Raw genomic sequence first — 72089 nt, forward strand, 5'->3', positions numbered from 1 at the left:
TGAACGTACAGAGTCGTTAATATCAAACACATCTTCCTTACAACAACAAAATCATTATATTGTCGTGCTGTGTCCAGTATTATTATCCCCATTAACGGTGCAATTGTCTGTGGCTACCTCCACTGCTGCACCTCTCTATTGAACTCAAATAGGTGGATACGTCGGAAACGTTCCGATTTCTCGAATCGACACTCTCTTTTCTAGCGTCAACAGCTCCAGTCACTATCTGCACATGACAGAATGACAATATGTAAACTCAAACAGAAACACTGGACTGCAAGTAAAATATAATAATCTATAAATAAAAACTTAGCAACCGTAACACCAACTTGTACAACAAAAACGCTACGAATTTAAGCAGCAACCTAATATTTGCGAAATTTTGTTCAGAATACGAATACAGTGTGTTTCGTATCATCTCTACCTGCAACCTATGTCCTCAACTACATGTTGGATTTATTTCAGTCTCTGTTCTTTTCTACAGTTCTTATCCTCTACAGCTTTGTATGGTATCATGGAAGTTACTCTGCAATGTCATAACAGATCCCCTATAATCCTATACCTTTTTGTTGCCAGTGGTGTTCATGTATTCCTTCTGCGGAGATCTTCCTCAGTCTCTACCTTATCAGTCAACATAATTTTCTACATTCCTCTGTAGCGCCATATATCAAATTCTTCGATTCTCTTCTGTTCCGGTTTTCCCACAGCCCATGTTACACTCTGAATGCACATTCTCAGAAATTTCTTCCTGAAACTGATGCTAATGGAGAGGAATGCTCTTATTAAGAGAAAATGTCTATAGGTCCTCCTTGCTGAGTCCGTCTTTAGTTATGTTGCTGCCTAGGTAGCAGAATTCGTTAACTTCGGCTGCTTCGTGACCCCAAATTCTGATGTTAATTTTCTCGCTGCTCTAATTTCTGCTACCTCTGATTACTATCGTTTTTCTTCGATTTAATCCAAATCTATATTCTGCACTAATAAAACTGTTAATTCAACACATCCTGTAATTCATCTCCACTTTCACTCAGGGTCGCAATGTCGTAAGTGAATCTTAACTTAGACATCTTTTAATTCCACTTTTGAAACTTTTCTTCATTTCCGTCATTGCTTCAATGATTTATACACTCCTGGAAATGGAAAAAAGAACACATTGACACCGGTGTGTCAGACCCACCATACTTGCTCCGGACACTGCGAGAGGGCTGTACAAGCAATGATCACACGCACGGCACAGCGGACACACCAGGAACCGCGGTGTTGGCCATCGAATGGCGCTAGCTGCGCAGCATTTGTGCACCGCCGCCGTCAGTGTCAGCCAGTTTGCCGTGGCATACGGAGCTCCATCGCAGTCTTTAACACTGGCAGCATGCCGCGACAGCGTGGACGTAAGCCGTATGTGCAGTTGACGGACTTTGAGCGAGGGCGTATAGTGGGCATGCGGGGGGCCGGATTGACGTACCGCCGAATTGCTCAACACGTGGGGCGTGAGGTCTCCACAGTACATCGATGTTATAGCCAGTGGTCGGCGGAAGGTGCACGTGCCCGTCGACCAGGGACCGGACCGCAGCGACGCACAGATGCACGCCAAGACCGTAGGATCCTCCGCAGTGCCGTAGGGGACCGCACCGCCACTTCCCAGCAAATTAGGGACACTGTTGCTCCTGGGGTATCGGCAGGACCATTCGCAACCGTCTCCATGAAGCTGGGCTACGGTCCCGCACACCGTTAGGCCGTCTTCCGCTCACGCTCCAACATCGTGCGGCCCGCCTCCAGTGGTGTCGCGACAGGCGTGAATGGAGGGACGAATGGAGACGTGTCGTCTTCAGCGATGAGAGTCGCTTCTGCCTTGGTGCCAATGATGGTCGTATGCGTGTTTGGCGCCGTGCAGGTGAGCGCCACAATCAGGACTGCATACGACCGAGGCACACAGGGCCAACACCCGGCATCATGGTGTGGGGAGCGATCTCCTACACTGGCCGTACACCACTGGTGATCGTCGAGGGGACACTGAATAGTGCACGGTACATCCAAACCGTCATCGAACCCATAGTTCTACCATTCCTAGACCGGCAAGGGAACTTGCTGTTCCAACAGGACAATGCACGTCCGCATGTATCCCGTGCCACCCAACGTGCTCTAGAAGGTGTAAGTCAACTACCCTGGCCAGCAAGATCTCCGGATCTGTCCCCCATTGAGCATGTTTGGGACTGGATGAAGCGTCGTCTCACGCGGTCTGCACGTCCAGCACGAACGCTGGTCCAACTGAGGCGCCAGGTGGAAATGGCATGGCAAGCCGTTCCACAGGACTACATCCAGCATCTCTACGATCGTCTCCATGGGCGAATAGCAGCCTGCATTGCTGCGAAAGGTGGATATACACTGTACTAGTGCCGACATTGTGCATGCTCTGTTGCCTGTGTCTATGTGCCTGTGGTTCTGTCAGTGTGATCATGTGATGTATCTGACCCCAGGAATGTCTCAATAAAGTTTCCCCTTCCTGGGACAATGAATTCACGGTGTTCTTATTTCAATTTCCAGGAGTGTATATCTTTCACATCACTTGCAGCGCCATCTGTTGTTGAAAATTGTAACTACTGTAATTTCGAAAGTTTGTCCGCCTGAAAATGTAGTGTTGTCCCAAGCATATTGCAACAAACGGTGTATTTCTATCGCTGCTCGTTTAGTTTTTATTGCCGTTTCAAATATACCGGTCATTTTTGAAACACCCTGTAAGTGGCGATAACGCCCGATAGCGACCCAGATGTGTTCCATAGGATTTACATCAGGAGAATTTGGTCGTGGAGACATCAACGTGGGTTCACTATATTGCTCCTCAAACCACTGTAGCATGGTTCTGGCTTCGAGACACGGACAATTGTACGGCTGAAAGATGATATCGTCGTCAGGGAAGACGTAAAACATGAAGGGATGCAGGTGGTTCGCAGTTGTCAGCGTGTCTTCGATTACAAGCGAAGGTCTCATGTAACCGCAGGAGAATGTCTCCACAGCATAATGCTGTTCCCACCACCCTGCGTCCGCACCGCGCTGCAGGTTTCGAGCCGTCGTTCACCTCGATGACGGCGTTTGTGGAGACGACCATCGATTTACTGCAGCAAAAATTCACCCAGAGCGACAACACGTTCCCTTTGACTGACTGTCGGACCCCAATGGTCCCATGTCCAATGCAGTCATAACTGACTATGTCGTTGGATCAACATGAGAAAACGTAGGGCGGTGTGCTGTGGAGCTTATTTTCTACAATGTACGATGAGTGGTGTGCCCCGAAACACTTGTACGTGCAGCAGCAGTGTGCTCTTTCGGCAGAAATGCCACATATCACCATCAATCCTGAAGTTAAAATCTTCTGGGTTGTTAGGCCGCGTCATGTTTCTTGAAAAATGTTCGACGTTTAGAGCCCTCTGCTGGGATCTTCCTCAGGATCTTTTGGTGTCCACTACTGCTAGAACACGTTGAACAATTTAGAAGAAACATAACGCGGCCTAACAACCCAGAAGATTTTAACTTCAGTGACAACGGCCACGAAAGCCTGCAGACTTACATAAAACACCATCAATCCTTCTTCACAGAGCAGACAAGCCTCCGAAACTCACGCTCTCTGAAGAGTCGTGGACACCCAACCATTTAACGCCTAGTGGAAGTTCCACTCTCCTTCTACCTCTTTCCGTAGATGCTCACGACAGTAGCATGAGAACATTTTACCAGCTGCGCCATTTTCGATATACTCGTCCACAGGTTCTGTGTAACAATAATCTGCTATTTTTCAGTGTTGCTTATCTCAGTGGATTTCCCAATTTGCAGCCCATAACTTCGCTAGGGTGATCCCCCTTCCGTGTCTGCTCCCGTCACGCATCACGTGACAGCAACGCCACCAGGCTGTATTCAACGTCGCGTGGACAGTGGTCATAATGTTTTGTTTTATCATTGTCTAATACCCTTCTGCCCCTATAGCTTAATTCTATTTTTTCTCAGAATTTCGTATATATTGCACAATTTTTCATTGTCGACCGCTTTTCCAGGTCGATAAATCCTAAGAACGTGCCCTGATTTTTCTTCAGTATTACTACCATTACAACAGTAACGTTAGAACGGTTTCTCTGGTGACCATACCTCTCCTGAAGCAGACCACTTTTAAGTACATATCAGAGGGTACTTATATTAAGCCACTGTGGTTCCGCTTTGCTATTCGCTTATGAAGTGCTTGAAGAAAGAGTCCTCCAGTGCATTTCTGTAGTCTAGCCTTCACCCTACCTAGGCGAGGGATGTGCACTTCAAGAAACTTTACGTAAATGAGTTCCTTGAAATTTTCTATGTGGTTTCTAAGGTGATGCTTAAGTCTGTCTGAAAAGCGTCTTTCAGATCATAGTTGTTACCAACCATGTAAAGCTCGCTAATAGGTCGTATGAACCCGTGTCGGTTTGTAATGGTCTCCATTGCACACGTTTAATATGCACCGTTTGTTCTAAACTCCTTGAAATTGAAATAAGAACACCGTGAATTCATTGTCCCAGGAAGGGGAAACTTTATTGACACATTCCTGGGGTCAGATACATCACATGATCACACTGACAGAACCACAGGCACATAGACACAGGCAACAGAGCATGCACAATGTCGGCACTAGTACAGTGTATATCCACCTTTCGCAGCAATGCAGGCTGCTATTCGCCCATGGAGACGATCGTAGAGATGCTCGATGTAGTCCTGTGGAACGGCTTGCCATGCCATTTCCACCTGGCGCCTCAGTTGGACCAGCGTTCGTGCTGGACGTGCAGACCGCGTGAGACGACGCTTCATCCGGTCCCAAACATGCTCAATGGGGGACAGATCCGGAGATCTTGCTGGCCAGGGTAGTTGACTTACAACTTCTAGAGCACGTTGGGTGGCACGGGATACATGCGGACGTGCATTGTCCTGTTGGAACAGCAAGTTCCCTTGCCGGTCTAGGAATGGTAGAACGATGGGTTCGATGACGGTTTGGATGTACCGTGCACTATTCAGTGTCCCCTCGACGATCACCAGTGGTGTACGGCCAGTGTAGGAGATCGCTCCCCACACCATGATACCGGGTATTGGCCCTGTGTGCCTCGGTCGTATGCAGTCCTCATTGTGGCGCTCACCTGCACGGCGCCAAACACGCATACGACCATCATTGGCACCAAGGCAGAAGCGACTCTCATCGCTGAAGACGACACGTCTCCATTCGTCCCTCCATTCACGCCTGTCGCGACACCACTGGAGGCGGGATGCACGATGTTGGGGCGTGAGCGGAAGACGGCCTAACGGTGTGCGGGACCGTAGCCCAGCTTCATGGAGACGGTTGCAAATGGTCTTCGCCGATACCCCAGGAGCAACAGTGTCCCTAATTTGCTGGGAAGTGGCGGTGCGGTCCCCTACGGCACTGCGTAGGATCCTACGGTCTTGGCGTGCATCCGTGCGTCGCTGCGGTCCGGTCCCAGGTCGACGGGCACGTGCACCTTCCGCCGACCACTGGCGACAACATCGATGTACTGTGGAGACCTCACGCCCCACGTGTTGAGCAATTCGGCGGTACGTCCACCCGGCCTCCCGCATGCCCACTATACGCCCTCGCTCAAAGTCCGTCAACTGCACATACGGTTCACGTCCACGCTGTCGCGGCATGCTACCAGTGTTAAAGACTGCGACGGAGCTCCGTATGCCACGGCAAACTGGCTGACACTGACGGCGGCGGTGCACAAATGCTGCGCAGCTAGCGCCATGCGACGGCCAACACCGCGGTTCCTGGTGTGTCCGCTGTGCCGTGCTTGTGATCATTGCTTGTACAGCCCTCTCGCAGTGTCCGGAGCAAGTATGGTGGGTCTGACACACCGGTGTCAATGTGTTCTTTTTTCCATTTCCAGGAGTGTATTTGGTACGAATCTCAGCCAGTGGACAGTTTTCTACGATGACTCGCACGAAGATTTTGTAAGCCATTTTTGTTGTAGACTGAATGTATTTACCCATTACTGAATAAATGAAGGAATATTTACCACCTTCTTTACAACGACTGAGTGAACGTGATCTTCCCAGTTCATATCTCTGCACCACTACAAATTGTTACACATTGATATGGGGTGACTGAATCAAATTATAACTTACTGATGTAGTCACAGCGTACTATTCGTACAATTTTGTTACAGCGAAATACACAATTTCACAATTATAAATTTTTGAAGCACATTACACACCTTTTAATCACTTTGAAATTTTATCAAGATCTATCTAAACATTTGCACAGATTATTTTTCAGACGGTAATTGATTGTACATTACTGTCCATTAAAACTGCTACACCACGAGGATGACGTGCTACAAACGCGAAATTTAACCGACAGGAAGAAGATGCTGTGATAAGCAAAGGAGTCACACAAGGCTGGCGGCGGTGGCGACACCTACAACGTGCTGACAGGAGGAAAGTTTCCAACCGATTTACCATACACAAACAGCAGTTGACCGGCGTTACCTGGTGATACGTTGTTGTGATGCGCTCTTGTAAAGAGGAGAAATGCGTAACATCACATTTCCGGCTTTGATAAAGGTCAGATTCTAGCCTATCGTGATTGCGGTTAATCGTATCGTGACATTGCTGCTCGCGCTGGTCGAGATCCAGTGACTGTTAGCAGAATATGGAATCGGTGGGTTCAGGAGCGTAATACGGAACGCCGTGCGAGATTCCAACGGCCTCGTATCACTAACAGTCGAGATGACAGGCATCTTCTCTGCATGGCTGTAACGGATCGTACAGCCATGTCTCGATCCCTGAGTCAACGTTTGCAAGACAACAACGATCTGCACGAACAGTTCGACGACGTTTGCAGCAGCATAGACTGCCTGCTCGGAGACCATGGCTGCGGTTACTCTTCACGCTGCATCGCAAACAGGAGCGCCTGCGCTGGTGTACTCAACGACGAACCTGGGTGCACGAATGGCAAAACGTCATTTTTTCGGATGAATCCAGGTTCCTGTTTACAGCATCATGATGGTCGCATCCGTGTTTGGTGACATCGCGGTGCACGCACATTGGAAGCGTGTATTCGTCATCGCCATACTGGCGTATCACCCGGCGTGATGGTATGGGGTGCCATTGGTTACACGTCTCGGTCAACTCCTGTTCGCACTGACGGCACTTTGAACAGTTGACGTTACATTTCAGATGTGTTACGACCCATGGCTCTAGCCTTCACTCGATCCCTGCAAAACCCTACATTTCAGCAGGATAATGCACGACCGCATGTTCCAGGTCCTGTACGGGTCTTTCTGGATACAGAAAATGTTCGACTGCTGCCCTGGCCAGCAAATTCTCCTGATCTCTCACCAACTGAAAACATTTGGTCAATGGTGGCCGAGCAACTGGCTCGTCACATTACGCCAGTCACTACTCTTGATGAACTGTGGTATCGTGTTGAAGCTGCATGGGCAGCTGTACCTGTACACGCCATCCACACTCTGTTTGACTCAAAGCCCAGGCGTATCAAGGCCGTTTTACGGCCCGAGGTTTTTGTTCTGGGTACTGATTTTTCAGAATCTGTGCACCCAAATTGCGTGAAAATGTAATCAAATGTCAGTTCTAGTATAATATATTTGTCTAAAGAATACCCGTTTATCATCTGCATTTCTTCTTGTTGTAGCAATTTTAATGGCCAATAGAGTAGATATCGCTCCTTCATAGCTGGATAGTCAGACCTGCTGACTGCCGTACGGAGGGCTTTCGTTAGATTCCCGATATTACCGGGGAGTTTTCCTCAGTGGGAGGACTGGAGTGGGATGCACTCGGCCTCGCAATGACAAGTGAGGAGCTACTTGTCGAGCTTGAGTGACAAGCTCACGAAAATTGGAAGGTAGGAGACGAGGTACTGGTAGAAGTAGAGCTGTGAGGACGGGGCGTGAGTCGTGCTTGGGTAGCTCATTTGGTAGAGCACTTGCCCGCGAAAGGCAAAGGTCCCGAGTTCGAGTCTCGGTCCGGCACACAGTTTTAATGTGCCAGGAAGTTTCATATCAGAGCACACTCCGCTGTAGAATGAAAATTTCATTCTAGAAACAAGAGTTTCAGCTTACTGAGATGATGCTCTCTGGTTGCTTTTTCTAAAATATCTGAAAATATAATTCCTACGATGCGTTTGAGCAACAAAGTGGTTTTTCCGATATCTCAGATCTGAATTTACAGTTGACAAACGTTTTATCAATCTTTTCGTAAGCAATATGAAATAAAATAGCGCACATATCGACGCAATAAAAATATTTTGAAATAACTTGTGCATAAAAAGATATAAACATCTTGAAGTAATGCTTCTGTTTTGATACAGTGGTATCTAATCCCAAAGGATTCAGTTTTAACGGAACCCTAAATGCTCATTAACAAGATCTCTCCTTACTGCACTGAGAAAATGTAAAAATGAGCTACCAGTATTTTCTTTGGAGAGTCAATGGTGGTCGTAGATGTGGCCTAGTGATTTCACTACGTCATGTTCCACCATGCAGACCTGCAATAGTAGCTGAATTCATTATTAACACAGCCGTGATTTAAGATTTAGTTGCTAACATAGTAGCTATATGATTAGCACCATGCAAGTCTCCTTTCGTATAGCGAATTAAGAGTCTATGTCCCTCCTGACAACCTCGTTGCTTTTGTTTCTCCTCTCTCTACGGCGCTTACCCGAGGGAGGAAACCAGAGACGCGACGTCAACCGCGGCCAAGTCTGTTGCGGCAAAAAGGGGGCTGCAGGAGAGGAAAAATAAAATAAATAAATAAATAAAAGAGGGCCGGGAGCTGGTCTGCGATGCATGTCGCGGCTTGATTAAAGCAAATATAAGCGGCGGATGCGGCGCGCCTTTGATACGGGCTGCCGCAGCGCCCCTGGCGGCGTCCCCGGGAAACACGGCGCGGCCGCATTTTATTTGCGGATTTAGGAGCGCAGGAGATACTCTCCCGCGGAACACGCCGCCACCCGCAAAGGCGCGCAGCGCCCCAGCCAGCGCTAATACCAGAGGTCGCAGCCACATTAACGAGAGGCCAGCCGGAGGCGAGGAAGAGCAACACGCTCAGAGAGACCGCGGACATTTTCTGAAGTTGAGACAGTATTGTACCAAGTGAGTCGCTAGAAAGAAAACAGTATTTCGGAAATTACGTCTAACGCCAACTCAAATACTCTTCAAAATACGAGCAGCTCAACACATTCAAAACTCAAGCTGTACTGGTTGGTCATTTTAGGCTCATTACCCCGAAATATCGGCAATGTCTAGCAACTTTAACCCTAAATGGGACAAATATCAACCTACATCTACATCTACATAGACACTCCGCAATCCACGTGGCGCGTGGCGGAGGGTACCTCGTACCACAACTAGCATCTTCTCTCCCTGTTCCACTCCGAAACAGAACGAGGGAAAATTACTGTCTATATGCCTCTGTACGAGCCCTACTCTCTCTTATTTTATGTTTATGGTCTTTCCGCGAAATGGAAGTTGGCTGCAGTAAAATTGTACTCCAGTCAGCCTCAAATGCTGGTTCTCTAAATTTCCTCAGTAGCGATTCACGAAAAAAACGCCTCGTTTCCTCTAGAGACTCCCACCCGAGTTCCTCAAGCATTTCCGTAACACTCGCCTGATGTTCAAACCTACCAGCAACAAATCTAGCAGCCCGCCTCTGAATTGCTTCTATGTCCTCCCACAATCCGACTTGATAGTGATCCCAAACGCTCGAGTAGTACTCAAGAATAGGTCGTATTAGTGTTTTATAAGCGGTCTCCTTTACAGATAAACCACATCTTCCTAAAATTCTACCAATGAATCGAAGACGACTATCCGCCTTCCCCACAACTGCCATTACATGCTTGTCCCACTTCATATCGCTCTGCAATGTTACGCCCAAATATTAATCGACGTGACTGTGTCAAGAGCTACACTACTAATTGAGTATTCAAACATTACAGGATTCTTTTTCCTATTCATCTGCGTTAATTTTCATTTATCTATATTTATAGTTACCTGCCATTCTTTACACCAATCACAAATCCTGTCCAAGTCATCTTGTATCCTCCTACAGTCATTCAACGACGACACCTTCCCGTACACCACAGCATCATCAGCAAACAGCCGCACATTGCTATCCACCCTATTCAAAAGATCATTTATGTAGATAGAAAACTACAGCGGACCTACCACTCTTCCCTGGGGCACTCCAGATGATACCCTCCCCTCCGATGAACACTCACCATCGAGGACAACGTACGGGGTTCCCTCCTTCTGCAAAGATTGTAGGAGTAATAACAGAAGAAAATCTAAACTGGACTGAAACCTCACCGACACAGTGCAAGAAGACATCAGCATCTCTCCAGGCCCTACAAAACTATTAAAAGCTCTTCCCTTCTGACGTGTTAAAGAAATTTGTACGAACACTTAAACTTTCAATTATTGATTACAGAGAAGCCACTCTACACGGCCTTTGCTAGGAAAGCTCACGGCACCTGTAACTGGTTTTGAATGCCTGTGTTCGCCATAAGCCTGTGTTCGCCATATCTCTGATGTTCTACTCTTTGACCATATTTCATAAGCATTACGTGTAGCAACCCTCGTTTTGTGCAGACAGATGCAGAGATATCCATTCCTCATGTCTTCTCTACTGTCTTATCAATAAGCACTGTCCCTCGTACCTTTCTTCGAGCTTGACGCTCTTCTCTGAATAATGTGGTAGAAGCACTGCTTCCAACAGAGAAAAATCCCTTCTGCCCTCCGTCATCGTTCAGCCACTTTCTCAAAGTATTTCTCAGTAGCAAAGTACCGACACAAGAATAACCTCCCGCTTTATATTACAGACTAGAATACTATCTCTAGCTTCAGAAGACAGCTAATGGGATATGTACTGAAGCAACAATAAGGATTACCATTGTCCCTGCATGCACTCGCTACTCTTTTAAATCCCTCTCTCCTGATCCTCATTTCGCAGTGTTCTTACCCGATGCATTTCCCAGAATTCGTTATTCAGTAAATATCAGTTCTGTACACCCATAAATCCATTTTATACACCCATAAATCCATTTTATTTCTACAACTATCATTATTTTTATTATTGTCATTTTTATATCCACTGTCAGTTGTAGTAGCTCAAGTAGTACAAATACCGCGAGTATTACTCTATTCTTTATTCCTTTGTAGTCAGTATCATTTACTCCCACTTCAGACACTCAGATCATTTTAATACTATTTGTCATACTAAAATCGTTATTTCTTAGGTAAATATGATTTGAAAAAGATACTATTTGTGAAACCCTGGTGCGCTGTAAGAGAGGACGTGATGGTCCATAGCAGGTTAGGTTTAATAAATAAATACATAAGTATACTAAGTAAATTTAGTCACTGTTTTGGTACATCACCTGCAGGAGAAACATCAATATAGGTCACATTCGTAAACAAGGCAGGCAAACTATGAAGTCTTCCGTTCCTCACTTTCTCTTATTACTTTCTCGGGCGAAGTATGCAGGAGCACTGAGATTTGTACTATCGATACACCTGCAAAAGGATAGTCTTTCTGCCAATGGGACACATGCATTTGACCTCTAGTTTTCTTCTGTGCAGCAGGTCAGAAAATGTGACGTTAACTGCCATTGTGGAAAACTCAAGTAAACGCTTTACATGAATAGCACTCACGCGTTTCGGTGACCACGCTAAAGCGAAGACGCTATTACGAAGGGCTGCGCTTCTAGTTCCGAAGTTGCTAACGGAAACCCTAGTTGTTTATTACCTACGTTCCGAAAAGATTCATCCTGTCCCCCATTTAACAGCAATATAGAGTTACGGCATTTCCATGTGTTGGGAATGCGCAGTAATTAGACTCCTTCCAGTCGCCTCCCAGCAATTAATTCAGGCTACATTAAGGAATTAGTAAGTGTTTCCACAGTTTGGTGTGTTTCGTTGGTAATCATGTTCTTTGTGTTAAAATGTAAGCCAGGATAATTTAATGCTGGTGTAATTGAAATTAGTTGGCGTTTCTGAGTCCTGTGCTTGAATGGCATCTAATGCAATGTCCAACTAAAATTTGAAGACGTATTCCTTTTTTCTCGTGTTCCTTGATTCTCTCTATGGTTTTGCTCATCGCAGTCGGTAACTATGACTGATGTATTGATCTGTGTGGTCCATACCGCAGGAACACGGGTCAGTCATTGAGTCACCCCAGTTTTCAGCTACTTATCCATGTATTAATATCTGTAATTGGAACTCACATTGTTTTTGATCATTTGCGGTGGATGTATTATTTACCCAAAATTATTTAGAAATTTCACTAACACAAATCAATAATTTTCATCAGCTTCCTTCCATGCGTCGAAGCTCATAATCAATAATGTTTGTGGTACTTAACGCTGTACATGGTACTATCAGCAGTACAAAGATATTTTCTTTCAGTGTTTAAGGTGTTACTTGTAAGAGCCCATGAGATTCGGGGTATGAGTAAACAACGTTCATTACACATGACCACAGGTCAGACTAAAACGTTTTTGTTTCAGGGCGTTACTCTCACTTAGTAAATTCATATTAATTTAGTGTTTAGTAATACATACGTTCGGTGTTTTTAGACAGCGGCTAGTTGAAGTTAGATTAGATTTTAATTTACATGAAAGTTCACCATACAAGTTAAAGCAGGGGCGGGCAAACGTTGCATGCGGCTCATGAACGCACAGCGCTGCACGTGTGCTGCTCGCGTGCAATCGTCGACTGGGGCAGTGGCGGCAGCCGGCAGGTTGCGGCCGTGTAATACCAGGCTAAGCTGCGGACGTTGATGCGTAGCGACCACTACGTAATCAACATTGTATTTCAAGAACCGGAAAATTCGGAGTGAAATAAGGAGACGGAGAAGTGGAGATTTGCTATCATTTAAAAAATATTGGGAGAATCATGTTTTCTTTGTGCAAAAACGTGAAAATTCAAAATGTTTCAGTAGGTAATCAACATTGTATTTCAAGAACCGGAAAATGCGGAGTGAAATAAGGAGACGGAGAAGTGGAGATTTGCTATCATTTAAAAAGTATTGGGAGAATCATGTTTTCTTTGTGCAAAAACGTGAAAATTCAAAATGTTTAATATGTGGCAGTATTCTCGCTGGTCAGCGGAAGTTTAGTACTGAAGGCAATTATAACAAATTTCAAGAGGACGAGAACAATTTATTGTCGGATTCTGAGCGGATTGGGAAATTGACTGAGCTTAAGAAGAGCGATCTGACGAAACTAGATGAATCTGTCGTAGTTGCTGTGGTCACGAGAGATCTGCGACTTCCTTTCGTCATGCCTCTCATGTAACTGATTTAACATTTTATGGAGCACCGTTTTCAATTTTTCAGGACGACAACAATAATAGCCCAGCGGTACGAACTTAATATAGCGAGAGCTGGAAAACCATTTGCTGAATTAGTAAGTGTCGGTTAAGAGCAAACATCAGTGATGAAAATTTAAGTAACTGCTTGCGTTGGTCTGAATGTAGAAATTTTGTTCCACTCCACCTGTGCTAATTAAATAAAACGTATCGTAGGCAATAGGTACTCTTTCAAAACACATCTTTCAAGCACTCCTACTAACCTTATTTTGTTCCACTCCACCTGTGATAATTAAATAAAACGTATCTTAGGTAATAGGTACTCTTTCAAACCACGATATCTTTCAAGCACTACTACTACTAATCTTATTCCTACATTCAATAAAGCAAGCTAGGAAACAAAACGCATTGCATAGGAAGGAGCGGACAGAGGGTATGGTGGGGAGGGGAGAGAAGCGGGTGACCAGCTTGCCCCTGTGTGCACGCAGAACACCTGTTAACTGCACGCGTGCAAGTGCATCGCACACGTGCAGGATTCCTGCCCGCCCCTGAGTTAAAGCATAAACCTTTCACCTCCTTTCGATCGTCCTGAGGTCTTTGTAATCCAATGGCTGTAGGAGGAGACTTTTATATCTGTAAAATTAATAACAACCGTCTCGATCGCACAGTATTTTAATAAAATATCATCGGTTTCTGTCTCTAGTAGTAGGCCATCTACAAATACTGTACAGCAAAGATAACAATTAAGAATGCTAATTTACCTAGGGCAGTCAGAAAACATTAAAAAGGATGTATCATTTCCAATCCGACTGACGGTGATGAGGATTGGAACAGCAGTGCCGATTTCAGTCGCAAAACTGCTGCTGATGGCTGAGCAGCCACAGCTTAAATAGAACGAAAGAGGGAACTCGGAGCTGCATGACGTGAATGGCAGACAACTGGAAACGATTTACATGTCACATGTTAAGATTTAAACATCCATTTTTTGAAAATGTACACAAATGTTACTGTAAACAGTATCTAACATACGTGAAAACAAGTTTTATAAAACATTCAGTCATAGACCAATGTGATATGTCAATCTGTAGCCCAGAACGCCATCTGCAGGAAATAGCATTATGAAGACGCTGTTCCCATAGAAGTTGCTATTAACTCATCAATCATACATTCGTAATAGAATAAGATATAAAAAGGTACTTATATAACGATTAGATACATGAGTATTCACGTTGGTATAAAATGGTTTGTTTAAGGCACTTCAAAGTAAAACGGAAAATTAGAAGCATAGTGGAGTGCCTAAGGACACCGTTTCCATGTAGACATCGTGGTTGAAATGGCTGTCGGTTGTCAAAGATGTATTCGATGGATGCCGTATGTTACCGTCACGACAGTGGATTCTGGAGGTTTTGCACAGGTCAGGACAGTTGCCTATGGAGAGGACAGTGTTATACAGGGTTGCAAGGGTGATGATAAATGAGATAGATCGTGCTTTGAGGTGGCAATAGGTAATGTGTGTTTCATGCTCTTTCTGGTGTGTTGTTCAAGTACCGGAAGCTGGGAGCGAGGAGTGGGACTGTGATTTCTCTGCATTCAGGGATTGTAGGGAAATTGGAGTAGTCAAAGTGAGGTTCGTCAGGGATGGAGACTATGTCGGAGAGATAGACGGCAGAACGATTGGCTTTGTTCAGGTCGTCAGGTAAGGGAACTGAAGATATTGGATAATCTTTTGTTTCGTGCATATCAGTTGTATTGATTGGTTGCCTCAATTAGTTGCAATAGACACACAGGCTATGTTCAGTGGAGGTACTTGTTGCCCATTGTGAACTTTGCTGCGCCTTTTGGCCCCTTATGTAAAAGTAATTACTGGTAATAGCAAGGTGTGTGGTTAATACAGCCTAATTTTATAGCCATGTAACTGAGGTGGACGAAATAAAAATTATTCGGTTTCTTCGGTACTGAACAGTTACAATCCCATACTTCACCCGTGGCAGCATTTTTCAAATAAGCAGGAAAGCATAGTTGTTGTGAAACATCGGGTAATGAGGGATGGGATGGGTGCAGTAAGTGAGTTGAATGTTTTCCGGTATTTGGAAGATTTAACTGGGAGTGTAGCGCTGACTCCGGCGCCCGTCTAGCGCCAGCCGCGGCGTTTTATGGCAAGGAGTAAATTTCAAATGTATCGCTGTATTTTTCTGTCGCGTGTGTGTGTATCCTGGTCACGTGTCCAGATGAAGCTGTGATGTTAGTGACGGGTTTCTCGGAGAAGGTGTACGGCTTGTGGTGGGAGAGTGGGGTTATGAGAATATATGACTGTAGCAGTGAGATAAAGAAACCTTAAAAATCCTACTTCTCTTAAAATCAAACAAACCGCCATGATACCTCCTCGTGTAGCCCTATCTGCCACAACTCAGTGTTAAGAAAGGCCTTTGAATCCATCCTCTCCCGAGGCATCTACTGCCGTCTGTACCAAAACCATCTTCTTCCCAGTATAGCTTCCGTCCCATCTACTCTGCTTCTGATCAAACCCCTAACCTCACCCGTTTTCCATCACAACAGCTTAACAACCGTAAATCTTCCCTCTTTGTCCGGACAGGATTTTCCAGTCGCCTCTCCAAAATCCAAACTTGTGAACTGCCCATCCATTAGGTCCGCCTTATTGCACACTTCCTCTCCAGATGCCAATCCTATGTCATTGCCAGCAACACCAATTCCCATGCCTTCCACCCTACTGCAGGAGTGCCCCAAGGTTCCGTTCTTTCCCCTCACCTTTACTCCTTATAAACAGCTGATACGCCCAAACCACTTCCCTCATCCACATCCTTCAGTATGCTGATGACACTGCTTTCTTTACCTTCTATCCTACGCTCCAGAAATCCCAACGATCTTTCCAAATCCACCTCAATCAGTTTACCTCCTGATGTAACCAATGGCTCCTTAAGATTAAACCGTCCATATCCCAAGCAATAATTGTAGGTTGCACCACATGTACCTTCTGTCTCCTTGATTTCTACCTCACCTTATGCAACTGTCCCGTCCAGCTAACTAACACAATAAAATAAGTTGGAGTAACCTTTTAGCTACAGCTAACGTGGAACCCTCAGTACTAGCCATCCAACAGAAAGCCCACAATAAACTAAAACTACTAACCAGCCGAACATGGGGACTTCACCCCTCCAGTGCCCTCCACATGTACAAATCCCTAATCCACTCTGCCCAATGCTATGCAAAAGTTTCATGGATATCCGCTCTTGCTAAGCTCTGTGACTCCCTCCGGATCTTCGGACGCCTTGTTCGCTTCCTCGCTTCCTAAATCCACTTACGTGCCCCCACAAGGGCACTTTACCAACTCATCAAATTCCCACCTCTCCTCGCTCACACTGAACGCTTCTAAGTAGCCCACAATATCCGTAAACGCGACTCCAACAATCCTACTGTGTTCCCTCTGCTATCCAGTCCTACTGTGCTGCCGCGTCACCACCTGCACATCCCACCAATTCTTCATCTGCACGCCCTCCACGTGTTCTGCCAAAGAATGTTCAACTCTCTCCAACCTGACATCCCCCCCCCCTCACCAACTTTGAATCCACCCTACCCTATCCACCTCCCCAAGGACTCCCTCCTCTCCCCTACCACACCTCCTCCATTACCCCTCCCCTGTGGCCCAATTTCCTCTCCAATCTACAGATCCCAATACAACCTACCTCTCTCTTCTTGTCCCCCACAGCCACCGCTGTCTCGTCACAGCCTCTTACCAGTATGGTCACCATCTCCACACCAACTCTACTTTTCATCTACTATCCACCGTCTCAGGGCAAGTCCTTTCCCAATTGTAGGTAAAGTGCACAGTGCTCCGTTTTTAATGGTTATCGTATATTGCAGCACTTTCAATGTTTTATCAGTTCCTTTTTGAAGTGTTTAGTGTTCCTCAAGTGTTTCTCAGTTGTTTTGACTGTGCTGTCTGATCACATTTTTATCACTGTTTGTAATCAGTTCATTAAGAAAGCATTATATGTTTTATATTTTTCTCATTCACGTTACCTTTTCAAATTATTTTAAAGTCGTAGTTGATATGGCTCCTTCTTGTTTTGTATTAGCATATAAGGTAGAGTTAAGTTCTACTGGCAGAAGTGCGGGTAATTTTTACTGCTACCAGCCCAAGCCCCCGACCATATAGGGGGAACGAGGATGAAATCACAATCGAGAAAAACAAAAGCCATCAGGAACAGTTTTCGACTGGAGTCAGCACAGCTGTTCCAAGTGCCATCATCGTCAGTTGGATTGGGGTAACGATCGTCATTTTAACGTATATTCTCGGAATGTTTTCTGACTTCTCTACCTTGATGAGCAGTTATCTTTACAGTGCATTTTGTTACGACTGGACGATGGCCTACTAGTAATACCGAAAATGGTCACATTTTTAATAAGCCGTGACTGTTTCTTGCTAATTGCACTAGTCAACAGCCATTTTGCATCTGGGATGTGATACATCAACTAGTACCTATTTTGGTGTGTAGAATCTGAATATGCCTTTCAAAATGTTGTAGCACGTACCATTTTTGTGTTTTTCAAGGTTTTTTTTATTTTTGGTATTGAGTATTTCGCTTTTTGTTGTTCTTCCGTTGTGATATTAATTGTTTGTTTTTGATATGCAGAGTAAAGTTAGAAGATCTACAAATCGTCAGCAAATGGTTGGTGTGGTAATCCAGCGGTGTGAAAGAGGTCCACAGTGAGTGTTTCTTGTGAAAGGTAGTGCAAACGTTTTTATGTTTGAAACTTACACTAAGAAAATTGGTAACTAGTAGATCTCGTTGCTGTCTAAACCACTCCAACATCTTTCGTTACGTGTGTGGGAAATACACTCCGTAGCCCAATAAAAACCAATCACTGATTTGGTTAAGAAGACATATAAATTGTATTTTCATTGTCCTGTTGGTGATCAAGATAAAAATTTTGCACCTTAAATTGCCTGCATAACCTTTACTACATAATGAGATTTTCACTCTGCAGCGGAGTGTGCGCTGATATGAAACTTCATGGGAGATTAAAACTGTGTGCCCGACCGAGACTCGAACTCGGGACCTTTGCCTTTCGCGGGCAAGTGCTCTACCATCTGAGCTACCGAAGCACGACTCACGCCCGGTACTCACAGCTTTACTTCTGCCTGTATCTCGTCTCCTACCTTCCAAACTTTACAGAAGCTCTCCTGTGAAACTTGCAGAACTTAGCCACAGCCTGGGGGATGTTTCCAGAATGAGATTTTCACTCTGCAGCGGAGTGTGCGCTGATATGAAACTTTGGAAGGTAGGAGACGAGATACTGGCAGAAGTAAAGCTGTGAGTACCGGGCGTGAGTTGTGCTTCGGTAGCTCAGATGGTAGAGCACTTGCCCGCGAAAGGCAGAGGTCCCGATTTCGAGTCTCGGTCGGGCACACAGTTTTAATCTGCCAGGAAGATTCCTTTACTACATACTTAACTGAGTGGTTGAAAGGAAAACGCTGAGCCGTGCCATTCGCTATTCCGATGGTGAGGGTGAGCCTAATGGCAATTATTCAGAGTGTTACTTCTGTCCTACAAATAATTCGAGACATTCGAGGTAAACTAGACGTAAAATAATATATCCAAATGTATATTCAGTGCATTTGCCTGTGGCCCATGATGAGGGGTTACCTGTTCCTGTCTGTAATCTGAAAGCCACGGAACCAGACACCATGTCACGTGAATGGAAAAGTATTGAACATATAGAAGACCTCTCCCCTCAAAATCATGACACTTCGCGTCAGCTCTTCAATCAAAAGGAAGTGAACGATTTGGTTCGCGATCTAAAAGTTTGGAAACAGCAAGTTGAACTCTAGGGACAAAAATTTCCTGTTTTGGATCAAGAGATGCTTCCTTTGCTCAATATTTCTATTTGCAGAATTCAACCTGTGTGTGCATGTGTGTAGAGATGTCAATGGTCAGATGATGCAGCTAGGTGTACAACATAGGAGTGGCTACTATTTATTGACTCCAGTAAAACCAGCTTAAAAGCAGTACTACTGCATAATGGCAATGCATTTCCATCGGTACCTTTGACTTACACAGTAGGCATGAAAGAAACTTATGAAACCATGGCTTTGCTGCTAGAGGCAATCAAATATGAGGATCATGAATGGCAGCTGTGCTGTGATTTAAAAGTTGTTTCACTCCTATCAGGTTTACAGGTTGGATTCACGAAACACTGCTGCTCTTTGTGTCTATGGGACAGCCGTGACACCAAGAACCACTATACAGTCAAGGAATGGCCTATAAGGAAGTTATATGTTCCTGGAAACGTAAATGTGAACAATACCACATTGGTTGAGGCCGATAAAATCATTTTTCCTCCCCTTCATATCAATTGGGGCCTTATCATGAACTTCGTAAAAGCTCTGGATAAAGGAGTTGACGCCTGCAAATACTTGAAAAGAAAAGTTTCCCAAATTAAGTGAGGCAAAGCTGAAAGAGAGTATATTTGTTGGACCACAAATAAGAAAATTGCTGAAAGATCCAACCTTTGATACGAAACTCACAGATATCCAATTAGCTGCTTGGTCCTATTTTAAAGCAATCGTAAAAGGGTTTTTGGGTAACGGAAAAGACAAAAACTATGTTACTATCGTAATAATCTGTTGGACAACTACAAGAACATGGGGTGTAGAATGTAGCTTAAAATTCACTTTCTACATTCTCACGTTGATTTCTTTGCGGAAAATTTGGGAGCTGCAAGCGATGTGCATGGTGAATGCTTTCACCAAGTCCTTCATACCATGGAACGCAGTTAACAAGGCCACTGGAACCCTTCTATTATGGGTGACTACTGCTAGGGTCCTGTCAGGGAGAGTGATGGCAAACAAAAGGAGAGCTCCGTCGTCGCATTTTTCAAAAACCAAAGACGATTAAAGGTGAAAACATCTTCTGAACTCATTTGGACCTTTAATTGGCATCATGCCCATATAAACGTATAAAATAGTATTAATTTAAAACGTTTTCATTGTGTATTTTTGCTTTACTTAATTATGTCAATTTTCTATTTTACCGTATTTTATTCTGCTCTGGATATAGGAAATGTCACCTCATAGAGAGAAACTGATTTTTCCAGTGTATTCCGCACCTCAAGATTATGTAAATCCACCCATTTACAAACCAGATACAGAAAAGAAGTTTAAATTTGTCAACTAGCATTATACTTAAGAGACAAGTTGCTGTTTCCTAGTAAAATTTTATATCTACATGAACCACTGAAATGTCCACCGTCCAGGGTTCATTACGCCATATACATGCGATAGAAATAAAGTATTGCTTTTCACCTCAAAAGGTCAAGCTGTATCAGTAATCTGCCATACACTATTGTTAAATATTTGTTTATATGAATATTTTATTTCAAAATTTTCCACGTTAGCACCTCATGAAATATTTATCATATGTCATGAAACACCATGAGTACTTACATTCGAACGCTTTTAGCTTTCTACAGAACTAAAAATCGTGAACACAATTTCGCAAGATAACATAATTTTTGCCCATCGGAATAGTAATACGTCACATGAAGAAGGGTAGAGCCACGGATAAATCCCATCTTTCACAAAAAGTGCCAAAAGGCAAACATAATATTTTGCATTGGTTGGAAGTCGAATTCTTTCCACGTTCCTTATTCAATTCAGTTTGCTACGAATATCTTTTTACTGTTGGATAATCATTAAATTGCTCTTTATAAGTTTCACGCCAGATTTTGAGTATCTGACGAAACGTACTCTGACGATGAACTCTGATGAACTTATTAAGCATTTTTTTCAAAAAAAAGAGTTAGTAGCTGATGCTTCGTTTTGGTTTTCCATCACTGTAATAGTAATGGCCACTCGTCAGTCAAAAGTGTTTAGGAACGAAAATACGTATTTTATAGTCATAAAATGCATTTTGCCTTGGGAGAGCATTTGGACCGTTTGCTTTGGTGTGGTCGGGGGAATATTTTATGTTAATTGTATCAGCGTAGCAGCATTAGATAAAATTGCAATTCTAGTAACTTTCTATCCTACTTACGATAGTTGGGAAACTTGAACTCTCTGAACAAACAGAATTAATTAATCGTGTCGTTCTCGAGCGGAAAGTCTTGACTATAATGTATGGGAGTGGCTGAAGATGAGATCACATGAAAGATGAGGCAAAATTATAATCTCGATGAGATCCACAGCAGCCCAAATACTGTGTGTCCGATGAGAACCAACCCGATTGTGGAGGTAGGTCATGTTGCTTGGATGAATAAAACTCAATGACCTTTGAAAACCATTAACTTAAATTCTATCGTAGTAACATCGTTAGCTAGACCAAGGAAAAAGTGGAGAGATGGAACTCATGAGGATTTTCTACAGATAACTGGTGGCATAAAACAAAAAAATAGAATCAAGTGGATTCGCAGGTTTACAGTTTCTCGTGGTTCTATGACCCTGATCACATAAAGAGAGACAGAGGGAGACTTATGACAGTAGATGGCGCCGGCCGGGGTTGACGAGCGGTTCTAGGCGCCACAGTCTGGAACCGCGCGACCGCTAAGGTCGCAGGTTCGAATCCTGCCTCGGGCATGCATGTGTGTGATGTCCTTAGGTTAGTTAGGTTTCGGTAGTTCTAAGTTCTAGGGGACTAATTACCTCCGAAGTTAAGTCCCATAGTACTCAGAGCCATTTGAACCATTTTTTTTAACAGTAGATGGCATTGCCATCAACATTCAGCAGCCCTTCACAAAAACATGAATGGAACGTGTGCTAAAATCTTCAGTTGATTGAGTTCCAGAGAAACCAAAATACTCGAGAACCAAGCGGACTGTGCGGGTGGGTCATGTCACTCGGATGGTTAAAAGTCGGTGGCCTTTAAAAACCGTTAATTTTACTCAGCTCGAAATAAGATCATTGTGTGAACCAAATACGAAATGTAGAGATGAAATTGATGATGTCTTACAGCTGATCAGCATAAAAATAATTGGCAGCAATAAGCAGGAATCAGTATAAAGTGAATGAGGAGTCTTGTACACTACTGGCCATTAAAATTGCTACACCAAGAAGAAATGTAGATGATAAACGGGTATTCATTGGACAAATATATTATACTAGAACTGATGTGTGTTTACATTTTTACGCAATTTGGGTGAATAGATCCTGAGAAAACAGTACCCAGAACAACCACCTCTGGCCGTAATAACGGCCTTGATACGACTGGGTATTGAGTCAAGCAGAGCTTGGATGGCGTGTACAGGTACAGCTGCCCATTCAGCTTCTACACGATACAACAGTTCACCAAGAGTAGTGACTGGCGTATTGTGACGAGCCAGTTGCTCGGCCACCATTGACCAGAGGTTTTCAGTTGGTGAAAGATCTGGAGAATGTGCTGGCCAGGGCAGCAGTCAAATATTTTCTGTATCCAGAAACATGCGGTCGTGCATTATCCTGCACAAATGTAGCGTTTCGCAGGGATCGAATGAAGGGTAGAGCCACGGGTCGTAACACATCTCAAATGTACCGTCCACTGTTCAAAGTGCCGTCTATGCGAACAAGAGGTGACCGAGACGTGTATCCAATAGCACCCCATACTATCACGCCGGATGATACGACAATATGGCGATGACGAATACACGCTTCCAATGTGCGTGCACCGCGATGTCGCCAAACACGGATGCGACCATCATGATGCTGTAAACAGAACCTGGATTCATCCGAAGAAATGGCTTCTTGCCATTCGTGCCCCAGGTTCGTCGTTGAGTACACCATCGCAGGGGCTCCTGTCTGTGATGCAGCGTCAAGGGTAACCGCAGCCATGGTCTCCGAGCTGATAGTCCATGCTGCTGCAAACGTCGTCGAACTGTTCGAGCAGATAGTTGTTGTCTTGCAAACGTCCCCATCTGTTGGCTCAGGGATCGAGACGTGGCTGCACGATCCGTTACAGCTATGAGGATAATATGCCTATCATCTCGACTGCTAGTGATACGAGGCCGTTGGGATCTAGCACGGCGTTCCGTATTACCCTCCTGAACGCACCGATTCCATATTCTGCTAACAGTCATTGGATCTCGACCAACGCGAGCAGCAATGTCGTGATACGAAAAACCGCAATCGCGTTAGGCTACAATCCGACCTTTATCAAAGTCGGAAACGTGACGGTACGCATTTCTCCTCCTTACACGAGGCATCACAACAACGTTTCACCAGGCAACGTCGGTCAACTGCTGTTTGCGTGTGGGACATCGGTTGGAAACTTTCCTCATTTCAGCACGTTGTAGGTGTCACCACTGGCGCCAACTTTGTGTGAATGCTCTGAAAAGCTAATCATTTGCATATCACAGCATCTTCTTCCTGTCGGTTAAATTTCGCGTCTGTGGCACGTCATCTTCGTGGTGTAGCAAATTGAATGGCCAGTAGTGTAGTTTCGCGTGGTTCCATGAATGTGGTCACGTAAAGAGACAGAACTACGACAATAGATAGCATACCCATTTACATTCACCTCCACTTCTGTATTCATGAAAATAGTTCGTAATAATTAAATAAAATCAGATAATAGCATAATGAGGCGCAGAAACTGCTATTGTCATTGACAATCAAAGTAAGTATTGTAGGACGTTATTTTGTGTCATTTTTTCTCCTCCTATTCCTCTCCTCCACCCCCTTCTCCTCCTCCTACCCCTATTCTTACTTCCTTTCCTTCTTATCGTTCATAAACGAACGTAGCCAAATTACCGGCATAATCATCAAGCGTTCTTCTCATTAACAAACATTGCTATCTCAAGAACACCTAAACGTGATCCAAACAGTAGAATGAATTGATGAAGAACATGGAGACGAAATCCGGTTTGGGCTTCAGTTTAACAACCTAAAAGTTGTCATTTGGAATACTTGACGTGTTGGAGAGTGAAATAGTTCCGTTGGGCGCAGCACCGTCTTGGCTGAAGAAGCCATTGCCGGTGGCTTTACACTCTGGTGAACAGCATCTTGGGGCGCCCGCTCGTCGGTGATTGGTGGCCTCGAGTGTCAGCCAAGTCCTCGGCCCACGGTCGTGGTCTGAGGACGGACTTCATTACGGGCCGCCCCCTCCGCATTCCCGCCGAGTCGGCATCCACCAGTCTCCGTGGCCGCTGCTGATGCCGCTAATGCATATGCAGGCGAGCGGGTAAGAGCGCCGCTTAAACCGCATCAACAACGCCTCTTTGCGCCCCAAGTGGCACGCCGCGCCGATCGATGTCCGCTCCCGGAACCTGCCGAACGGACGCTCTGAGCCTGGCCCGTATGCGTTCCGCTGTGCAGGCCGCACCGGCAGAAGGAGAACTGTGCTTCACTTGCTGACAGTTCCATCCCAAAAAAGCAAGGAACTTATTGAAATGACACGGAGCGTGGATCTGGGAGTGATAAGGTGTTGAACATTAAGATGATAATCATTATCGACATTTATACGAGGTGCATTCAAGTTCTAACCTCTCCGATTTTTTTTCTAATTAATTACTCACCCGAAATCGATGAAACTGGCGTTACTTCTCGACGTAATCGCCCTGCATACGTACACATTTTTCTCAACGCTGACACCATGATTCCATGGCGGCGGTGAAGGCTTCTTTAGGAGTCTTTTTTGACCACTGGAATATCGCTGAGGCAATAGCAGCACGGCTGGTGAATGTGCGGCCACGGAGAGTGTCTTTCATTGTTGGAAAAAGCCAAATGTCACTAGGAGCCAGGTCAGGTGAGTAGGGAGCATGAGGAATCAGTTCAAAGTCGTTATCACGAAGAAACTGTTGCGTAACGTTAGCTCGATGTGAGGGTGCGTTGTCTTGGTGAAACAGCACACGCGCAGCCCTTCCCGGACGCTTTTGTTGCAGTGCAGGAAGGAATTTGTTCTTCAAAACATTTTCGTAGGATGCACCTGTTACCGTAGTGCCCTTTGGAACGCAATGGGTAAGGATTACGCCCTCGCTGTCCCAGAACATGGACACCATCACTTTTTCAGTACTGGCGGTTACACGAAATTTTTTTTGTGGCGGTGAATCTGTATGCTTCCATTGAGCTGACTGGCGCTTTGTTTCTGGATTGAAAAATGGCATCCACGGCCTATCCATTGTCACAACCGACGAAAAGAAAGTCCCATTCATGCTGTCGTTGCGCGTCAACATTGCTTGGCAATATGCCACACGGGCAGACATGTGGTCGTCCGTCAGCATTCGTGGCACCCACCTGGATGACACTTTTCGCATTTTCAGGTCGTCATGCAGGATTGTGTGCACAGAACCCACAGAAATGCCAACTCTGGAGGCGATCTGTTCAACAGTCATTCGGCGATCCCCCAATACAATTCTCTCGACTTTCTCGATCATGTCGCCAGACCAGCTTGTGCGAGCCCGAGGTTGTTTCGGTTTGTTGTCACACGATGTTCTGCCTTCATTAACCTGTCGCACCCACGAACGCACTTTCGACACATCCATAACTTCATCACCACATGTCTCCTTCAACTGTCGATGAATTTCAATTGGTTTCACACCGCGCAAATTCAGAAAACGAATTATTGCCCGCTGTTCAAGTAAGGAAAACGTCGCCATTTTAAGTATTTAAAACAGTTCTCATTCTCGCCGCTGGCGGGAAAATTCTATCTGCCGTACAGTGCTGCCATCTCTGGGACGTATTGACAATGAACGCGGCCTCATTTTAAAACAATTCGCATGTTTCTATCTCTTTACAGTCCGGAGAAAAAACTTGAATGCACCTGGTATTTAGCACAGATACCAAATTTACACCAACAAGGAATATCACAATACTACACCAAAACTTTACTGTTCTTTTGTAACATAACACAGACGTTGGAGAAGACCCAGTCAGCTTAAAACTTTAAAATTTTGTGAGCACGAAAATATCGTTCGGCCGCAGCAGCAACAATCCATGAGCTTGAGCGGAACCGGAAAATTTCCAATCCAGGTGCTGTTAGCGAGTTGATGCCAAGGACTGCACAGGACTCGTACAAGGCCGGCAGTTTCATGCTCTTGAAGGAGACTGCGACGGACAGGATGCATGCCCAGCCCTAAGAACTGAGACTCCTGTTGAAACTTCCTGGCAGATTAAAACTATGTGCCAGACCGAGACTCGAACTCGGGACTTTTGCCTTTCGCGGGCAAGTGCTCTACCACTGAGCTACCCAAGCACGACTCACGCCCCGTCCTCACAGCTATACATTCGCCAGTACCTCTCCTCCTGCCTTCCAAACTTTACAGAAGCTCTCCTGCGAAACATGCAGAAGTAGCACTCCTGAAAGAAAGGATGTTTCGGAGGCATGGCTTAGCCACAGACTGGGGGATGTGTCCAGAATGAGACTCCTGTGTGTTTTTAAAACTTTAGAAAACAAGCTCGAGCATAGTTCGGGCCACAGGTTCGTGTTGAAAACACCACAGGTCAGGCTGCGATTTTTCCTGATGCGCGAGCCGCCTATCACTCGAAGACGGGACTCTTTACGTATAAAAACAATGTATGGGCGTTACATAACCTGCACCTTCACTGCCTTCTGTAGCCAATTTGTAGAATTATTTCGAAAAAAACACAAGCGAAATTAACATCTGCTGTCGTGAACAGCTGAACCAATATGATCGCATCGACGTAATTTAGTGCATGTACTCGTTAGATTTCGCCGTTTGCTGTAATTCTTCTACAAATACATCACCTTTGTTGAGTAAGCAAGAAATTTCTGAAACTCAAGGTGAAGAAATTGCTCAATATTTACCTCGCAGTTTTTTATTGGGAGGATAATTGAATTTTCCGTCATCGTTATTTTAAAATTTATAATCTATCAAACAACTGAAGCAAATATGATAAAGAAGTGTTGAAGCTTGTCCCTTATTTAGTAGGGGCCGGAGTGGCCGAGCGGTTCTAGTCGCTTCAGTCTGTAACCGCGCGACCGCTACGGTCGCGGGTTCGAAACCTGCCTCGGGCATGGATGTGTGTGATGTCCTTGGGTTGGTTAGGTTTAACTAGTTCTACGTTCTAGGGGGCTGATGACCTCAAATGTTAAGTTCCATAGGGCTCAGGGCCATTTAGAGCCTTATTTAGTATGTATTACTTTTGAAGATTCATCATTTACAAATGTGCTAGTAGCCCTTTAAAACCTGCATAATTTTCCCAGTATTCTCCTACGTTTCCGATCTCCAAAGTGTTATGAGTGATGGAACATCCAAGCACTCATAACGCTTCCAGCTAAATACTGATGTCAGTGATACGTCAATATTACGAAAGTTAGCTCTGAATACAAGCAAAGAAATTGAGGATTCTATGGAGTTTATTCACGAGTAAGCGCCATTCACTTTCTCGACAGACCTTAGTATTACATTCTGGGTACTGGTCGTGAACGCTACACAACCATAACCAAACTGTATTAAGTTAAAACATAGGTTTAGTGTATATCCGGATCATATCATCTTGTGCTCCACATGAACATCAGTGAATCCAGCATGATACTTTAATCATGAATCATCCATGTATTCTAGATATTAATAATTGCTTTAATACAACGCTGCGCGTAAGTACATAATTGAATATTTATGCAAATGAGGTTACACAATTTCAGAGTCTTTACTGGTCTCATACAGATATGATTTTATGGTATGATTTTTTGTACACATACTTAAGTGGCGTGTGAAAAGTTTTTCCAAGGCAGGGAGTCGAACCCGGGCCTGCTGTTTACTAGGCAATTGAGTTAGCCACTAAGTTACCTTGGCACAGTGGCTCATACAGCTGCACGTATTACCCTGGCACGCCCCCCTCCACCATCCAAATTCTCACTGCTGACGCAATCTACTTCATATTGCACCTTTAATGTCTGTATGAGACCAGTGAAGTCTCTGAAATTGTGTCATTTCAGTTGTTTAAGTACTAGCACCTGGGTTTCAGGCTGCATCCCCCATTTACTTTCGATGCTGAGGTGCTCTTCCAGAACATGGAGAGCATCGGTAATTCTGTTCGTGTGAAAGAGGGTAATTTAAAGTAGAGTAGGACCGCAGTGAGAATTTGGATGGAGGAGGGGGGTGTACCGGGACAATCCGTGCAGTGGAGTGAACGGCTATGCCAATGTCGCTTGGTGGCTAATGCAGCTACCTAGTAAGCAGGAGACCCGCGTTCAATTCCCAGCACTGGTAAAAGATTTTCACCTGCCGCTTGAGTCTATATACACCCATTTCAGTTTATACAGATAAAATTATTCATATGATGGAACTGAATATAATGTATGTTGTCTGGTACCGTTCGAACCAGAAAGAACTGTACTTTCACACAATGTAAATACACTCCTGGAAATTGAAATAATAACACCGTGAATTCATTGTCCCAGGAAGGGGAAACTTTATTGACACATTCCAGGGGTCAGATACATCACATGATCACACTGACAGAACCACAGGCACATAGACACAGGCAACAGAGCATGCACAATGTCGGCACTAGTACAGTGTATATCCACCTTTCGCAGCAATGCAGGCTGCTATTCTCCCATGGAGACGATCGTAGAGATGCTGGATGTAGTCCTGTGGAACGGCTTGCCATGCCATTTCCACCTGGCGCCTCAGTTGGACCAGCGTTCGTGCTGGACGTGCAGACCGCGTGAGACGACGCTTCATCCAGTCCCAAACATGCTCAATGGGGGACAGATCCGGAGATCTTGCTGGCCAGGGTAGTTGACTTACACCTTCTAGAGCACGTTGGGTGGCACAGGATACATGCGGACGTGCATTGTCCTGTTGGAACAGCAAGTTCCCTTGCCGGTCTAGGAATGGTAGAACGATGGGTTCGATGACGGTTTGGATGTACCGTGCACTATTCAGTGTCCCCTCGACGATCACCAGTGGTGTACGGCCAGTGTAGGAGATCGCTCCCCACACCACGATGCCGGGTGTTGGCCCTGTGTGCCTCGGTCGTATGCAGTCCTGATTGTGGCGCTCACCTGCACGGCGCCAAACACGCATACGACCATCATTGGCACCAAGGCAGAAGCGACTCTCATCGCTGAAGACGACACGTCTCCATTCGTCCCTCCATTCACGCCTGTCGCGACACCACTGGAAGCGGGCTGCACGATGTTGGGGCGTGAGCGGAAGACGGCCTAACGGTGTGCGGGACCGTAGCCCAGCTTCATGGAGACGGTTGCGAATGGTCCTCGCCGATACCCCAGGAGCAACAGTGTCCCTAATTTGCTGGGAAGTGGCGGTGCGGTCCCCTACGGCACTGCGTAGGATCCTACGATCTTGGCGTGCATCCGTGCGTCGCTGCGGTCCGGTCCCAGGTCGACGGGCACGTGCACCTTCCGCCGACCACTGGCGACAACATCGATGTACTGTGGAGACCTCACGCCCCACGTGTTGAGCAATTCGGCGGTACGTCCACCCGGCCTCCCGCATGCCCACTATACGCCCTCGCTCAGAGTCCGTCAACTGCACATACGGTTCACGTCCACGCTGTCGCGGCATGCTACCAGTGTTAAAGACTGCGATGGAGCTCCGTATGCCACGGCAAACTGGCTGACACTGACGGCGGCGGTGCACAAAAGCTGCGCAGCTAGCGCCATTCGACGGCCAACACCGCGGTTCCGGGTGTGTCCGCTGTGCCGTGCGTGTGATCATTGCTTGTACAGCCCTCTCGCAGTGTCCGGAGCAAGTATGGTGGGTCTGACACACCGGCGTCAATGTGTTCTTTTTTCCATTTCCAGGAGTGTATTTTAATTGTAATAGTACAGGAAAAAATACATTGTATGAAGTATTGTCTATTATCAAGCGTACTATTTTAACAAGCATTACGAAAGACTAAATTTGAAAGGAGGCAGACTGCAGTCCACTGGCGCGAACGTAAATAGGGTCGCACGTCTTGTTGCCGTTGAACAGCGCTGGTTGGTTGTCTGGAGACCAGCTGGTAGCTAGTGGACGGTGTGAAAAGTTAGTTCATGTTACGCAAGCGATGAGGCAGTTACATTTGGGGACTAATAAGAATGGTTTTCAAAAGATGGTTTCTCTTGGACAGCATGTAATCGGAGTAGATACTTTAACAATTGTCGAGACTCTGAAAATATTGGTGGGATTTAGGACTTATACAGAATTCAGCCGGAGGTACATGTTGTCAAGTAGAACTTTATGAACACTCATTACTGGTGAACCTGATAAATTCTCATATTAATGCACTGCAGGAAGTGTGTAATTTATTTGAGTATTAATTACTTAAATTAATTATATCAAAGAGTTACTGGATTAATAAGCCAATCATTTCAGTTAAAATCTTCTTGGTCGACTACAGTATTTAATGTCACACCCGACATCATTTATTTCATTTAGTGCAAACAGTTGCACTTTATGTTAATTGTTATTCGCACTGACTGCTCAATATCTGATTAATTTGGGTGTAGAATCACTGGCAACTGATTTATTTTGCGCAGTTAAGCTTCTGTAGGGTAATAAAGCCGGTGTGTGTGTGTGTGTGTGTGTGTGTGTGTGTGTGTGTGTGGCTCAGCCTCTACGACAATAGTGAGCCAAATATCTAATATGAGCCATCCTTTGCCCATTGCCGGTCTTCATAATAGTTTTTACCGGTAGTCGCAAATGATTTTTCTGTTTTGGGGCAATCAAATGTGTTCATAACTTTCCTCATTTATTCCTCTGTTACACTTTGAATATTTTCCCGAATTTCTTTCTTAATTTATAACAAACCAAAAATTAAAAAATTGCCCCGGAAAGCACTCATTGTTTTTAACAACTATTTTTACTATTTGAAAATCGATATTACAATTAATATAATTTCAGTAACACTTTGAACAGTTTAACAAATATCAACGCAGCAGAATATATGATCCCTATATCGCCTTTAACATAAGAAAGGGACCACTGGTAAATCAACAAGTCTGAACAATTATTCCGTGCGACTGCTACGGTCGCAGGTTCGAATCCTGCCTTGGGCATGGATGTGTGTGATGTCCTTAGGTTAATTAGGTTTAAGTAGTTCTAAATCATAGGGGTCTGATGACCTCAGAAGTTAAGTCCCATAGTGCTCAGAGCCATTGGAACCATAAAGAATTATTGACAAAAGTATGCCCGTATAAATTCTAAAGAAATAAAGTAGCTGATATGTGGATTAGACAACGCGCAATCAATGGATTTATCCCGGTCCACAGCCCAAACACTTGGTTGATTCTGTAGAGACACGATAATTTCTGTGTCGGGCGTGGGATAGTTAAGGACGCTGCATGTGACCACGTACACCGTCCGGGGCAGCAAGAAAAAGGCTAATTGAACCATAAAGTATGATCCGCTACCGTAAAGGAAGAAGGAAGTAGCGACTCTCGAGTAGGATTGGAAAAAAAAACATTCGCGAACAGACGTGAACTGCTAGCGAGCTCAGCCCGTGATCCTGATGGACTCCCTCATTCACACAGAACCCCCGGCAGACGCTTACAGTGAACTTCACATGGGCTTACATCCCGCCAGTGGCGTTGCATGGCTGTTACCTAATGATATGCCAGAGAAGCGGTAGCTGGGTGACGAAAGCAAAAGAAGTTCTGCGAGCGAAAGAATTAATAAGACGGCACGAGTACGGTTTGCAGATATCATAAATACTGTGTACAGAACTGTTTCAATCCGGAGATATTAACAAAGTTGCAAAAATAATATTTTTCAGTTCGTCTATTTACAACACTATGACAAAATAACTCTACCTTTAGTTCCGTCTTGGGAAAAGCTACGTGTAGCACTGACTTGATGTGAAACACGATAATGTTACCCTCTGAAAATAATTTAAAGCTCGACCGTGCGTATGTCTAATGGAAAGGCGTATGGGTCTATAATTTCGAATTTTGTGAAATTAAGAGTGAAACCAACGGGCCTTAACCGTGAGAGCTACAGAAGTAAAAGTATAAGTGAATGAAAAAAATGAACGGTCGCCAGACTAATTAGGCACATTAATTTCGAAATATATGTTTGAGAAAAAATTGGATACTAGTTATTGAAGTTATTTCTGTTCAGATATCCCGTTGAATTGCAAACAGTATACAAACTGACACAGTGCACTCTGTGTAGCAGCAGTTACGAATAACACACACAGCAGTAAATTATGGGTAGCCAAACTGAACGAGCTCATACTAATGACGGACGCAATGAACAGCATTACTTAATCAAAATACTGAAACATCACTGCACGAAGTGCAGAACTAATTTTGGACATGAGAGGATTCTATCTTAACTGACATGAATAACACAAATAAAGATGAATAACATCTTAAATACACTGTTTAAGCAGTTTTCCTTATTAACAGAAATAGTTCATTTTTTTCATAATAGGAGGAAAATATGATGAGGACACAAAAACTGGTATAGTTTCACTATCTGAGTTTCTTTGATTATTGCAAAAGTAAAAGCTATCTCTAAAAGCTAACCATTCACAATTACTTTGAAAGGTAATAAAACACAACACTGGGCTTAATTAACTTCAAAGGGAACCATTCATGATTGAAAACGTGGATAACTTCACTTCCAATAGTACTACCGCAAATCAGTTATCGCTTCATTCAAGATTTATATGTACTTGTCCTTTAATCACCTGTGAATCAGGTATTCTTGCTATAGTATTCACAAAGTCTTCCACGGTAGTCCTACGAAACTATATTTTGTAATAAACTAAGGATACATTAGCAAAAGCCAATCCAACTTCACTTTTATGGTTTTATCTTTTAAATAATTAAGGTTTTTACTTTCCTATCGGTTGATCTTTAAATTTTTGTACTCAGACTTCCTAGCTTAACAATTTCACTTGGAGTCGTTCATAAACAACAAAATTTTACCCTTACTTTAACTTTTGCTACTCCTTTTACTTTAGACAAATAATCACTTTTAAACACATGAATGCCAGAATTGTTTTTTTTTTAATCAGGATACTCGCTTTTAGTAGTACTTAGGTGAGGACCCTCCACAGGTAGATGGTCAGGATTGAAGTCATGGGTTCGAACACGAATTGACGTTTTATGTGATTATTACAGAAACAACACACAAATTAACTGGACCATTCCAATACACATTACGTAACTGAATGTATGAAGTCTGCGAAGCAGTGGCGAAGGTTAGTGGCAGGCGAAATGGCGGCTAATTGTACTCGCGGCTCTTGACATGCGAATGCTGTATAAAATCTCTTCTTGGCGTCAGAATTTCAACATAATACGCCCATTCCATTATTCCGTGGATACCAAATAATAGCCAGACCCACATCCGACGCGAATCACTTCTAATGCAGCTTCCAGTTGCCTCTCTTATCACCGTCGAGGAGTACCGTGTAAGGCTAGCCACACACTGCGTGCCGTTCATACAAAGAAGCGGCTCAGGTCGGCCGACAAATCCACCTTTTACATCGTGCCATGCCACTGTCGTTGCGAAAGGACTTCCCTGCAGCGTTTACACGTTACAAATATAAGTGTCCTAAGCATGAACCAGCTTTTAACAAACATACTTCTTTCATAAACACATTGATATTATAATAATTTAAAATGTCAACATATTCTTTTGCTTTTTTCATATATACATTACAAAACCCCAATTTTCTTTCCATTCATCAAGGAGTTCAAGCAACACAGAATGCATAAATTGCATATACTCCTAATCGATATAAGTGATACATATTGGCATTTGGAAACTCATAAGAAGAGGCTAAAAATCACTCCTCTTGCTTCTAGACGCTTATAAATCCGTCAGAAGACAAGCATCCAGATAACAGGTCCATCACTCTTGGGGTGGATCCGTCCAATGTTGAAATTATATGTAACAGAAGGAAAAGGAAATTTAAAATCACATTTAAAAATTTATACATATAGTAGGACGTTATTGTGTCTTTGACCGTCACATTTAAAGTTAGTCAAAGGGGAAAATGTAATACGCCCTAACAGTATTCCAGTTAGATTTAAATTTTAATACTCCGTGCAATGACATCCTTTCGTAGTGCGAAGTTATAGAAACTTTTGGTGGAGCAAATAGACACATTTAACTGGAAAAGTGCTAGTTCACAGCTGTTTACAAAAAGTTTAGTAGGCTAGTGCAAAGAATCACAGAGGAATAGCTCTGAAGTCCGCCTGTTCAGTATAATACAGAAAACTGTAGGTTCAAATAACAAAGTTTTCAGAGAAAAACAAATCTCTATGAAAGTCTTAGCACTAATTTTGGTAAAACGACGTTAGTGAATCACAACTTGGCCACTATTCTGCAGAAATAAAGATATAAGATTCCATTGAAAACCATGCTCGGACTAGTATTTATCCGTTCTGAGATGAGAGGAAGCTGTTTGAATGTCAATGGTTTCCCTACACCGTATTAGGCATCGAAATGTGTTTCTGGTGTTTCCATATTTTTGTAAACCGCCTGTAGAAAAGCACAAGTAGTACCAGTGACAAAAACTTCATATATTTGTCACAAAGTCAGCAGAAAAGCCATTAAATGATACGTTTGTAGCAACCGGATGGTTAGCCATGTAACTGTGTGTAACAACTAACACTGGCTAAAGAAGAAGGAGTTACGCCTCAGTTCGTGGGTGGGGAACAGTTAACTTGTCTGTGAAAGAAACAACAGAACCGTGAGACAAAAGGTATACTACGAAAAATATGTTATCATGGACGGTCGCATGTAGCACAAGCAAGTTGATATCTCAATTCCGGCACTTCTCCTCAGCACAAAATTTCTTATTTTCTGCGGAGAAAAATCTCTGAGACTTGTATGTTACATCGGATCCGGTCACATCAGCATCTACTTATAGTAGCATGGTTAGTGTCACTAAAAGTTATGAGGATTGTCTAACAGAAAAGTGAAGCACAAAGATGGAGTAGGAAACGAAATAAAATATCACGGGTTCATAAGGCATTTAATGCTGTTTCGGCGATTACAGAGCCGAGTCAGTTTTCGAGAGAAATTGTCAGTATGTCGTCTCTTATCGCTAAGACGTTGAACCATCCGCCACCCTCCCCCCCCCCCCCCCGTCCACACCCTATCATGGAATCATGCGCTGATTCGATTAGTGGGTGGCTGATGTTATAAAGCTGTTGTAACCTCTACTGGGCCAAGCAGCAGTTGTAACTGCTCTTTGATGTCCCGGATTCCTGAACTGGTTCGGACTTCTTATCTGATGCGGACCCACATTTGCTCTATCGAGGACCGATGTGGGTATCTTGTTGGCCACGGTAGTAGTACCTCAGTATAACGCGAAGAGTTCAAAGAGACACGTGCCATTTCATGACGACTGTTTGTCCTGTTGAACACGGATCCACGATAATGTCGCATGAGAGGTAACACACGAGGACCCAATATGTCTTTAGCATACCGTTGCACCCTCATAGTTCCCTGAATCACTACCAGTCACGAGCTGAAGACATAGCGAATGGCTCCCCAAATTATGGTGACAGAAGAAACACCGCTGTGGTTCTCCGAAACACTGGCAAAGTGGAACTCCGTAGTTCGGCACCATAGAGGTCGACGATGGTCATCTATGGCAGTGCACAATGTGATTACTCGCTGAACACCATGCGACGCCATTCAGCATCACTCCGTGTTGACCACGCACAGCAGCTTCACAAACGTACTCGTTCGTGTTGTGGTGTTAGCGGCAGCCTACGCTTGGGGCAGTAATTCCCTAGCCCAGGCGCTGGTAGTCTTCGACTAATGGTGCGACACCTCACACAATATTTGGAGGTAGTTCATTACTCGTTGGCCGCGTCGCAGGCGAAGATCTGAGAGGGTTATGATGTGCTTGTTACACAATACGACGATCCTCCCTTGCGGTGGTCAGATGCGATCGACGGTCGAATGTTGTTGTTGTTGTGGTCTTCAGTCCTGAGACTGGTTTGATGCAGCTCTCCATGCTACTCTATCCTGTGCAAGCTTCTTCATATCCCAGTACCTACTGCAACCTACATCCTTCTGAATCTGCTTAGTGTATTCATCTCTTGGTCTCCCTCTACGATTTTTACCCTCCACGCTGCCCTCCAATGCTAAATTTGTGATCCCTTGATGCCTCAAAACATGTCCTACCAACCGATCCCTTCTTCTAATCAAGTTGTGCCACAAACTTCTCTTCTCCCCAATCCTATTCAATACCTCCTCATTAGTGACGTGACCTTATCTTCAGCATTCTTCTGTAGCACCACATTTCGAAAGCTTCTATTCTCTTCTTGTCCAAACTATTTACCGTCCATGTTTCACTTCCATACATGGCTACACTCCATACAAATACTTCCAGAAATGACTTCCTGACACTTAAATCTATACTCGATGTTAACAAATTTCTCTTCTTCAGAAACGCTTTCCTTGCCATTGCCAGTCTACATTTTATATCCTCTCTACTTCGACCATTATCAGTTATTTTGCTCCCCAAATAGCAAAACTCCTTTACTACTTTAAGTGTCTCATTTCCTAATCTAATACCCTCAACATCACCCGACTTAATTCGACTACATTCCATTATCCTCGTTTTGCTTTTGTTGATGTTCATCCTCCCTTCAAGACACTATCCATTCCGTTCAACTGCTCTTCCAAGTCCTCTGCTGTCTCTGACAGAATTACAATGTCATCGGCGATCCCCAACGTTTTTATTTCTTCTCCATGGATTTTAATACCTACTCCGAATTTTTCTTTTGTTTCCTTTACTGCTTGCTCAATATACAGATTGAATAGCATCGGGGAGAGGCTACAACCCTGTCTTACTCCCTTCCCAACCACTGCTTCTCTTTCATGGCCCTCAACTCTTATAACTGCCATCTGGTTTCTATACAAATTGTAAATAGCCTTTCGCTCCCTGTATTTTACCCCTGCCACCTTTACAATTTGAAAGAGAGTATTCCAGTCAACATTGTCAAAAGCTTTCTCTAAGTCTACAAATGCTAGGAACGTAGGTTTGCCTTTCCTTAATCTTTCTTCTAAGATAAGTCGTAAGGTCAGTATTGCCTCACGTGCTCCAGCATTTCTACGGAATCCAAACTGATCTTCCCCGAGGTCGGCTTCTACTAGTTTTTCCATTCGTCTGCAAAGAATTCGTGTTAGTATTTTGCAGCTGTGGCTTATTAAACAGATTGTGCGGTAATTTTCACATCTGTCCACACCTGCTTTCTTCGGGATTGGAATTATTATATTCTTCTTGAAGTCTGTGGGTATTTCGCCTGTTTCATACATCTTGCTCACCAGATGGTAGAGTTTTCTCAGGTCTGGCTCTCCCAAGGCCGTCAGTAGTTCCAATGGAATGTTGTCTACTCCGTGGGCCTTGTTTCGACTCAGGTCTTTCAGTGCTCTGTCAAACTCTTCACGCAGTATCATATCTCCCATTTCATCTTCGTCTACATCCTCTTCCATTTCCATAATATTGTCCTCAAGTGCATCGCCCTTGTATAGACCCTCTATATACTCCTTCCACCTTTCTGCTTTCCCTTCTTTGCTTAGAACTGGGTTTCCATCTGAGCTCTTGATGTTCATACAAGTGGTTCTCTTATCTCCAAAGGTCTCTTTAATTTTTTTGTAGGCAGTATCTATCTTACCCCTAGTGAGATAAGCCTCCACATCCTTACATTTGTCCTCTAGCCATGCCTGCTTAGCCATGTTGCACTTCCTGTCGATCTCATTTTTGAGACGTTTGTATTCCTTTTTGCCTGCTTCACTTACTGCATTTTTATATGCATTTTTTTATACCTTCCATTCCCACGCAGTCCAACGTCGGATCACTATCACGTCCAAACGCTACAGAAATATGTGTATTATACGTCTTCACCAGTTGACCAAATGGAGACCCACAGTGATGCCCCTTTCCAACTTAGTCAGGTGCCGATGAAGGTGACTGAGACGAGTTCTTTACAGTTATCACTAGACGTGTGACGCAGTTCACTCTCTTTATATACTCTCCATGGCCTGGTATCAGTACTAAACACGAACCACCTTTATGAACTTGGGAGGCCATGTTGCTCGTCAGTTAGTAATGCAACGTCATTTTACATGCCCGCCGATGACGTACGAAGTTGCATTGACTTCCTCCCATTTCTTCTGGGTGTTTCCCTTTTTTGTTAGGCAGAGTACAAGTTTCTAATTTGGAACTGTAAAGTTGGCTTAAGTCAGTTCCCACATGACTTGTTTAGTGATTACACCTGTTTCCACTGAATAGTCATTATCAACAGCCCATAAGTTATTTGCAGCTAATGAGCTCCTATACGTGGATTCAAGGCTTAGTGGCTCTTAGTATGCTTTCACGTAGTCATCGTGTAGGAAACATAAACATAAAATAATTAATGAGAAAATAGACTAATATGGAGTTTATAGCAAAAAGTGATGGGCTCGCTGTTGTTGCTTGGCTTTAACATTGAAAAAATGAAGAATGTATCTCATTTTTTCGCATTTACACTTTCAGCAATTTGGCTTTCTTTTCTGTCGACCGAGCGAGGTGGCGCAGTGGTTAGACACTGGACTCGCATTCGGGAGGACGACGGTTCCATCCCGCGTCCGGCCATCCTGATTTAGGTTTTCCGTGATTTCCCTACATCACTCCAGGTAAATGCCGGGATGGTTCCTCTGAAAGGGCACGGCCGACTTCCTTCCCCATCCTTCCCGAATCCGATGAGACCGATGACCACGCTGTCTGGTCTCCATCCCCAAAACAACCAACCAACAATTTTCTGTCGACGCAAAAGTGCAGCAACTTGATATTAACGCCCTTACCAATGCCTCCGATATTAAATATGGAATTAACTTACGTTCGCAATGTTCACCGATGCTGTCATACTATCTTCAGAGTGCGTATGCATTTGAATTCATGAGCAGGATTGCCAAGTTTCTGTCGGAGACGATATTGTTGAAGGAGGTGGTAGAGTACGGCAATATTCAAGAGGTTATATGCATACTATCACACAATTACTATAAACACAGACAGTCTCCGTAAAAGTAGAAAACTATGGGATTAACAGTCCAGTAGTTTTTGAGTAGGATTGCTAGCGTAGTATGGGAAGTTGAATTCTGGAGAGAATTTGTAATGAAATATCAATGAGTATTAGGAAAGTGTAGCTCGTTTCTAAAAGAAACCAGACATACAACAGAACTGCTCTAGTGATATTGAAGAAATTCAGAGGCGTGCTGCTACATTTGTTACCGGTAGGCTCTATCAACATGCGAGTATTACGGACATGTTTCATGAACTTAAATGGGAATCTGTGGAGGGAAGATGACGTTCTTCTACAGAAACGATTTGAGAAAATTTACAGAGCTAGTATTTGAAGCTGACTGCAGAACGATTCTACTGCCGCCAACGAACATTTCGCGTTAGGACCACGAAGATGAGCGTAATCAGGGTTCGTATTGAGGCATATGTACACTATTTTCTCCCTCGCTGTGTTTGTGAGTGGAATAGGAAACGAAATGACTAGTAGAGGTACCCCGAACCCTCTGCCATTCACCATTTGGTGCTTGTGGAGTGTTTACATAAACACTGATATAATATAAATGTAGATTTCAGACTGTACAAATCTTACACACAAATGTAGCTCGGAGAATGTATTCTCGCATTATGTTTGGACTTCGACTTTTTACAGTAACCGACTGCAGGTTATATGGAAATGACAATGAATAAATATCGATGTCTGTATCTACGAAAGCCGGATAACACTCGACTGTTAAATCGATAGTGTTGATAGCGTGGAAAATATGGTAATATAAATGTGTCCAGTGTCTTCACACTGCAGTTCTTTTCTTCTATTCGAAAATGTCAAGTACCCGTGCGAAATATTCTACAGCTGCTTATCATTCAATCCTACGGAAAGGGTTGAGATCAAATGCAGACTTTCGCGAAATACTTCCAGAGAAAGAGGAATAAAGAATTCCTTTTGTCCTTTGCGTTTGATACGTACAGCTAAGAAAGCCCGAAGAAGGGAAGTATTTCGCGAGAGGCTTCCGCAGATCTGAGTTAATTTTATGTGAGGGGAGGCGAGGAGAGTGCAGAAGGTTCCCAGAAGACTGTCAGTACCATAAATAAAAGAGATTAAAGCGCATCGCTCTATCTTTTTGGAGATGTACGTATTGCGTTTACAAATATCATCTTAGAGTAACATCTTCATAATTGTACCAAAGAGTAGCGAGGAAATACTTCCACATTTGTATTTTTAATGTTTTCCCCGTAAAGCTTAATTGAATACCGTAGATACCTACGCTTGTCGAGAGAGAATGAAAATGTCATGTGAACTGGAAGAAATGGCTCACTAGGTATGTATTGTTTTTTCGTTTTATTTCTGGAGAATAGGTACTGAAAACACTAGAAAACTGAGTGTCTACCGACGGAAACCTCATAAATAAATAACAGAAATTTTATAAATCCCTCTTTCCAAACGGTTCCAGTTTGACATGCGTCATTCAAAATTTTCATGGAACAATATTAATTCCATGAGGACCTCAACGATTTAATTTACGATGATCACAGTTAGCCGCCAGAAGAACTAGCGGATGTGGTATATCGTACTATTTTTAGTACGTGCTTCAAAAAGTAGCAAGTAATATTAGTACTTTTATAAGCTGCGAAATAGGTCATGTTTAGTTACATTTTAATGAATTTTCGCTCACTGGTGTTTCACGACACATATGTTAACAATGTTCATGGCTGAAAAATTATTAGTGACCTACTAACGAGTTGTGATTTCTATCTTTTGAGGAGTACTTATTTTCTCGAGAGCGTATTGACGAGAAATGTCTTTGTCTTCAGGTGATTAATAGTATCTAGAATTTTTCAGGGAATGCACCCGCATATGTAACTGTTGACAAATCATCACGAACTCCACAGATATTAACTGAAATCAAACCAGTGTTGTACCATTTTATAACTACTGTAGTTACTATCTCATTACGCATCTAGAGCAATATTGACTGATTTTCAGATGAAAATAATGTTTAAAGTCCGTTAATACACTTTACACATCATTTCGCATTGTGGACACAAACTATTGATGGACAACACAAGTAAAAACACATTTCGTTTTTTATGTGCAAGTATTCTGACTCTCTGTTTAGCACCTGCGTTGTCAGAAATAAAGTGTATTTCACGTTAACTACAAGAGAAGAAGTTGTGGGAATTCAAGTCTCCGTTAGTTAATTACTGAAATAGACGAGCATTGTCTTTATAAAGAGTCGTTAACTGTGGCTGAATTACAGTCGCAATATATCGTTATGTAAATTTGATTACGCCTTTGAGGTATGTCAGTGTGCTCATTTGAACGAAAAAAAAGCAAAACTTCTTCCTAAAGCTCTACAGACATTATCATCTCGCAGAATTTGCGTTCCCAGACAACATGCCTAACATGACTTACTATGAAGACATTGCTAATGCTAATTACATTTTCTCTTTTCTGTCCTGTATACTGCCATATGAGGACATTATACATATGTGTGTCAGCTTACGTGTTAGTTCGGTTGTCGAGAGTAATGTGGGGCCTAACTTTTATTACTTAATGTCAGATATTTCTTATTAACAGTTTCATTTTTCGAGAGTGTATTATTTCAGTTCCATTTAATTTTCAGTAATAACTATAGTAAATGGAACTGTTACACGAGAAGGTTAAAGCGAATGGTAGATTGATCGGGGAAATTTGAAGAGAAAGTGTCTGCGTGTGAGAATTTGCTGGAATGCAGAGATGGAGGCTTGTCGATATCGTTTCGAAATAAAATGTGTGCCACTTACTGCCCAAAATTTTCACCTCGAATAAAGTGTGCATTTAATATTAGAAGGATTCAATTCGAGTGTGCATCCTGAAATCATACATGGTGAACTTTGGGTGCCGCGCGAGGCAGACACGTGGTCTTGGTCGCCTTGCCACGGTTCGCGTGGCTCCAACTTTCGGAGGTTCGAGTCCTCCCTCAAGGATGAGTATGTGTGTTGTCCGTAAGGTGTGTTTAAGTTAGATTAGGTATTGTGTAAGCGTAGAGACCGATGACCTAAGCAGTTTGGTCCCAAAGGAACTTACCACAAATTTCCAAACCGTGGGTGGACTTAATTTGCTGCTTTGAAATGAGTTTCAAAAACTGATTGTTTTGTGTTGTTTCTTTCGCATGCTAATGCGACTTTGCGAACATATAAGACAGTAAAAATAGTTGTGACAAGCAGTTAAACACTTTTCTATGTGTGAATGTTATCCGATAGTCTGTGAGGTTGCAGATGTGACATACGCGGCAGAAACGGACGAACTTCATTTTAGTACTCCGCGAATTGACGTGATTCTACATACTTAAAAACTGTTAACTTCACAGTAATAAATCTGTCGTGTGCGAATGAAACCGGGAATGAATTCCAATACTATTTGCTAGTATAGGATTGTGACAGGACGGGCTTCCGGCTGCTCGCTACAACTAAGGGTGCGAAACAGAAATTTCAGTGCTGATCCTGTGAAGACAGGAGACAAGACAACGAAAAATAAGACAAAGCTTCAAACTCGAAGGTTTTCAGTGTAGGAAAGGAGGCAGGGGGATTAGGATGCGCATGCGGAAGGAAAGACACAGAGCAGCGTGTTTCAGGATATTATTGTAGTGGTAAAACTGAAACCTTGCAGGTGTGCAGTATGGTGGGGGGATGCAATCCCCATATTCGGACAGCTAACTGCTTGGTAAATGGTAGGTTTTTATTGAGTAGTTCGTAGGGGAAATCTCCAGCTTTACAACTGAGTTTCCGACTGGTTTACTTTTGTGTGTTAGTGAATCACGTAGAATGTTTGTATGTGGTGAGGTAGCTCACTGCCCTAGTGAATGACACGCTTTAGTAACGACTTGGAGATGTAGATTGATATTAACTCATATGAGAAACACATCATACATTGATGAACGAAAACATTGTGACCAAATGCTTAATGGCTTGTTTGCCCGTCTTTGCGACGAAGTACATCACTGTTTCTATGTATAATGATTCCTACAGTTGGTTTGTAAGTTTGTGCAGGTGGCATTAGATGGCACAGATCGCGTAATTTCCGTAAATACAGGGCCGCTCATTTACACACCCGGCGATGGTGCCCGATAGCATCCTAGGATTTACATCAGGCGAATTTGGTCACTGAAACCTGAACCTGAGTTCACTATAATGCTCCTCAAGCCACTTTAACAAGGTTTAGGCTCCGAGACAAGAACAATTATACTTCCGAAAGATGACAGCGCTGTCGGGGAAGACGTCAAGCAGGAAGGGATGCAGGTGGTTCGCAGCTGTCAGCGTATCTTCGATTACTACCACAGGTCTTAGGGAGGTGCAGGAGAACTTTTACTACAGCGTGACACTTCTCCCTCCCTTGGCACACTAGAATTTTTGAGCCGCCATTCACCTGGGCGTTTGCGGAGACGAATATAGACCTAGAGTAGCAAAAATGTGATTCACTCGAAGAGCCAAGACGTGTCCCTTGATTGACGGTCGAATCCCGATCGTCCAGTGCCCATTGAAATCTTAATTGGTGATGTCATTGCGTCAAGATGTGTACACGTAGGGGTGGTCTGTTGTGGAGCTCCGTGTTCGACAATGTATGTAACTCTTGTGCTCCGAAATACGTGTTCGCGCACCAACATCGTGTTCTTTCGGCACAGACGCCACACATCACCATCTAGCCTACTTTACAAATCAGACAAGCCTCCGAACCTGACGTTCTTTGAAGAGTCGTGAATGTCGATCCATTAAGTGCCTAGTAGTAGTTTCACCGTCATCCCTGTTTCCGTAGGTGCTGACGACAGTAACACACTTGAACATACCTCCGGCCTTGCCGTTTTCGAGATTGTCATTGTTGTGTACATAGTTCCGCGTAGTCAGCGCGTACACAACTTGCCCACTAGAGCGCGCCCCGCTAAGTACAACAGCGCAGGCGCAGCGCTCGTCCGTCTCCGCACTACGAGATGGCGCTGTCTTAGAGACGGACCAAATCCTGCTTCCGCCGATCCGCATATTAATATGTAACGCAGCCAATGAGATTGCTGCTAACGTAGAAACTCTTCTCCTCGCGGATCACACTTGCGCAGTGATACCTGAACGCTCGAGGTATTATAACGAGTGTACAGACCTCCGATGAGTCCGTCTGCATTAGTCTGCATTCAAGTTTCAGTCTGCACCTAATAAGATTATTATATTCCTGTACATAGCCATGAAGAGAAATGAATAGACACTTTGTCAAGTATCAGAGATATGTGATAATAAGATTGACGTACCAAGACCAAAGAAACTTCAGATTGTCAATTGTAAACAGCATCCAGAATCAAGTTACGTAATATCTGTGGTGTCACCGCCAGACACCACACTTGCCAGGTGGTAGCCTTTAAATCGGCCGCGGTCCGTTAGTATACGTCGGACCCGTGTGTCGTCACTATCAGTGATTGCAGACCGAGCGCCACCACACGGCAGGTCTAGAGAGTCTTCCTAGCACTCGCCCCAGTTGTATAGCCGACTTGTCTAGCGATGGTTCACTGACAAATTACGCTCTCATTTGCCGAGACGATAATTAGCATAGCCTTCAGCTACGTCATTTGCTACGACCTAGCAAGGCGTCATTACCAGTTACTCTTGATGCTGTAAAACATTTACCGTCAAGAGCTATGTTAATCCAATTATGGATTAAAGTTAAGTATTCCAACAGATACGTACTATTTTTTCTAGTCTCAATTTCTTGTCCTGTTCCAGTACTCACGCCAGCCTGCGTGAGCTAAAACGCGTGCCTCTCGGCTTCCTTCATAGTGGATTGGCTGTCTTGCCAATCCACAACAATATCTATGATTTTTATTATTTTAATAAATGTGTGTGAAAATTAACCAAGTTCTGTTTAAAGTTGGTCACCGTCAATCTGCAACTCTAAGCGTGCAAGTGGCATTTATATCGTCTGACCTAACGGCAGAAGATAAACGCGCCACGATACGACCCCGAGACATATCGCTGACACTCGCCTACTTCGTAAGAGCGACAAGTCAACTAATCTGATGGTGTGTGTACCGCAGGTCTTACAGCATGCACCCCACACTCGTCTGTCCTTTGTCAAAGTAGCTTATGTGAATGGATTTCACCATTTGCAGCCCATATCTTAGCTACGGTGATCCCCTGTCGGTATCTGCTCCACTTACATATTTTTGTTACCGTGTCACGTACCCGCACTGTCATCAATCAGCATTCAAAGTCACGTTGGGCGGTGGTCAGAATTTTTTTGGTTATCAGTGTATACAGTGCGAACTGTAATAAAACCGACAAACGCTGACAGCTACGACCCACCTTGATGTTTGATGTGTTCCCCGACGGCCATGTCATCTTTCAGCAATACAGATGTCTACGTCTCAGAGCCATAGCCGTGCTACATTGGGTTTCAGGAGCATTATACTGAACTCACGTTGGTGTCTCGGAGACCAAAATATATGTATTTGGATATTTTTCCACTGTGTACAAACCCTAGAGATTGATCGATGACTGGATACGGAACAAAAAAAGTCTCAAGAACTCCGTAAATGCATGGTTCCCATACTGGAGACTATTTATTCAGTCATACATTCTTACAGTGGTTCAAATGGCTCTGAGCACTATGGGACTTAACATCTATGGTCATCAGTCCCCTAGAACTTAGAACTACTTAAACCTAACTAACCTAAGGACATCACACAACACCCAGTCATCACGAGGCAGAGAAGTTGTGGTGGTGGTGTGTTGGGGCTTATGGGCGCTCAACATCGAGGTCATCAGCGCCCTGACACACATTAAAGGGAACGAATGTGGACAGACCTAAGAAAACTAAAGCACACACTCAAAGAAAGCAGGAAAAGAAGGAAAATGCTACATAACAAAGTAAAACCTAAGGAAAGGGGAAACATAGCAACAAAAATGTCACGGGAAATTGTTATTGGCTGGCCACTTACATAAAATATGAGCGAGCTTGTCACACAGTGAGCAAATTAAAATCCTCTCCCTAAAATCTTTGTAAAAACATTTGACAGGGTACAGAACTTTAAAACTTTAACCACATTCGTCCGAGTGTTGCCTAAAAGAGATGGCAGGTCCGCTGGCAAGTCAGCCGCGACCCGCTGGTCAGAAAATGAAACGCAATCCAATAAAACGTGGCGCACAGTGACCTGGACGCCACAAGCACCACACATTGGAGGGTCCTCTCGCCGGAGTAGGAAGCCATGCGTCATAGGGCTGTGGCCTATTCGAAGGCGAGTGAGGACAACCTCGTCCCGTCGATGGGAATCGAACCCGGGAACCAGGGCGCGGGAAGCGAGAACGCTACCGCAAGACCACGAGCTGCGGACTGCATTCTTACAGAGACTTCTATCTAATACACTCTGTACCATGCAACCACACTTACAGTATCTGCTAAAAATGGTTTCCATGTGTCTCAACGTAAACGGGCACGCGCCATGGCATGTTCTGTCTCACACGTTCACACCGGCCACGCTCCATTCGAACAGTGTCAAAGGCAGCATGAATACGCTGTTCCAGTGTCTCCACATCTGGAATGGGCTTTGGATCACGATACTTTTTAAAGGGCCTTAACCATAAATCGCACGGCTTGAGGTCCGGTAAACGAGCAGGTCATACAACTGGACCGTATCGTCCGATCTACCGACCAGGCAAAACACGAATGAGATGCGTCCGGAAGTTAACCGCAAAGAGGGCTGTAGTACCATGATGTAGCAGCCGCATAATTCTTCGGATCATCAGTGGCACTTCTGGTAGCAGGGGACACAAACCGCAAGAAACGCCGATAGTTCCGGCCTGTTAGTGGACGTGAAAGGAAAACTTGTGCCAAAATATAGTCGCTAATTATCCCGGCCCACACATTCTTGCTGCACCAATGCTGAAGATTAGCGGCCACGATACCATGGCGGTTCTGCATACTATCCCACAGGTGACTTTTGTGAAAATTGGAGGTGGTCTCATCTGTGAATAGGGTGAGTGACACAAATTCCGGAATCGTGTGTGATGATGATGATGTTTGGTTTGTGGGGCGCTCAACTGCGTGGTTATCAGCGCCCGTACAATTACCCAATCTTTGCTCAGTCCAATTTCGCCACTTTCTTGGATGATGATGAAATGATGAGGACAACACAAACACCCAGTCATCTCGAGGCAGGTGAAAATCCCTGACCCCGACGGGAATCGAACCTGGGACCCCGTGCTCGGGAAGCGAGAACGCTACCGCGAGACCACGAGCGGCGGACCCGGAATCGTGGTTGCCTGGTGAAGAAACCACTTACAAACCTGCTCCGATGTAAAGTCTGTCGCTTGCAAGCCCTGCATGCGCTCTACGTGATAAGGGTAGTAACAATTGTCATGGATTACGTTGCACACGGTCTTCTGGCTCACCCTGTAGTGGCGGGACAGGTGACTAGTACTGACACGGTGGTTGTCTTCCACAGTGTTAATCACATTTTCCTCCAAGTCTGGTGTCCTAAGATTTTGCCTTCATGATTTCGTGCTTCCTGAAACTACCCTGTCTTAGACAAAGGGCGAAACACTGTTGCAAGCATTGAATGCTGTGGTTGTTGTCGGCGGGGATAGGTCTCCTGGTACAACCTTGCTGCCTGCCACCCCTTGCCATTTCCCTAACCGTAAGTAAACATCATGTCGCCATGCTCCCGATTCGATTCGAACGAGGAATCATTGTGCACGGTGCAGTATCACAGACACTTCAAAGCGAGTCAGCAGGAGAACTCAATCGGACACTCTGTTTACTAAAGAGGGGTAGCGGTTTTCATTTCAGTGCAGCGTGGAATCCCGCAATTGACAAAATACGTCAGGAACGCTCCGATCTGAAGGCAGCGGATTCCGCAGACAATTTGGATATCCACCGGGTCTCGACTCATAAGCACTCTCTTTTACTAACTTTCTTGATATTTTGTTATAACCAACAGAATTTTTAGTTTAAGAAAAGATGTATGGTTGACATTACTTCTCTGGGGTTAGTGAGGATCTTATTCATATGAGTGAAGTTATGTGTAATCCATCCATGGCAACATCTACAGAACCTGAAAATCCCTTAGTTTCAGTTGTGTTTATAAAATGTTTTTAAAAGGTTTTGCAACACTGCAAACAGACGTTGCCAATGTATCATGCTATTTGTCTCTCTTCATGCCTGTTTCTACCTGTGTCTTCGTTCACTATAACACAAATGGTCTTTCTTTTGTTGTCTGATAGATGTATCTTAATTCATTTACTTTGATATCTGTACTACTCCTTTCAGTCATTTGCGTTATGTCTTGTGTGCTGTCGCATCAACATCAGTGTTGTTTCTGATTGAAAGGTACAGTATCATTTTTGGTGTATGAGATACCTTTATTCCTTGAGAAATCCATGGTTCCTTCGAACATTCTGGTCTAATCCGGGTTTTGCAGAAAACAGTATTCAGATAGAGAGAGTACTTTTGTACGTAAAGTGTTGTATATATCATTCATGCCATGTGAGCTTTATAGAGCACTCCAGTTCTTTGAGGAGTGTTTGAAAACAATCAACTTTCGGCTTACTGAATACCCTCTTGAATTCAGATGTAATGGACTTGATAATCTGTTCATTCTTAACAGTTAACAAAGGAAACTGCATGTCATGGTCTGCGACGTCAGTGCCTATTCGTTTTCTAATATAATTGTGTTCTTTGACCTTTCTAGAAGGATATCATTTGTGAATGTTTGTGAGAAACTAGCTACCCTGGTTGGGATGTTTATGGTAGGAATTACGTTGAAAGATGGTGCTGCACACTGTAAGAAACGTTAGGGTTATTGCGAAAATGTCACCAGCAATCACTTTTTATTCCTTTATTGTTATTACGAGGTGCATTCAAGTTCTAAGGCCTCCGATTTTTTTTCTCCGGACTGGATAGAGATAGAAACATGCACTTTCTTTTAAAATGAGGCCGCGTTCATTGCCAATACGTCCCAGAGATGGCAGCACCGTACGGCAGATGGAATTTTACCGCCAGCGGCGAGAATGAGAACTGTTTTCAATACTTAAAATGGCGACGTTCTCCTTACTTGAACAGCGTGCAATCATTCGTTTTCTGAATTTGCGCGGTGTGAAACCAATTGAAATTCATCGACAGTTGAAGGAGACATGTGGTGATGAAGTTATGGATGTGTCGAAAGTGCGTTCGTGGGTGCGACAGTTTAATGAAGGCAGAACATCGTGTGACAACAAACCGAAACAACCTCGGGCTCGCACAAGCCGGTCTGACGACACGATCGAGAAAGTGGAGAGAATTGTTTTGGGTGATCGCCGAATTACTGTTGAACAGATCGCCTCCAGAGTTGGCATTTCTGTGGCTTCTGTGCACACAATCCTGCATGACGACCTGAAAATGCGAAAAGTGTCATCCAGGTGGGTGCCACGAATGCTGACGGACGACCACACGGCTGCCCGTGTGGCATGTTGCCGAGTAATGTCGGCGCGCAACGACAGCACGAATGGGACTTTCTTTTCGTCGGTTGTGACAATGGATGAGACGTGGATGCCATTTTTCAATCCAGAAACAAAGCGCCAGTCAGCTCAATGGAAGCATACAGATTCACCGCCACCAAAAAAATTTCGGGTAACCGCCAGTGCTGAAAAAGTGATGGTGTCCATGTTCTGGGACAGCGAGGGCGTAATCCTTACCCATTGCGTTCCAAAGGGCACTACGGTAACAGGTGCATCCTACGAAAATGTTTTGAAGAACAAATTCCTTCCTGCACTGCAAAAAAAACGTCTGGGAAGGGCTGCACGTGTGCTGTTTCACCAAGACAACGCACCCGCACATCGAGCTAACGTTACGCAACAGTTTCTTCGTGATAACAACTTTGAAGTGGTTCCTCATGCTCCCTACTCACCTGACCTGGCGCCTAGTGACTTTTGGCTTTTTCCAACAATGAAAGACACTCTCCGTGGCCGCACACTCACCAGCCGTGCTCAGCGATTTTCCAGTGGTCAAAACAGACTTCTAAAGAAGCCTTCGCCGGTGCCATGGAATCATGGCGTCAGTGTTGTGAAAAATGTGTACGTCCGCAGGGCGATTACGTCGAGAAGTAACGCCAGTTTCATCGATTTCGGGTGAGTAGTTAATTAGAAAAAAAATCGGAGGCCTTAGAACTTGAATGCATCTCGTAAATAGGTCAGTAGAGCTTCAAAGAGGATTTTAAACAAATTTTAGTTAGCAGCAGGTGCTCGGTATACACTTTCTGTTACGAATTATTTATTACGAAACTCCACTTGTATTGCACGTGTTTCCAGATGCATAGCAAATGTTGCCTGTTATGTGCGGGTGTCAAGAGAACACAACGCTCTGGTCATCAGGCAAGGAGACCACCCCATGCAGTCGCCGTGCCAGTGTGGAGTGTGAGGCTGCGGGTCTTGCAGTCCTGTTAAATGTGGATGCAATTGCACCAAATGTTAGGGGTGGGCCCTCTTATGCTTGTTGAACAATGCAGCGACCCCTCTTTCGGATAGCAGTGCCCCTGGCAATAAGCTTCCGCTCATTTATTCATTCCCACCTAACTGTAAACACGCTATGTTAATTTATTAATCTTGTCCTTAAATTTTGCAGAGCGGTGTGTATACACTGAAGAGCCAAAGAAATTGCTACACCTGCCTAATAACTTCTAGTGCCTCCACGAGCACACAGAAGTTCCGCAACACGAAGTGGCATGGACTCGACTAATGTGTAAAGTGTTGATGGAGGGAATTGACACCATGAATCCTGCTGGGCTGTCCACATATCTGCAAGAGTACGAGGGGGTAGAGATCTCTTCTGACTAGGGAGTTGCAAGACATCTGAGATATGCTCAATAATATTCATGCCTGGGGAGTCTGGTGGCCAGTGGAAGTGTTTAAACTCAGAAGAGTGTTAATGTATCAATTCTGGACGTGTGGAGTGTCGCGCGACCCTGCTGGAATTGCCCAAGTCCGTCGGAATGTACAATGGACATGAGTGGATGCAGGTGATCTGACAGGAGGATTACGTTACGTGTCACCTGTCAGAGTCATAGGTAGACGTATCAGGAGTCCCATATCGCTCCAACTGCACACGGCACACACAATTACAGACGCTCCACCAGCTTGAACAGTCCCCTACTGACATGTAGGGTCCATGGATTCTTCAGGTTATCTCCATACCCGTACACGTCCATCCGCTCGATGCAGTATGGCACGAGACTCGTCCTACCAGCCAACATGTTTACAGTCATCAACAGCCCAGTGTCGGTGTTGACGCCCCCAGGAGAGGCGTAAAGCTTCGTGTCTTGCAGTCATCAAGCATACATGAGTGGGCCCTTGGTCCCGAAAGCCCACATCGATGATGTTTCGTTGAATGGTTCACAAGCTGACACTTGCTGATGGCCCAGCATTGAAATCTGCAGCAGTTTGAAGAAGGTTTACACTTTCTGTCACATGAACGATTCTCTTCAATTGTCGTTGGTCACTTTCTTGCAGCACGTTTTTACGGCCTCAGCGATGTCGGAGATTTGATGTTTTACCGGATCCCTGATATTCACGGCACACTTGTGAAATGATCTACAGGAAAATCCCCAATTCATCACAACCTCTTATTTGCCAATGCCCCAGCGCTCGTGCGCCGACTTTAACATCACATTAAACTCAAATCTTGGTAACCTGCGATTGTACCAGTAGTAACCGATCTAATAAATTTGTCTTATATAGGCCTTGCCGACAGCAGTACCATATTCTGCCTGTTTACATACCTCTACATTTGAATACTCATTCCTATAGCAGTTTCTTTGGCGCTTCAGTGTGTAAGTCTGTGGTGCATGCAAGCGGCCTGATTACCAGCCTGGTAATAGGTGGATTGGAATCTCTCTCCGACTAAGCAGTAGGAGAGGGAAGCCGGACTATTACCCGCCTTTTTATAAATAAGGGAAAGATCCCAAATCGGGGTCTGAGCTGAAGAAGTGTGGTCTAGTGCGCTACTGTATATGTATAAACTTGGTAACGGGTATAATTGCTGATATTTATATTGCTGACTGAGTACGATGTAATGCACAACGTCACATTCGTATTTATGCCATTTACAGCCTAATAGTTACAGCGATTACAAATCGTATGTTTTTAGGTTGATTAGAACCTCCAACTCATGTGACCAGAGCAAGCCATTGATTTTAATTTTTCTCTGGGTAGGAGCCAAGTGCTGATGTGAGCAAATATGGACTCAAAACGGTAGTCTATATTGACAGGCGTCTTACACTTAGTGATGCACTACGACGGTACAGTAAACATCAGTAAAGTTTGTAACGTGTCTGCAGTAAGACTGCTCGATGCCGAGAAAAAACAACCGACACATTGACGTGTGTACGTAATACGACGCTACACATACACTACTGGCCATTAAAATTACTACACCAACAAGAAATGCAGATGATAAGCGGGTATTCATTGGACTAATATATTACCTAGAACTGACATGTGATTACATTTTCACGCCATTTGGGTGCACAGATCCTCAGAAATCAGTACCCAGAACAAAAACCTCTGGCCGTAATAACGGCCTTGATACGCCTGGGCATTGAGTCAAACAGAGCTTGGATGGCGTGTACAGGTACAGCTGCCCATGCAGCTTCAACACGATACCACAGTTCATCAAGAGTAGTAACAGGCGTATTGTGACGAGGCAGTTGCTCGGCCACCATTGACCAGAAGTTTTCAATTAGTGAGAGATCTGGAGAATGTGCTGGCCAGTGCAGCAGTCGAAATTTTCTGTATCCAGAAAGGCCCGTACAGGACCTTCAATATGCGGTCGTGCATTATCCTGCTGAAATGTAGGGTTTCGCAGGGATCGATTGAAGGGAGAGACACAGGTCGTAACACATCTGAAATGTAACGTCCACGGTTCAAAGTGCCGTCAATGCGGACAAGAGGTGACCGAGACGTGTAACCAATGGCACCCCGTACCATCACACTGGGCGATACGCTAGTATGGCGATGATGAATATACGCTTCCAATGTGCGTTCACCGCGATGTCGCCAAATACGGATGCGACCAACATGATGCTGTAAACAGATCCCGGATTCAACCGAAAAAATGACGTTTTGCCATTCGTGAACCCAGGTTCGTCGTTGAGTACTCCATCGCAGGCGCTCCTGTCTGTGATGCAGCGTCAAGGGTAACCCCAGCCATGGTCTCCGAGCTTATTGTCCATGCTGCAGCAAACGTCGTCGAACTGTTCGTGCAGATGCTTGTTGTGTTGCAAACGTCCCAATCTGTTGACTTAGGGATCGAGACGTGGCTGCACGATGCGTTACACCCATGCAGAGAAGATGCCTGTCATCTCGACTGCTAGTGATACAAGGCCGTTGGGATCCAGCACCGCCTGAACCCATCGATTCCATATTCTGCTAGGAGTCATTGGATCTTGACCAAAGCGAGCAGCAGTGTCGCGATACGATAAACCGCAATCGCGGTAGGCTAAAATCCGACCATTATCAAAGTCGGAAACGTGATGGTACGCATTTGTCCTCCTTAAACGAGGCATCACAACAACGTATAACCAGGCGGAGCCAGTCAGCTGCTGTTTGGGTATGAGACATCGGTTGGAAACGTTTCTCATGTCAGGACGTTGTAGGTGTCGCCACCGGCGGCAACCTCTTGCGAATGCTCTGAAAAGCTGATCATTTGCATATCACAGTATCTTCTTCCTGCCGGTTAAATTTCGCGTCTGTAACACGTCATCTTCGTTGTGTAGCAATTTTAATGGTCAGTAGTGTAAAAATACCTTCGGTGACACCCCTTAACAAGGTGTATATAATGAACACGTTTATTGATTCTCAATAAAGATGGAGCAGGAAGAGTGACCTAATGTGGTGAAGGCATCCACGACTGGCAGAGAGCATGGAGCAAGTGTTTCGAGTGCAGTCAGTTGAGCAGTAGCAGGTGCTTTAGTGGCACCGATCAGGCAGCCAACTGGGTGCCGGTCAGCTCGTTAAACGGCGCGTCAGTCGCAGCGGCCTCAAAGCTCGCAGGCGGGGACAGAGAGAGTCGCGGTAGCCACGTGCCGCAGCAGCAGCAGCCGCGCGATCGCCCGCGGCGCCCGCTAATTGCTATCACACGGCTGGCTGGCTCACTCCGGCTCCTGCAGCTGCCACCGCGGCGCCACTTGTCCTCAGCACAAAGCGCCCGTCATGGAGTCGGCCGGCAGCGTCGGACGCCGCCCACCACGTTCCGGAATGTGGAGTGCGATCGAGGGAGAAGGAACACGGCGCGTTACCAGCTGGCGGCGGGGTCAGCTGCATAATCAGCCCTCTCCATTGTTCGAACGCCGAACCATTTAGTATTATCCGACGCGGCGTTCTACAAGGTATTTATGGAGAGAGGGGGCATACATAAAAAGACAGTATTGGACATTCTGAAAGAAAATTTATTGATAAAACATATTAACATTACAGTGCACTAGGTTACGTTGTTGCCATTTGTTACGTTATACATACAAAAAAAAATTTATATATATATATATATATACAGGGTGTTTCAAAAATGACCGGTATATTTGAAACGGCAATAAAAACTAAACGAGCAGCGATAGAAATACACCGTTTGTTGCAATATGCTTGGGACAACAGTACATTTTCAGGCAGACAATCTTTCGAAATTACAGTAGTTACAATTTTCAACAACAGATGGCGCTGCGGTCTGGGAAATTCTATAGTACCATATTTTCCACATATCCACCATGCGTAGCAATAATATGGCGTAGTCTCTGAATGAAATTACCCGAAACCTTTGACAACGTGTCTGGCGGAATGGCTTCACATGCAGATGAGATGTACTGCTTCAGCTGTTCAATTGTTTCTGGATTCTGGCGGTACACCTGGTCTTTCAAGTGTCCCCACAGAAAGAAGTCACAGGGGTTCATGTCTGGCGAATAGGGAGGCCAAACCACGCCGCCTCCTGTATGTTTCAGATAGCCCAAAGCAATCACACGATCATCGAAATATTCATTCAGGAAATTAAAGACGTCGGCCGTGCGATGTGGCCGGGCACCATCTTGCATAAACCACGAGGTGTAGGCAGTGTCGTCTAAGGCAGTTTGTACTGCCACAAATTCACGGAGAATGTCCAGATAGCGTGATGCAGTAATCGTTTCGGATCTGAAAAATGGGCCAATGATTCCTTTGGAAGAAATGGCGGCCCAGACCAATACTTTTTGAGGATGCAGGGACGATGGGACTGCAACATGGGGCATTTCGGTTCCCCATATGCGCTAGTTCTGTTTATTGATGAAGCCGACCAGGTAAAAATAAGCTTCGTCAGTAAACCAAATGCTGCCCACATGCATATCGCCGTCATCAATCCTGTGCACTATATCGTTAGCGAATGTCTCTCGTGCAGCAATGGTAGCGGCGCTGAGGGGTTGCCGCATTTGAATTTTGTATGGATAGAGGTGTAAACTCTGGCGCATGAGACGATACGTGGACGTTGGCGTCATTTGGACCGCAGCTGCACCACAGCGAACGGAAACCCGAGGCCGCTGTCGGATCACCTGCTGCACTAGCTGCGCATTGCCCTCTGTGGTTGCCGTACGCGGTCGCCCTACTTTTCCAGCACGTTCATCCATCACGTTCCCAATCCGTTGAAATTTTTCAAACAGATCCTTTATTTATCGCTTTTCGGTCCTTTGGTTACATTAAACCTCCGTTGAAAACTTTGTCTTAATGTACTTGTTGTAACAACACTGTGTTCTAGGCGGTGGAATTCCAACACCAGAAAAATCCTCTGTTCTAAGGAATAAACCATGTTGTCTACAGCACACGTGCACGTTGTGAACAGTACACGCTTACAGCAGAAAGACGACGTACAGAATGGCGCACCCACAGACTGCGTTGTCTTCTATATCGTTCACATCGCTTGCAGAGCCATCTGTTGTTGAAAATTGTAACTACTGCAATTTCGAAAGTTTTTCCGCCTGAAAATGTACTGTTGTCCCAAGCATATTGCAACAAACGGTGTATTTCTATCGCTGCTCGTTTAGTTTTTATTGACGTTTCAAATATACCGATCATTTTTGAAACATCCTGTATATATATATATATATATATATATATATATATATATATATATATATAATTTTATATGTATAATTTTTGTATGTATAACATAACAAATGGCACCAACGTAACATTGTGCACTGTAAAGTTAATATGCTTTATCAATAAATTTTCTTTCAGAATGTCCATTAGTGTCTTTTTATGGCCGGCCGCGGTGGTTTCGCGGTTCTAGGCGCTCAGTCCGGAGCTGCGCGACTGCTACGGTCGCAGGTTCGAATCCTGCCTCGGGCATGGATGTGTGTAATGTCCTTAGGTTAGTTAGGTTTAAGTAGTTCTAAGTTCTAGGGGACTGATGACCACTGATGTTAAGTCCCATAGTGCTCAGAGCCATTTGAACTATTTGTCTTTTCATGTATGCCCCTTCCCTCCATAAATACCTTGTAGAACGCCGCGTTCATTCATGCTGATAAATTGAATATATATATATATATATATATATATATCAGCATCAATTTTTCTTTTGTTAGAGCATGATTCTTCCTCTCAGGGATATTTTGTTTTCTTATCACATTTACTTACGTGCATAAGTAAATATGAAACGGGTTCTTGAAGCTCCGCTGTTATTCATGTACCAACTCTAGATTTTGAACGTGATTATTGAAATATAGTTGCCGTAAACTTAATTGAATGTAATTTTGTTAATTTCTATTTATTCATTTAAAAGCAAGGCTCGAGAGAATTTCGATTGTTGCCGTGGCGCGGCGAAGCTAAAACTTACTGATCTCATGGGATCTATAATTTAGAAAATTAACTTCAACGTAAATTAATTGTCTGTTGCAATTTAAAAAGGTTCTTACAACGAAATATCTCGCTTTTACTGTTACTGTTAACGCTCTAAAAAAATAAATTAATACTCCCGCGCGTAATGGCCGACCAGAGGCGGCATCACAAGATGAGCTTCCCGCAGCGCAAATTACTGAAAAAATGCTTATTAAAAATAATTAGCCACTGCGAGCATTTGAGGTGACAATTGTTAGAAGGAAATTCATTTTGTGATAACAGTAAGTAGTTTATTTTAGCAGAATACAGAATAACTTACATAAAATACGTGTAGCCTCTCAAAGGCTGCCTTCCGTATCGCGAAACAAAGAAATGTGTGTCTACCAAAAAGTACGTCCTTCCTCCTCGGCCGTACAATCGCGACTCTTTTCGATCCTTTTTCATTTTGATAGACATGTTTTAAATAAAGGTTCTACTCTTAAATTATCGCAGCATATCGGATGTTTCAAGAACATTAACTGTATCTTTCACACTAATTATATTCATAAAATACGTTAACAACGGTTCACAACCGATAAAAATGTCAATATTTATGTGACGTACCGTCACAACTACAATAAACAGATAACACTACAAGAACGAATGCATAAAAGATTTGAGAGGTCTAGCCTGTAATATTTATAGATAATTCTCAATAAAGTGAAACATGATGAGGCGCAATTATAACATTTAACTCAGCTGGGCATTTCTTATTGTGTTGTGATCATGCTCTTGGTATGTGGCTGATCACGTGAAACGACTGGAGAGTATGTTTTCTCTTCTCCAATTTTCTGTCCAGAGCATAGCCTTACAAGGAGGCGCTGCCTTTCATGGCCACTGGCTGGCTAGCATCTGAAGACAGAGACTACAGAACTACCTGTCACGAAGGGGTGTATCTAATCTGAGTGTGCAGGAAGACATAGATAGCGCGTGAATGTGTTTTATTACATCTAAGTTGTGCTTCATTATTTTTCATAGTGCATGTGATAAAGTGGAGTAGGGTCTCTACCTTGCGCATTGCTAATTAATATAGAATATTCTGGTATTCCTGAAAAATGCATTATTATCGCCAGTGGTTCGGCAAGCTGTTAATTAGTAGCGATCCCCACTGGAGGTCAGGTGACTGTTGCCAACGGCCATATGGTCGCGCTACGTCTTCTCTTTCAACCATACAGCTAAAAAAAACTTAAGCTCAGTGGATGTCATCCGTTATAGTGTGTATTGCATTCTGAAAGCGGGACATATTGCTGTATATCCGATTGTTAAACAAATAACACGTCAGCCTCAGTTGCAAATAGAAACAAATCTATTCTATTTGCAACTGCGGCTGACATGTTGTATGTTAAATTATATCAGTTGCTGACGGAGCTACACGATGTTAAAAATTCTTATATATCCGATTGTCCGATCTGTGGATATGTAACAAAAATAAGTTTGATTTTACAGTAAGCGAAACTCGATTTACTGTTTGAAAAATTACTCCGAAACGCAACGATCGTATACCGATTCAGTAATGAATATAACCAGACAGAAATTGCACTGCATTACCCGTTATAATATATAATTTTCGCAATGTCCTCTTCCTCTGACCACTGAAATCCATTACTTTGGAAACCCATTTAAATATTTCAGTTTCAAGGATCACTTCAGTTACCAACACCAACTGGGACATGTGGACTTATTAATTCATTAAAAATACAGTATCATTAACTTCAGAATTCATTATTAACACATTATCAGTATCTTTAGAATTACTAGTCACCGTGAATGATGACGACCAAATGGTTTCCTTCAATGTCTGATTAACTCATCATTCAAGCGAATCGAATTAGTATGGTTCCAAACAATCTTACATATCTCAAATGTGTGCAGTATATTGCCTTTGTGCATTCTTACTTGCACGAAAGTAGAGCTAGCAACCTCGGATGTTACGATACAAAAACTTGACTCCATGTCAAGAATCTGCTATTGCATCCAGTCCACATTACCATGATTTCTGCAGTAAGAGAAAATGGAGATGCTTAAAACCTTTATGGTAAACATGCTGACTTATATGAGTCACGGCTGTCTGACTCATGGCCGTTAAAATCACGCACTTGCGAGATGAGCTAACTTGGTACACATACTGGAGGTGTTGTGTACGACTTTGCACACAGTGGAAAGAAGAGGTGCCCTATGACCTACAGGTTGGTGTGGCAACTGTCATCATGAGAAAGCTGGAAAGAAGCAGAAATGATTAGCGATCAAGTTAATACAGTAAAGAGAAGATTTACTTAAATTATATTGCTGCAAACGTATTAACATACGTTCCAAACAATACAGCCAGAAACAGACTCCAGCTTGTACAGGAGCAACTAGGATGAGACTTGTTGCACTATGCGCGGAAGATGGTGTCATAACGATGAGGCTCCAAGTGCAAGTATGTGGTGTGGCTGCCGCCGACCGTCTTACACTCCGACAGCAGAGGGCGCAGTGGTCCAGAGCCGCTGGAGACGTGACTGAGCGGGCATGCACCATTGGGTCACACATCCTGCACGACCTGCATCGGCGTCACACGGAGATTTGAAATTCTGCTGCTATGAAGCCCATTCAGTCTGAGCAAGCAGTAAAGGAAACAAAAGAAAATAATGGAGTAAATTAAAATCTATGGAGAAGAATCGAAAACTTTGAGGTTTGCCAATGACATTGTAATTCTGTCGGAGACAGCAAAGGACCTGGAAGAGCAGTTGAACGGAATGGACAGTGCCCTAAAAGGAGGGTATAAGATGAACATCAACAAAAGCAAAACGAGGATAATGGAATGTAGTCAAATTAAATCGGGTGATGCTGAGGGAACTAGATTAGGAAATGAGACACTTAAAGTAGTAAATGAGTTTTGCTCTCTGGGGACCAAAATAAATGGAAAAAATGGAAATTTGTGGTAAGGACTATGGGACCAAATTGCTGAAGTCATCGGTCCCTAGGCTTACCGACTACTTAATGTAATATAAACTAACTTACGGTAGGGACAACACACACACCCATGACCGAGGGAGCATTTGAACCTCCGACGGCGGGATCCACGCGAACCGTATAAGGCGCCCTAGACCGCGCGGCCCAAAAATAATGATGGTGGTCGAAGTAGAGAGGACATAAAATGGAGACTGGCACTGACAAGGAAAGCGTTTCTGAAGAAGAGAATTTTGTCAGCATCGAGTATAAATTTACATGTCAGGTAGTCTTTTCTGAAAGTATTTGTATCGAGTGTAGCCATGTATGGAAGTGGAAGATGGACGATAAATAAGTTAGACAAGAAGAGAACAGAAGCTTTCGAAAAATGGTGGTACAGAAGAATGCTGAAGATTAGATGGGTAGATCACATACCTAATGAGGACGTATTGAACAGAAATGGAGAGAAGAGAAGTTTGTGGCACAACTTGACTAGAAGAAGGGATCGGTTGGTAGGACATGTTCTGAGGCATCAACGGATCACCAATTTAGTATTGCAGGGCAGCGTGGAGGCTAAAAATCGTTGAGGTAGACCCAGAGATGAATACACTAAGCAGATTCAGAAGGATGTAGGTTGCAGTAGGTACTGGAAGATGAAGAAGCTTGCACAGGGTAGAGTAGCATGGAGAGCTGCATCAAACCAGTCTCTGGACTGAAGACCACAACAACAACAACATGAAGCCCATGGCGTGGTACCGATACGAGAAGCATCGTTCACAAACACTATGCTGAAGGGAGGATCATTCAACGATATATGGTAAGCGGCCATCGGAAGATCACTTCTGTCTGGCTACCGCCTAAGCTTCGTTCGTTAAGTCTCGTTCCTTGTCCCACGTCCACCGATCCTGATTCGGTACTGAATTGTAGTTTCTTTCGGAATTTAAAAAGTTCTCTTCAACTCAACTTCAGTTTCTGAACGTACAATGTCCATCGTCTGCGACCACTAAGTTATTGCGATTTTGTAGTTATGCAGCTGACATGAAAATTTATTTACAAAGAGATGCAGCTAAGACAGAGAGCGCTAGATACATCGAGGTGTGTGTTACACTAAGTTATTGCGCAACATACGAGGAATTTTCGGGCACAGGCAGGTAATTTCTAACTTTTGTAGAGGATAATTAACGTTATACGCTTTGTTAGTTCATAATGGAATTACAGCATCTCATTAATAGCACCTGGGCACCCCTATACGAAAAGAAGTAGCGCGCTATGTGACATAAGCCCCCAAGCTGTCGTCATGAAAAGCAGCAGCGAGTATTGTCAGCAGAGGAGTACTAACACCCGAATGGGCCACTCAGGAGAGCTCAGCGACTACAAATGAGCCCAGTATTTGCATGTCACCTGATAGTAAAAAAAAAAAAAAATGGCTCTGAACAGTATGGGACTCAACATCTGAGGTCATCAGTCCCCTGGAACTAAGAACTACTTATGCCTAAGTAACCTAAGGACATCACACACATCCATGCCCGAAGCAGGATCGGAACCTGCGACCGTAGCGGTCGCGCGGCTCCAGACTGAAGCCCTAGAACCGCTCGGCCACACTGGCCGTCAGACCGTCGGACATTGCGGGGAGTGGTTATATAAAATCTCATCAAATCAGCGGAAGCTCTGGTGAGTTCTAAAGTGCTGTCAGTAGTCCATCAAGCACAATGACTGTGAGTACAGTGGGATATAATGGTCGAACAGATCCTTCTAAGCCACAAACTACTGTAGTTAGTGCTAAGTGACGCTTGAAGTGGTGTGAAAATCGACGCAACTGGTCAAAGGATGACTGGAAACCTGCCGTTTCTAGTAATGAATCATATTGTGCACAACGGCAATCTGATTCAGTTGCTTCGGTTTGGCGAATACCTGGAGGACTTTCCCTGCACAATGGTTTATAAACCAAATTCCGAAAATGCTGAGGAAGCAGAGAACGCTGCACTCTCGTTTCAAAAGAGAACGACAAAATGACGACAAGTACAGTGCAGTAGAGATTCGGGCGGCTGTGAAAAGATTTACGCACGAATCAAACAACAACTACGACCGCTGTACCGCAGACAAGATGTGGCAGAGATCTCCATAAAATACTGGTCCCCAGTAAAGTCACTATGCAAGTCTAACGTTCCATCCAATTCCTTGTTGACCACTCTGGTGTAGCAGCTGAAGATAAAGAAACGAAAGCCAAAGGCGTAAATATCACGTTCAAGAAATCGTTCACGTAGGAGAATTGTACAAACATACCGTCATTTGACCATCGGACGGACTCCCATAAGGACGTCTATATGGATACTCCACAAATTACATTTAAGTGTCTGGCATATGGTTCATTGAATCACCTACACAATTCTCTATTATTCCAATCTCGTATAGAGCGCAGAAGGAACGAACACCTACATATTTCCGTAAGAACTCTGATTTCCCTTATTTTATCGTGGTGATCGTTTCTCCCTATGTAGGTCAATGTCAGCAAAATATTTTCGCATTCGGGGGAGAAACTTGAGGGTTGGAATTTCGAAGAAGATTCGTCGCAACGAAAAACGCATTTGTTTTAATGGTGTCCTGCCCAAATCCGTCAATCATTTCATTAACACTCCGTCCCATATTTCACGATAATACAAAACGTGCTCCCCTTCTTTGATCTTTTTCGATGCACTCTGTCAGTCCTTCCTGGTAAGGACCTCACACCGCGCAGCAGTATTCTAAAAGAGGACGGACAAGCGTAGTGTAGGCAGTCTCCTTAGTAGATCTGTTACAGTTTCTAAGTGTTCTGACAATAACACGCAGTCTTTGGTTAGCCTTCCCCATAACATTTTCTGTGTTCCTTAAAGTTTAAGTGGTTCGTAATTCTAATTCCTAGGTATTTAGTTGAATTTACGGCCTTTAGATTTGACTGATTTATGGTGTAACCGAAGTATAACGGATTCCTTTTACCACTCATGTGGATGACCTCACACTTGTCGTTATTTAGTGTCAACTGCCAATTTTCGCACCATTCAGATGTCCTTTATAAATAGTTTAGCAATTTGTTTTGATCTCTTAATGACCTTAAGAGTCGATAAACGACAACGGCATCTGCAAACAACCTAAGACGGCTGCTATAATTGTCTTCCAAATCATTTATGTAAATAAGGAACAGCTAAGGGCCTATAACACTACCTTGGGGAACTCCAGAAATCACTTCTGTTTTACTCGATGACCTTCGGTCAATTACTACGAACTGTGTTCTCACTGGCACAATATAACAAAACAAGTCACATAACTGAGACGATATTCCATAAGCACGCAATTTCGCTACAAGCTCTTTGTGTGGTACAGTGTCAAAAATCTTCCGGAAACCCAGAAATACGGAATCAATTTGAAATCCCTTGTCAATAGCACTCAACGCTTCATGCAAATAAAGAGCTAGATGAGTTTCACAAGAACGATGTTTTCCAAATCCATCATGATTGTGTGTCAATAGACCGTTTTCTTCTAAGTAATTCATAATGCTCGAACAGAATATATGTTCGAAAATCATGCTGCATTACGACCTTAATGATATGGGTCTGTAATTTATTGTCCGCAGCTTGTGGTCGTGCGGTAGCGTTCTCGCTTCCCGCGCCCGGGTTCCCGGATTCGATTCCCGGGGGGGTCAGGGACTTTCTCTGCCTCGTGATGACTGGGTGTTGTGTGATGTCGTTAGGTTAGTTAGGTTTAAGTAGTTCTAAGTTCTAGGGGACTGATGACCATAGATGTTAAGTCCCATAGTGCTCAGAGCCATTTGAACACATTTTTTTGTAATTTATTGGATTACTCGTACACCTTTCTTGAATGTTGGTGTGACCTGTAAACTTTCTAGTCTTTGGGTACGGATCGTTCATCGAGCGAACAGTTGTATATGATTCTTCAGTATGGAGCTAATGCATTGGCATACTCTGAAAAGAACCTAATTAGTATATAGTCTGGACCAGAAGACTTGCTTTTATTGAGTGATTTAAGTTGCTTCACTGGTTCAAATGGCTCTGAGCACTATGGGATTTAACTACTGAGGCCATCAGTCCCCTAGAACTTAGAACTACTTAAACCTAACTAACCTAAGGAAATCACACACATCCATGCCCGAGGAAGGATTCGAACCTGCGGCCGTAGCAGTCGCGCGGTTCCAGACTGTAGCGCTTAGAACCGCTCGGCCACTGCGGCCGGCTTGCTTCACTACTCCGGGGGTATTTGCGTCCACGTTACCCATGTTGGCAGCTGTTCTTAATTCGAATTCTGGAATATTTACATCGTCTTCTGTTGTTAAGGCATTTCGGAAGGCTGTGTTTAGGCACTCCGTCTTCAGGCCACAAGTGGCCCATCGGAACCATCCGACCGCCGTGTCATCCTCAGTTGAGGATGCGGATAGGAGGGGCATGTGGTCAGCACACCGCTGTCCCGGTCGTTACGATGGCTTTCTTTGACCGGAGCCGCTACTATTCGGTCGAGTAGCTCCTCAATTGGCATCACGAGGCTGAGTGCAGCCCTAAAAATGGCAACAGCGGATGGCGGCTGGATGGTCACCCATTCAAGTGCCAGCCACGCCCGACAGCGCTTAACATCGGTGATCTCACGGGAACCGGTGTATCCACTGCGGCAGGAAGGTTGTGTTTAGTAGAATAGTATTTCCATTGGTATCGCGCAGAGAAGGCATTGATTGTTTCTTGCCGCTAACATACTTCACATACGCCCAGAATCTCTTTGGATTTTCTGCCAGGTTTCGCGACGAAGTTTCTTAATGGAAATTATTATATGCATCTCGCATTGAAGTCCGTGCTAAATTTCGAGCCTCTGTAAGAGATCGCCATCTTGGGGATTTTGCGTCTGTTTGTTTCTTTGTTTCTGCAACAGTGTTCTAACCCGTTTTGTGTACCAAGGAGGATCAGCTCCGTCGTATGTTAATTTATTTGATATAAAACTCTGAATTGCTGCCGATACCATTTCTTTGAATTTAAGCCACATCTGGTCTACACTTATATTATTGATTTGGAATGAGTGGAGATTGTCTCTCAATAAGGCATCAAGTGAATTTCATCTGGTTTTTTGAATAGGTATACTTTTCGATTATTTATGGAGGATTTGGGGATTACAATATTCAGTCTCGCTACGAAAACCCTGTATATATACCTGAATATTTCTGGTATCTTAACTGCAGATTTTTCAGTGCTCTTTTAACTTTAGGACACAGTATCTCAGAATGAACAAAAATGGACGAGTACCACTATTTAAATAAGCCCTTCATTTGTTGATAAGTGGTCAAGTGTGTTTTCGCAACCGTATACTATTAGCGTGGGCTCATGAACTAACTGCTCGAAATAATTTTCAGAGAATGCGTTTAGCAGAATTTTGGATGATGTTTTATGCGTACCTCTGGAATTATACATGTATTTTCTCCAACGTGTCGAGGGTGAATTAAAGTCACCACCAACTATATACGACGTTGTAATAAGCGTCCTTGACACAGAGAAACAACTGAAAGATTTGGAAGCAAGTAAGTCACCACGGAATCCCAATTCAGTTTTTTTCAAAAAGTACTCTGCGGTAATGGCCTCTTACCTAGCCTACATTTATCGCGAATCTCTAACCAGCGCAAAGTCCAGGCGACTGGAAAAAAGCGAGGTAACCCCTGTATATAACACGGCTAAAAGAAAGGACCGCCAAGTTATGGACTAATATCCCTAACTTCGGATTACTGCAGACTCCTTGAACATATTCTTAGTTCGAATATAATACATTTTCCAGAGATCGAGACGCTTATGCCCACGAATCAGCATGGTTTTAGGAAGCATCACTGGTACGAAATTCAGCTTGCCCTCTTGTCATGTGATATACTGCAAATTGTGGGTGAAAGACCATAGGCAGATTCTATGTTCCTAGATTTCCTGAAGTCATTTGACATAGTGTCGCATTGTAGGCTGTAAACGAAGGTACTGAGATATACTGCAAATTGTGGGTGAAAGGCCATAGGCAGATTCTATGTTCCTAGATTTCCTGAAGTTATTTGACATAGTGTGGCATTGTAGGCTGTAAACGGAGGTACGGGCATGTGGAATAGGTTCACAGAGATGTGAGTGGCTCGACGGCTTTTTCAGTTATAGAAACCAGTATATCGTCCTCAATGGCGATTGTTCATCAGAGAGAATGGTATTGTCAGGAATGCCTGTAGGAAGATACACCATGACTTAGACAAAATTTCTAGTTGGTGTCATGAACGGCAGCTAGCTTTAAATGTGTAAAAATGTAACTTAATGCATATAAGTAGGAGAAACAATCCCATTATTTTCGGACACGACATTAGTAGTCTCGTACTTAACACAGTCATGTCATTTAAATATATGGGCGTAACGTTGCAAATAAATATTTGTAAATATTTGGAACGACCATGTGACGACTGTGGTAGGGAAGGCAAATGGTCGACTTCGGTTTATTGGGAGATTTCAGGAAAGGGTGATTCATGTGTAACGGAGGTTGCATGCAGAACGCTGATGCGACCTGTTCTTCAGCACTGATCGAGTGTTTGGAATCCGTACGACGTCGTATCAAAGGAAAACATCGAAGCACGTCAGAGGTATGCTATTAGAAATGTTACTTTTCGGAGAATAGTATTGAGAAAATTTAGGGATCCAACCTTCGAAGGTGTCTGACGAACGATTCCACCGCTGCCAAGATGCACTGCACGTAAGGACCACGAAAGTAAGATACGAGAAAATAGGGCTCATACCGACTCATATAGCAGTATTTTCACGAACGCTAGTTGCGAGTGCAGCAGGAAAGGGAATTAGAAGTAGTTCTGTAGGGTATCCACCGCAACGCGCTGTACTGTAGATTGCGGAGTACGTAGGTAGATGTAGTTGTAGCTTCAGTAGGTGAAATGAAAGACACAGGCGGTGGTGGTATGGTACGGCGCTGTTTTCGTGGATGGAATGCAACCCTTATAATGCTCCTAATAAAACGTTAAAGGCGGAAGGATATGCAGACACACTACTGGTAATTAAAATTCCTACACCACGAAGATGACGTGTTACAGACGCAAAATTTAACCGACAGAAAGAGGATGCTGTGATATGCAAATGATTAGCTTTTCAGAACATTCACACGAGGCTGGTGCCGGTGGCAACACCTATAACGTGCTGACGTTAGGAAAGTTTCCAACCGATTTCTGATACACAAACAGCAGCTGACCGGCGTTGTCTGCTGAAACGTTGTTGTGATGCCTCCTATAAGGAGGAGAAATGTGTATCATCACGTTTCCGACTTTGATAAAGATCGGATTGTAGCCTATCGCTATTGCGGTTTATCGTATCGCGACATTGCTGCTCGTGTTGGTCGAGATCCAATGACTGTTAGCAGGTTATAGAATCAGTTGGTTCAGGAGGGTAATACGGAAGGCGGTGCTGGATCCCACCGGCCTCGTATCACTAGGAGTCGAGATGACAGGCATTTTGTCTGCATGGATGTAACGGATCGTGCAGCCACGTCTCGATCCCTGAGTCAACAGATGGGGACGTTTGCAAGACAACAAACGTCTGCACCAACAGTTCGAGGACGTTTGCAGCAGCATGGACTGTAGGCACGGAGACCATGGCTGCGGTTACCCTTGACGCTGCATCACAGACAGGAGCGCCTGCGATGGTGTACTCAACGACCAACCTGGGTGCACGAATGGCAAAACGCCAGTTTTTCGGTTGAATCCAGGATCTGTTTACAGCATCATGTTGGTCGCATCCGTGTTTGGCGACATCGCGGTGAACGCACATGGGAAGCGTATATTCATCATGGCCATACTAGCGTATCGCCCGGTGTGATGGTACGGGGTGCCATTGGTCACACATGTCGGTCACCTCTTGTCCGCATTGACGGCACTTTGAACAGTGAACGTTACATTTCAGATGTGTTACGACCTGTGGCTCTACCCTTCATTCGATCCCTGCGAAACCCTACATTTCAGCAGGATAATACACGACCGCATGTCGAAGGTCCTGTACGGGCCTTTCTGGATACAGGAAATTTCGACTGCTGCACTGGCCAGCACGTTCTCCAGATCTCTCACTAATTGAAAACTTCTGGTGGCTGAGCAACTGCCTCATCACATTACGCCAGTCACTACTCTTGATGAACTGTGGTATCGTGTTGAAGCTGCATGGGCAGCTGTACCTGTACACGCCATCCAAGCTCTGTTTGACTCAATGCCCAGGCGTATCAAGGTCGTTATTACAGCCAGAAGCTTTTGTTCTGGGTACTGATTTCTGAAGATCTATGCACCAAAATGGCGTGAAAATGTAATCACATGACAGTTCTAGGTAATATATTAGTCCAATGGATACCCGTTTATCATCTGCATTTCTTGTTGGTGTAGCAATTTTAATGGCCAGAAGTGTATTTATAAAATACAGCAGAGACCTTGCTATAGAGCAGCGTGTCTGAAGCAGTGATTTGTGTACGAAAGAACTTTTGAAATGTGCTGTTCTATCCAGAGTCCCGACCTAGAGTGAGTTAGAATGTCCACGTCATTCAACAGCGCAGCATTCAACATCACTACCTGCTCTGGTTTCAACTGCTACGGAAGATGGAGTGCAGTTACTCTACAGCCATCCAGACATCTAATTGACAGGGGCGCCAGCTGAGTTCAAGTCCTATAAAGGTGAAGGATGAACACGACCAGTATTAAAGTCCACTAACTGATGACCAGATACTTTTTATCAGGTACTACACTACGTGTCAGAACAAATGTGAATGAAAGTAAAGTTATTTAATTATAAACGGCTTAAAAAGCAAGACTGCATTCTTCCTCTCCTACAAAGGAATGACGCAAACATACGACAGCTAAAGAGTCGGATTAAAATTCATGTTGGAAGGATATCAACGATAGGTTTTGCTGATTAGAATGCTAACCTTAGTTATAGTGATAATTGTTGACGACCCTCGTTAAGCAGAGAGTAAAGAGATCCCCACGAACACTAGGGGCAGGGCGATAAAACGCGCAAAATGTGCCTTGATAATATTCGTTAATTTAAATTTCAAAGGCACTACTAACTTCAAACCATCAGATTTTCGGTAAAATATCATTCCGAAGGCAGCCGAGGTAACTAAATGCGAAGCCGGCCGGTGTTGCCGAGCGGTTCTAGGCTCTTCAGTCTGGAACCACGCGAACGCAACGGTCGCTGGTTCGAATCCACCCTCGGGCAGTAGTTGTAAGTGGATACCCGTAGTCTAGGCGTAGCGTCTTTGATTCATAATCAAAACGTCTTCGGTCCCGGGTTCGATCCCCACCACTGCCTAAATTTTGATAAATAATCAGCATTGGCGGCCGAAGACTACCGGCATTCTGCCAACGGCCTTGTCAAAGAGGGCGGAGGAGCGGAGAGAGGTTCAGGGCCCTCTCTTGTCCTAGGGGTGGGAAATTGCCCCTATAGGCTGAAGAATCAGCAATGATGAACGACATGAGGATGCAGAAGGTAATGGAAACCACTGCATTAAAGACACGTAACGTGTATCCACAGGACATGTGGCTAGTATTTGAAGAAGTGTCATGATGATCTCTCCATTGGCAAAAGATTCCGGAATAGTCCCCCATTCGGATCTCCGGGAGGGGACTGCCAAGGGGGAGGTTACCATGAGAAAAAGATTGAATAATCAACGAAAGGATAAAGTTCTACGAGTCGGGGCGTGTCAGAAGCTTGAATGTGGTAGGGAACTAGAAAATCTGAAAAGGGAAAATGCAAAGGCTCAATCTAGATATAGTATGGGTCAGTGAAGTGAAGTGGAAGGAAGACAAGGATTTCTGGTCAGATGAGTATCGGGTAATATCAACAGCAGCAGAAAATGGTATAACAGGTGTAGGATTCGTTATGAATAGGAAGGTAGGGCAGAGGGTGTGTTACTGTGAACAGTTCAGTGACCAGGTTGTTCTAATCAGAATCCACAGCAGACCAACACCGACAAAGATAGTTCAGTTATACATGCCGACATCGCAAGCTGAAGGGTGAACAGTTAGAAAAAGTGTATGAGGATATTGAAAGGGTAATGCAGTATGTAAAGGGGGACGAAAATCTAATAGTCATTGGCGACTGGAATGCAGTTGTAGGGAAAGGAGTAGTAGAAAAGGCTACAGGAAAATATGGGCTTGGGACAAGGAATGAAAGAGGAGAAAGACTAATTGAGTTCTGTAACAAGTTTCAGCTAGTAATAGCGAATACCCTGTTCAAGAATCACAAGAGGAGGAGGTATACTTGGAAAAGACCGTGAGGAACGGGAAAATTTCAATTAGATTACATCATGGTCAGACAGAGATTCCGAAATCAGATACTGGATTGTAAGGCGTACCCAGGAGCAGATATAGACTCATATCACAATATAGTAGTGATGAAGAGTAGGCTGAAGTTCAAGAAATTAGTCAGGAAGAATCAATACGCAAAGAAGGGGGATACGGAAGTACTAAGAATGACGAGATACGTTTGAAGTTCTCTAACGCTATAGATACAGCAATAAGGAATAGCGCAGTAGGCAGTACATTTGAAGAGGAATGGACATCTCTAAAAAGGGCCATAACAGAAATTGGGAAGGAAAACATAGGTACAAAGAAGGTAGCTGCGAAGAAACCATGGGTAACAGAAGAAATACTTCAATTGATTGATGAAAGGAGAAAGTTCAAACATGTTCCGGGAAAATCAGGAATACAGAAATACAAGTCGCTGAGGAATGAAATAAATAGAAAGTCCAGGGAAGCTAAGACGAAATGGCTGCAGGAAAAATGTGAAGACTTCGAAAAAGATATGATTGTCGGAAGGACAGACTCAGCATACAGGAAAGTGAAACAACCTTTGGTGACATTAAAAGCAACGGTGGTAACATTAAGAGTGCGACGGGAATTCCATTGATAAATGCAGAGGAGAGAGCAGATGGGTGGAAAGAATACATTGAAAGCCTCTATGAGGGTGAAGATTTGTCTGATGTGATAGAAGAAGAAACAGGAGTCGATTTAGAAGAGATAGGGGATCCAGTATTAGAATCGGAATTCAAAAGAGCTTTGGAGGACTTACGGTCAAATAAGGCAGAAGGGATAGATAACATTCCATCAGAATTTCTAAAATCATTGGGGGAAGTGGCAACAAAACGACTATTCACGTTGGTGTGTAGAATATATCAGTCTGGCGATATACAATCTGACTTTTGGAAAAGCATCATCCACAGAATTCAGAAGACGGCAAGAGCTGACAAGTGCGAGAATTATCGCACAATCAGCTTAACAGCTCATGCATCGAAGCTGCTTAAAAGAATAATATACAGAAGAATGTAAAAGAAAATTGAGAATGTGCTAGGGACGATCAGTTTGGCTTTAGGAAAAGTAAAGGGACGAGAGAGGCAATTCTGACGTTACGGCTAATAATGGAAGCAAGGCTAAAGAAAATCGAGACACTTTCATAGGATTTGTCGACCTGGAAAAAGCGTTCGACAATATAAAATGGTGCAAGCTGTTCGAGATTCTGAAAAAAGTAGGGGTAAGCTATAGGGAGAGACGGGTCACATACAATATGTACAACAACCAAGAGGGAATAATAAGAGTGAACGGTCAAGAACGAAGTGCACGTATTAAGAAGGGTGTAAGACAAGGCTGTAGCCTTTCGCCCCTACTCTTCAATCTGTACATCGAGGAAGCAATGATGGAAATAAAAGAAAGGTTCAGGAGTGGAATTAAAATACAAGGTGAAAGGATATCAATGATACGATTCGCTGATGACATTGCTATCCTGAGTGAAAGTGAAGAAGAATTAAATGATCTGCTGAACGGAATGAACAGTCTAATGAGTACACAGTATGGTTTGAGAGTAAATCGGAGAAAGACGAAGGTAATGAGAAGTAGTGGAAATGAGAACAGCGAGAAACTTAACATCAGTATTGATGGTCTCGAAGTCAATGAAGTTAAGGAATTCTGCTACCTAGGCAGTAAAATAACCAATGACGGA

The sequence above is a fragment of the Schistocerca cancellata genome, chromosome 8, assembly GCF_023864275.1.
Source record: "Schistocerca cancellata isolate TAMUIC-IGC-003103 chromosome 8, iqSchCanc2.1, whole genome shotgun sequence".
Classification (NCBI taxonomy): domain Eukaryota; kingdom Metazoa; phylum Arthropoda; class Insecta; order Orthoptera; family Acrididae; genus Schistocerca; species Schistocerca cancellata.